The sequence below is a fragment of the Pseudopodoces humilis genome, chromosome 10 (genome assembly GCF_049639895.1).
Source record: "Pseudopodoces humilis isolate 2021_Gansu_Grassland_sample_001 chromosome 10, ASM4963989v1, whole genome shotgun sequence".
NCBI lineage: Eukaryota > Metazoa > Chordata > Aves > Passeriformes > Paridae > Pseudopodoces > Pseudopodoces humilis.
In genome coordinates this window covers 13,390,983-13,463,071 of record NC_142209.1, presented here as the reverse complement: position 1 = coordinate 13,463,071, position 72,089 = coordinate 13,390,983, and the positions used below count along the sequence as shown (strand labels likewise).

General features: G+C 38.4%; 1 protein-coding gene across 1 annotated transcript; it reads left to right on the top strand.

Annotated features, from left to right (window-relative positions):
* Positions 1–31,174: 31,174 nt before the first annotated feature.
* SNX7 (sorting nexin 7) lies at positions 31,175–60,059 on the top strand. Its single transcript, XM_005520956.3, has 9 exons — positions 31,175–31,400; positions 37,182–37,364; positions 39,202–39,312; positions 39,728–39,892; positions 40,828–41,029; positions 42,427–42,626; positions 45,618–45,704; positions 51,725–51,877; positions 59,658–60,059. Exons 1-9 carry the CDS (start codon positions 31,227–31,229, stop codon positions 59,736–59,738), a joined length of 1,356 nt encoding a protein of 451 aa, XP_005521013.2. The 5' UTR covers positions 31,175–31,226; the 3' UTR covers positions 59,739–60,059.
* The last annotated feature ends 12,030 nt before the right edge of the window (positions 60,060–72,089 follow it).

Here is a 72,089-nt window from a genome sequence, read left to right as displayed (position 1 = left end):
TATACATAGCACTGCAGTCAATCTACTGTATCACTGAGGATGTTCACAATGGACCCAAGTGAATTTTTAGGAAGGAGTTAAAATGTGCTGGCATGACTGTATCTATCCTTCTTTTATCAGGGACAGAGGATTTGGCAGCTCGTTTCAGTCCAATTCTATAATTGGTGTTTTGTGATGTCTAGTAAATTGTTGCATTGTGTTACAAAGGTCCCTAATTCCATGGGTGGGTGTTAACATGCTGTAAGGAATGAATTCATTATGGAGAACTCTTACCTGAAATTCCATTATCCTTTCCTCACCATGGTGACTCCTATCAAACTCATTCATACAACGTAATCTGGAAAGAAATAGGTACTGATGCTAAACAGCTGTATTTTCAGAGGAGCTTAAAGGTAAAAAAATCACAGCTCTTCTGCATGATTCAGACAAAAACAGCAGTTTAACACCACTAGTAAACAAAATAATTGAGCAATGTAATTTCAGTTTTGTATTTTGTATCTGTCTGGTGAAATTATTATTTTTGAAACTATCTTAAACAGATGCCGAACTGCAGCTGAAATTAAACAATAGTAATGATATTGGGAGTGCATCCAGAATGCAGCTTTTGTAAAACATACCTTTCAACAAGTAGTGCACAACATTAGCTCTGTGGGATGCACCTTACTTTGCAAGCTCCAAAGAGATTGGTTATTTTTGTCAGGAGGGTAATAGAAAGAAATTAAGTTCCTCGGAAATACACCACCATGCCTCAGATCCTTAATTGATTTTGACAGCTTAAGAAAAAGTAGAGACCCTGTCCCTGGCATATTTGCATTCTTGGTGTCAATCAGTAAACTTCAGGCAAAGAGTATGAAAGAGCCATTAGAGCAAAATCCATCTCACATTTATCTGGAGAGTTTTGTTTGTTATCTATTTTCTGTTGTAAGGATCTGAGAAGATTTTCTGAAAAATCTCAAAAATTTTGAATATTTTGTTTTAGAGAAATACCTAAGAGCTTAGATCAAAATCTATCCAGACAGCTTTAGCCCATGGCTCCCATCAGAGCAGATTTCTGCTGGATCTTTCCTGGGTCAAGAACATCATAAACCCAGTCTTTCATAGGCTGTTTCATGACTCCTAAAAAGGACTTCTGAAAAGCCTTGCCAGAAACCAACAAATGCCAAGCTGTTCAGCTTCTTTTTAAAAGTTAACAACAAGCCCACAAAACAGGTATGAGCTGAGGTCAGCTTTTGTTTTGCCTAAAGTTTTCCCTTAGTTTCACTGTTATTCCTACTCCCAATTAAAAGTTTATTGAAGCACTTTGCATACTCTAGTGTATTGAAGAATCAATTGTTGGAGTGAAAAGGAAAACTGTCAGTTCTGAAAATAGCTTAGACTACTCATGTGTCATTATCAGTGTATGCTGAAATATCCAGAAAAACGTGGCTTACACTGCGGATTGCATTATATACCGACACATGTATAAGCAACTCTCTCCCCACTTTCTCCTTCTGAGGCTCATTTTTACAAGAACACATGGTTAGAACTGTGCTTTCTGCCATTGGAGTAAACTACAATGGAGCAGAGCACAAAGGAAATTTATTCCCCGTGTGTGTAGGATCTGCCTGTAGAGCTCAGTGTGAGAATTAATGGCAGACACGTGTAACCAGCACACTGCAGGGGAGGTGGGAAACAGCCTGCTTAATTTGCTTGAATCCCATGACCAAATCTCACGTAAAACTGTATGTGCTGAGTGTCAGATCATTTGCAGATGACAAATGTGAGGTTCTTCTGCAGGTCCTGTGAGCTCATCCTCCTATCTCAGCCATGCCAGAACCTATCTGGCCTGAGCATCTCCAGTGCACCCCCAACACACCTGTGTGACCAATCCACCCACTCATTCTCTTCTTCCCATCTCAACACGCAGCACCCTGCACTGTTCATGCTTTGTCTTCATCCCAAAGTACTGCTCTGTGTTTGCTGGCTTAGGCATGTCCAAGAGGGGGATTGAAAAGGGTCTCAGCAGCTACACAGAACAGCCATGGAAATCATATTCACAGGAGACAGAACTGAACTCACGCAGGTGTTTCTCCATGTCTGCTGTGACTCCTCTAGGCAGAAAAACAGGTGAGTTTTCTGCATGCTAATCAGGAAAAAAACATCTGAAATATGCATCTGCACATGAGCATCTGTGCAGAGTTTCTCCAAACCAGTTCTCAAGTGCATTATTTCCCTGTATGGGCCTCTTTTGTACTTTGTTGTGCCAAGAGGCTTATTTTGTATAGGTGGAGAGACCCCTATCCACCAGTCATCAGGGAGTGCTATTAATATGCAACATCTTGAATGCATGAGCTGAATGACAAGCTGGCAGTGTTTGGGAATGTGTGGTCCAAGTTTATGTCTCTCCCTGAAGAGGCGAAAAGCCCCTTCCCAAACTCTCTGCCAAACTGTGCAAGAGATGAAAGAAATGAGAATGGGCAACCTATTTTTTGCTTCTCTCTTCCTAATGCCTTGACACTATTGTTTCCTTCCCCTGGCCACAGCTACTGAGAATGGCAGATTTCAAATAGTTTGCTACTGACTTTAAAATTTGAAACAGAACAGGACAGCAAGTTTATTTTTTTTAAATGTTTGTGGAAGACATACAAAATATTTATTAGACTTTTTATACAAAAATTGTCTTTTGGATTCATGTGTCATTCTCTGTCCTTCGTCTGAAATGTCCCAACAAAAGTGAATTAAATTGAGGTCCTGAATTTTAGGCATTTTTGCACTTTGCTTTTGGTCACACAGTGTCACCACACAAGGTTCCACCCAGTGAGTTTTTAAGCCTGGAAAAACTTGCTGAGTGTTTTATGTACCTGAGTAGCAAGAAAGGATACCAGCATGTCTCATTATGGATTGAGTTTGATCTAGGAAGAATAAATGGGTGTTTCTTATACTTCTCACCAAGACGGGAAAGGATGCAGAGGGAAGAGAAGGAATCAGACAGTCACTGTCCCTGGCCTCTAAATCAGCCTGTGGCAGTTCCTAGACATTATGTGGGGCTCAGGAACTGTACTCTGCTTTGCAATTTAGCTGCATCTACTGAGATGTTCACCTAGGTCCTCCTGCACAAAAAATGTTCTGGATGGTGTTATGACATAATGTAGCAGACAATGCTGTGGTTTGTTTTCAGCACTGGTGCCTTAAACACATATATTTGGCCTTCACCAGCTGTTCAGCTTTCTGGTGATCAGAAAGAATTAGAAAAACAAAGGCTCACAGATTAAAAAATTGCTTCTGAGTCTTGTGATAGAAGAACCAGAAGTACCCAGACGTACCCATGTAGTCAAGGAGCAATGTCTACTGTGCAAGCAGGACTGAAACAAGCCCACCCCAGAGATCTTTCCTTGGTACAATCACTCCCACTGCGTCCATGTGGTCAATCAAGAAGCTGGTTTTACAGTTCTCCATGGCAGTGTGGAGTTAGGACCTGGTTTTGTTGTACTTTCCCAGCTGGCTGGGGCCTCCCAAGCCATGAGTTTCAGACCAGCATCTCCCCAGCAGTATCCTTGCTAGATCCTGGGCCTGATCAGCAAACAGCTCCACCTCAGCCTCCACACAGAGCAATAACAGGAACAGCAAACTGGGCTTTTCAGACACCAGCTGTTTCCCTGGCATCGCTGCCTCCCTCTCTGCATGTGCCTTTGTCATTCCCTGAATCTCTGCCCACTGCACAACTCTTGGAATCAGTTAAAATGACTTTTGGGATGTTTTCCTCTTGCCTTAAAGGACTCATGTGCTTTGTTTTTCCCTCAGTCACAGCAAAACATAGAAAATGGTCTACACGGAAAATGTGAAAGAGGGTTTCTATGTAAATTGAAGGTAATGTCAGCCAAATTAATTTGTTCATTCAACGTCTATAAATAATTTTGTATTCCACATTTACAAATTTTATTATTTCTTATGGGGAATCTATTTTCACCATATTCAATTCATTTTTTAACTGCTCCAACCATTTTTCACCATTCCATAAAGCAGGTTCATTTAGAAATTATGCTTACCAATCACAAGGGAAATTACATCTTTTATTCCTTATTATGAGAGTGAAGTTCTATCCCTTTTTTTGGGAAGATTATGTAGTATCTTACCAAAAGATTCTTTTCGATTCAGGAACAGGGGAAAGTAGGGAAGGTCAGAAAAATGCTGCCAAAGGAGTGAAATTACTAGGTACAATTATCAGTTTGAGAAAAAAGCTATAGTTTTTAAAGTGATGTGGAACAAGTACAAATACATACTTCTATAATGTTATGACCTTCCTTAAAATTCATTCATGCAAATTTGTTAAAATTTAGGTGCCTTATTAGGAATCCCATGAAATAGACAATCTAGTAATGAAGAAGGAGCTAGCAACATTGATGCTTTAAATCTATGAAATACGGATTTTTATCAGCTTGCCCCCAGAAAGAGTGAAGAGATGTTCCAGGATAAGAGATACCTGAGTAATTTAAACTTTCAGGCTGACATATCTCTGTTGTTGAGTACATATAACTTCCCCAAGATCACAGACAGGTGCTAGGCACAGGTCTTCCATAGAAGAGAAAATCAAAGCTCTGAATCATACATTCAAGGATTTCTCACTGAGAAAGAAGTGAAATAATTTTAAACAAAATTCTAGGTATTGAATAAACACCACAGCAGCACGGATGGCAGCAGCAGAAGCTGGGGATACCTGGGCTGTTCCCCAGCTATGACCCTGGCTTTGCATAGTGCTGTGTCTGGGACTGGGACAATTCAAGTTGTGCCAGAGCAGGTGTGGGAGTGTCCCTACAAGCAGATGGATGAACCACCTCCTGTGTAGATAGCACCAACCTCTGCCCACTAGAGAGGCCATGCCGGCAACATCAAACATCCTTCCTCCAGGAACACTCTGGTGTTTTCCAGTTACAACACCTCTGGGTAAGGCCAATACGCTTACAAACTTCCCATTCCCTCTGTGAGCCACGGTGGCTTTACACCAGCAGGCAGCACTGGAGAGAAAACAACTTTTCACAGTTAAAATGCACCATCTCAGCCTCCTGTTCAACTGCCCCCCTGCAAATACCATACATATCTTGGCTAGGGGCTCTTTTAATGACACCAGTTAGACTCCCCTTACCCTGCTGAGGGTATCCTCTGATGCCACTACAGTGGTGAATAACTTCCCCCTACACTGTCAGGAAGACAGATGTGTATTTCTTCAAAATAATAGAGATCTGAAAATGCGAGGATATTGATTTAGGCCATCTTGTCAATCACAGGAAAGAACAGTCCAACAGGTACAGCATAAAGGGAGTTTGTAACAAAATCTGTTTTTATTTCTGAAGGCCAGCAGATACACGTGGTTTTAATGTTGGTTGGGCGGACTATAAACTTCCAAGCATTTCCTCTGAGACAAAGTATTTGGCTGGGGAAAAGCAAGACCAAGAGACTTTCCACTGGACCAAAAAAAATTATTCAATCAACAACTTCATTAGCACCTTAGAAGGGCAGCAGCAGGAAAATCTGAGCAATGTGCTATACAGCTGAACTGAGCTTGGCAAGCATCTGGTACCTCTCACCTTGTGCAGATCCCTCAGCCACTGCTGGCACTCATCTATTGCCCAGGTTCCTGATACCTGGTTGTCTTGAGATTCTACTGACACAAAAGCCTCCACTATTTGGATCTTGTTGTGTTGCCCCTCATTCACAGCAGGAGGAATGCTGCCAGCCTCGGGCATGCTGCTCCACTCTGCTGAGTAACCCCAGATCCCACAGCCAGCAGGCATTTGCTATTAAAATGCACAGGGAGGCTGCCCAGGGTCTCACAGCACAGGCCTGCACAGACTGCCCCATGGCATGGGACACTCCACAGCCTTTCTGTTAAACATAGCTTCAAAGCTGCAAAAATATTGACACCAAAAAATAGAAGCATAAAAGTCCTTTAATAGCCCTATGCTGCTCTTGCCATGAGCTCAAGCTCTTAGTGAGGAAGTGACCTTTACAAAATTATTGTTTATGATCTCTCTGTGTGTGCCAGTATAGGCACAAAGAGTATTCCAATTTATTTAAAAGGTTACATATCAAAACTGAATATGCAGTACAACTGTGTGATCACACTGTAGAGCTTTTACACAGGAAATCCAATCCTTGAGTATGACCTCTAGGCACTGGGGCCAGATTCTCTCACTATTCAAACTAGAGATGAAGAAGTAATACATAGCAAAATAATTTACTCATCCTACATTTCTTGTTTGTAAATTATCTCAAAATCACTCAGGAAATTCCCCAAATAATTCCTGGCTTTAAATTACTCACAAGTTTCTTCCAATAAACAGTATTTTAGCTTGTAAAATATTTGAACATGGAATCCAACGTACTCAATACCCTGGCAAGCCAAGGCTGGTTGTTCTGAAAAATTTGGTTGTCTCAGTTTCAGAACCTGATTCAATTTCTTTTGAGTTGTATTACCCTCTTATGCTACCCTATGCATCATAAACAATCTCCCCCTCCCCTGCTGCTTGTCAGAGGTACTGGCTGTGCCTGCTGAGGGAGATTGACCCAGCACTGCCTGTTATCTGCCCTCAAGCTGGCTCCAGCAACTAGGTGGGAAATCACTCCCCTGCTCTGAGAGAATACCTGTGTGTGTGTATTTCCTTGCTCCACCAGTAAGAAAGTGCCCTGAATCAGCCATAGGGAACATGCCGTTCAGTTACCAAGGTAAAAGATGAAACCAAGACACATTTAGTCCAGCAAAGTGTATTTAACAATTTAGTAATAATTCAGTAACAAAATAAGTGGTTACACTCCTGCGCACAACAGTGGATGAACTCACAAAATAAAAACTAAACTGAAATTTAAAAGTACATTCCTAGACTGCAATTATCAATGAGGACCTCTCCTCCCCTGCAAGATTAGTAGCACAGGGGGCTGCTAAGGCCAGGTGCAAACCTCACTCAGGCTGCTCCTCCTGAGCAGCCCCTTTCCCTTGTTCCAGGTGGGAGAGTTTACCTTCCTGGGCTGGCCCGTGGCCTGCTGTGGCCACCAGCAGCTTCTCCTCTGAACCTCCCCACGGATCACAGCTCTGGCCAGAACTGAGCCCACTGCATCCATGGAAGGGTCAAGCGTCCTTCCTGCTTCTCCTTGTTTCTAGGAAGACAAAAGTACCTGTGCCAAACAGGCCCACATTCTCTCAACTCACCTGCTGGTGTTGGTTTCTCCTCCTGAGATTCTATTGTTTTCCTTAGTAGGAATATTGTTTTCAGCTTCAGTTCTTCCTGCAAGTTAGCGGGCTCTAGATAATGTTTAAACTGGATTCACCATGAGAACAGTTTTATACAAACCTCTTATTAGATCTAGGACTTACTATGTGAAGTCAGCTTCTAACTGAAACCACACATACCATTTTGGAGCTGCAATGACAGTCATTGCATGTATGCCACTTTTTCTAAGCTACCCCAAACTATCAGCCTTTGCAATCTATCGCCATCCTCATCTTCAATGGTTAAAAATCCAAACAACCACTTCGTTAAAATTATACTGCTTGGACATTCAGTTCTGCACTGAACTTGGCTGTGATCATGGCCTGACAGCACAAATGAGGAGAAGCTGGCTTCTAAGATTGACTTCATGATGAAGTACAATATTCAATATATTTTTTTTTAAATCCTCAATTGAAAATTGGAAATCAGCACAGTTTCTTATTTTCTTGTATATTCTAATTTGTTTCTGCTTCTTGATGAATCCTGTAATTCACAAGGTAAGGGTTTTCCAAAGCGTTCCATCCAGCTTAAGCCTTCCTGAAGGCCTTCAAATATGCAGTCCCACAGAACAGATCACAAATATCAAGCAGCATGATGTAAAATCCAAATTTCACAATTAAATATATCACTGAAAAATTATTTTCAGCAAGTATATGAAATATCTAGTTGAAAATTTGCTTTTGCAAATATTCATGAAAGTTAATTTCAAGTGCATGTATGCTTGTAGAGAGCAAAGTCATAAGCATGATCAATTTGGACTTAATTTCTGAATTTAAATGAATATTCATACACATTTTCAACTATTCGTTTAACTTCAATACAGACTCATCAGCCTTCATTTGCACCTAGTTTTTATTAGTGCAAATCAGGATTAAAAACACTGAAATCAAAAGTTGAGCATATCTGAAAAATCCTTAAAAATCACAATTAAAACAGCCTTTCTTATCTTCAGAATGGAATAAATCTAGCTTTCTTTTTCTAGCTTCATTTTCTATCAAAATTTGAGAATGATTTGTTAACTTTTGAAGTTATTGTTCTGCTGTCAGCTAAAGCTATTTATATGCTTTGATACTAAACATTCCTTTACATAATGGTGTCTCTTCCTCCCAATTCCTTAAAAATTACTCATCCGCAATACTTCTTTCCACATTTCCTTGGATTCAGTTTAAATGAAGTTTATAAAACTCTCATAAAATTGTCTATTTCAATCTGATTTCAAATGCTACCAAATTGAATATTAAAAACTCTTCCACTCATGAAAAAAATTGACAATATCAAGTAAAAGGAGGATTATATTTTAGATGGCAAACTTAAGCAATAGGAGGTCAATGAATTATTGAACCATTTTTCTAAAGAGCAGCAATAGTCATACTTAGGTTACTTACATGCTTTGTGTTCTCATGTGACTGAAGGACTAGTGAGATATGATAATACAGTAAAATTGCATTTTTTAAAAGCTTTAGTCATGGAACTTTTTTTCACATCTTATGATTTACTCTTTCTCAGTTGGAACAGAACTCAGTAGTTCCTCATTTTATTTGTGTCCAAATTTATCTGGAAACGCTAGGATGACCCCTTAAGCCGTTCAGAAAGATGGGATTATATTAAAGGTCATATTTTTAAAGATATTCTAGGTGAGTTAGAAGTGTAAAGGTCTATTCTCCTATAGGATTCAAAATGTTCTAGCCACTTCTAGAAAGGGCATAAATCCGTGACTAATTGGCTCTTTTGACTGTCTCCCTAACATTACTTGATCAGAGCAATGCACAATGACATACACTGAGTTGCATCAAAAAAGCTAACAAATTACATTAGAGCTAATCAAGTTTCTGCTCTATGATACCAAACATAAGCCTTTTCAGAAAATCCAAGAATGAACCTGATGCCCATCATTCTTGAAGACAAACCAATGCTTTCTTCCTTCTTTCCCCTGCAAAGATGAAGAGATGTAGAACATCATCTCTTAAGAATTCCAAAGCACTTTCTGGATGTCACAAATGCAATACTTGCATTTACTGTTTGCATTTATATGGAGCTAATTACTTCACTACAAAAGAATTTTCTGGGAAGTATTTGCAACAAATGACAAATATATAAAATAAAAATGAAAATATAAAAAAAAAAGAAAAATAAAGAAAAAGGGGTTTCCACTCTTATTTTTGAACCATTTTTCTTAGATTATCCTAACATCTAAAATCAATATTTTTCTCTCTACTTATTTTCTTCAGAATCCAGCTCCTGGGCATGTTTTATACAAAGCAAAGTGAAAGGCTTAGCTTTGAAGTCACAGAAAACTCACTGACCAAGTGTATCAACAATTCATGGAAATACATGTGAAGGCATAGACCAGAGAACTGGTACAGATCAGAGAAACTACCTGAGCTACTGTATCAGTTCAGTTTCATTTATTAAAAGGAATTGACAAGATACTCTGTATTGCAGTTTCAGATACATTACTTACAGAACAACAGGTCAAACTTTATGAGAAATTTCTGCTGCTGCCTTTGGAGGATGCAAAGGTCTTACTGCAGGAGGATCATTTAACTCCCCCTGAGATAAGACATTCTCATTCCACCCTCTTCACCTTTATTTCCTAGATGATATTCACTCTTGTGCCATAATCAGTAATTATCTACAGTTCTGAAAATACAAACGAAACATGACATTTCCTTAAATCCTTTCCTATTATTAGAATACTGAGACAATCAATGCTAATTGATTAGCTAAGACATGTCTTAGTGAGGGAAACTGGTTTAACAAGGGTTTTAATTTCAGTTTCAGAATTCTTCAGTGTTCTTTCTTATTCAGCAGAATTTTCATCCTTGTCCTCTTTGCTTTCTCATTCACCCCACAGTCATTTATTCAACTCTGTGGTTGTGAAGATTGCTGTAGCTGTTAGTCCACATGAAGAAACTGTTATAGGCACACCAAATAGATGACATGAAAATATACCATTGTGATTCATATGTTTCTTTAGGCTAATTTATATTTTAATGAATTTGGTCATTGGGAATTGAAGTACTTTAGCTTCAGAAATAGAGCTTGTTGAAAACCTTTCACTGAAATACATAAATTTCAAGCAGGTTTTCAGCCAGCTCAAATCACTGTTGAGATCCTTTATTTAGTGAACCAACACTTCAATAAATAAGACAGAGATACAACTTTTGTATAACAATCCATAATTTGATATATGAGAGATAGGGATAGCAGAAAAAGCCATGCCCACTGGGACAAGCTATTTCTGAGGTGCAATGCAGTTATAAACCACAATCTGAAAATTACTCCAAAATCACTTTGCCATTGTTTTGTTGCAGGAGTAGCTTCTTTCAGGAGCTAATTTAGAGAAATCTGAAAGATGCCATCAAGATTCAATAGACAAGTTCTAGTCATAATTGGGAAACACCAGAGTAGCTCATGCGTCAGACAGAGGCAGGAACAGCCTGATGGGAACACTCCTAAGGTGGGAGTGGTCAGTGTTGAAGCCTGGTGTCACCAGAGCTGCTCTGAGGAAGATTGCCCATACCAAAACTCCCACAGATCTGAAAGAACAGTAAAACGAGCATAGTTCTTATGTTAGCATGCAACACAGAATTTTGGTGGCAAAATCCAGAACTCAGATTGGTGAACAGAATTCAGGCACTAATAAAACCACTTTGGGAAGGGGCGTAAGCCCCATAAGTCATGTGACAATGACTAGCCAGTGCCTTTTGAATCCATACTGAGACTTTAAGGCATTCCTTTTCCCTGAAAAAAAAACCACTGAATTTGAATTTCACCTAGGCTGGATATAGCCCAATATCTGCAAAATCGAGATTTCCATTGGCAACACTCAGCTACAGGAAATCTGAGCTTTTAAAGAAGCCCCTTGCACAACAGACATTTTGGAGTTCTGGCTCATTAGCTGTGGGTTACTGAGCTCACTGCTGCTGGAAAGCCTGTGCTGTCATGGTCAAGCCAGAGTCATCCGTGGTGGCCGCTGTTGGCTCTTTAAATAGATTACTTCAGTTTGGATGGAAAGAACATGCAGATTTAAGATCACAACCAGGAGAATAGGGAAAGACAGAATGAGATTAAGAGAGATATCACTAAAAAAACCTCACACGCTGAAAACAATGGCAGTAAAATCAAAATGACAGAACAATCATTTATGTCATACCAGTTTGAGAGAACATCGATTTAAAAGGTGTAATCAGATCCATTTATTGCAAGGACTAAAAAAATATGGAAACTGTGTAAGTGAATACAAATACATCCTTTGCTGTATTTTAAATCAGTAGCATAGCTTTACCCAATTAGAATGAAATCCATCTTATAAGAAATATCTAATTAGATATGGTAAACTTATTTTATTTTAAAAGAAAGACATTGATGACTCCTAATTACACACATACATGTTCTCTAAGTAAATTACTCATTGTCTAAATCATTACGCCCAACTTGTCCTTATACAACACTGGCATCTAGTGGCCAGCGGCGAGGCTCTGCTCCAGCTGGAAGAGGGGGACGGTCAAGCGCAGGAGTAATAATAAGCACCGGATTTTTTGTTTGTTTAATAGATCGCATTATTTCAGATAACGAAATACTTCATGGATTATTATGCTCATGTTAATTACAGGCCTTTTAGCATCCTAGCAGAAGACACGAACCGATTGATACTCGGACACTGGGAGAGGAAAGCAAAGCCTATCCACTGCCAGTCCAATGGAGACTAGGGCTATGCCAGGTGCTTTCTGCCATGGTAGCAGCATCGACACACGTAGTCTCTTTCTGTACCTCCAGATTCGTTCCCTGTAGTCCTTTGGGTCCAGGTTTATCACTGGGCGCTGGGCAGAGCTGCTCCGGCGGCCCCGAGCGCAGCGCGCCGGCAGCAGGAGCCCCCCGGCAGCAGCGAGGCAAGCAGAGCCATCGGACACTCTCCGAGCTGCTCTGCTCCATGCCCCACACCTCTGACTGCAGCCAGCAAAGTCAGCCCCTTTGCTTCCTCTCAGCCACCCAATGGCGCACTGGTGAGAACGCGGCAGCATGTGCTGCCTCTGATTGCAGCACTAGAGATAAAACACCCAGTGGAATAAATAATTACATTTTACGGACCTGCATCCTGGAAGTATTTGTAATCAATGAGAAACAAAATAAAAAGTGATGTGATGACAACATGCCCTAAGAGCAATGCATCACCATGGCCCTGAGTAACCTGTTATCAGCTGAGCACTGCATTTACCAGTAAATCTTATTTTATGAAAACTAAGAACTTTATATTCTAGAACTAGCTAGAAGTTCTGGATAACAACATTGTGAGTATACACTCTTGATATGGATATCCACCAAAGGCTTCGGTGAAAGTCATGTTTTAAAAAGTATATATGCCTCTGAGATCCAATACTGATCTTATTGGTCCAACATGCAAATCCAAGTAGTACTTCTCAGGTCCTCATTGTAACAGGCTATTCCTATTCCCAAAAAAGCCTTGAGGCTTGTTACCTGAAGTCTTGACAAATCAGACATCATCAAATTGTCAGACTGGCAAGCTATGATCTTGGTTACCTGTGATAACCAAATAAAATTCAGATTCCACCTCAATTCACAGGAATGCAGTACTATTTCTGAGAGTCTACAAATTCTAACATATTCCTGGAAGATCTGAGCCCTTATTTCTTGACAAATAAATATCATAATTGAGATAATTAATTAAATTTGGAAGGTCTTTTCTTGTGTTTTAAAAAAAAAATCACAATACATTAAACACAAATTTTCAGCATCATCCACTTATTAAAACTAGTATTGTCTTAAATTTAAATTCTCCTGATCAATGACATTATGAAAAGATGGACAGAAAATCTTGTAGAAATCAGCTGCTTTGTCCAGTTTTTTTGGAGGTAAAAGACAAGTCAAGAATTTCATGCACCAAACCTGATCTCTAACCAGTCTGGGATTTTCCCAATTCCCTGCTGCTGGGTCCCACTTACCCGGCTTTTTCTCTCAATCCAGCCATCCTGCATAGGGCTGCACTAAGTCAGCATTCTTCGACTGGCTTGTTCCAGTGATCAATAGAGAAAGGACAATGATTTATTTATAAAGCAGCAATGCAGCACTGCAAGAATTAGTTTTCTTCTGGAAATGTTTCCCATTTTACACATTGCCTACATAAAAGAATGCACAATAAACTTCAGCATGAATTGCAGTGCAAACTACATTTTAACTGTGCTCCTTCATTTGCTTCTTTTTTGGGAAGTATTATGTGGTTTTGTTGCTCAGCTGTTGGGGTTTTGTGGGGGGGTGTAGGGGTGTGTTATTATTTATTTATTTATTTAAAGCTTGTTGTGTATTGATTTAGCAAGGAACAGGTAATAGCCATATCAATTTTGTCACAGTGAGATGTACTGGTAGAAAAACAATTTTATAACTAAACAGAAATGACTGATCTATTAGCTAGTATGAGCTATTCTATTATACATAGATTATAGAGCTGATATATATAAATAAATTAAGCGAGATCTGTATTGTAGATATGCTTCTGCTAACATAGGCAGTATTGTTAAAAGCAAAAGGGCCACATCAGCAGTATAACATACACTAGAAACCAATATTTTGCATAGGAAATGGGATATATTTCTCAGAGTTCCTTATTATGTTGATTATTACATTTGGGAGAAATAACATTGAGTATTATTATGGCAGCTTGAGAAATAACAATGTATCTGAATCTGCAAAAAATACAGCTCGTAACAATCTGGGCACACACTCAGTGTTTCAGAAAAAGTAAATGTGATAGAAAGTGTGTTTTACATCTTCAAGAAGAGATCCCTACCCCCCCCTTTTTGGGTTGTATGTTTCTTCATAATCATCATTTTGCAATATAATGTCAGAATGAAGCACAAAAGAGAATTTTTTTCCAACAATTGGAATTGCCATGGCAACACCCCAGATCTCAGATAAAGTTTGGTCCTGTACTGATAGTCACATTAGCATTTGTTTTTGTGCTAAGCGTAATACTGCATGTGAAAAGCACCTCAGTCTCTCTAGTTATTTATAAGAAGATGTAATTTGATTATTTCAGAAATGTGAAATATAAAATTTTGACAGCTCCACAGAAAGCTTCACCCTTTAAAATCATGTCTTTGAAATGACACAAATCACCAGAAGAAAATTAGGTACGGTTGTCAATATTAAAAGCAGTTGCATCTCTAGTCTCACTTATGCTGAATCTGAATAACTGTCCACTGTCCCCTTCCCAGCAGCTCTCAACTTCCCTAAACCTACTGCTCTTTAGTCTTTCAATTCACATACATACATAAAGAAACTGATTAATTTAAGCAACATCTACTAAAGAATCAAAGGAGACTATTTTTACCAGACTTATTTATAATTGCCTTACACTAAAGCAAAAAATCAGTTGAAGATAATGACAGACATTTCTTTTCTGACACACAAAAGTCCTATCCAAACTATAAGGAAACTAAAAACCTTGAAATTACAAATATTCTATGCTGGCAAATCTATATATCTATAAAACATATACATAACATTTAGGATTTATTCAGGAGGTTTTTATTCTGTATCATTACTCTGCAGGTTTGTAGAACAACCTACCAGAAACAAAATACAAAGAAACAACCATGACCAATTTGAACTGAAACTTGATTCCTCCCCAAGCAGAAAACAAAACCAGAATATACTTTTTATCATGGTACCATACAGTTCATATTTCAATCTCTGATATTTTCAAATACTTTAAAGCCAAATGCTGTGTTTCAAAAAATCGTGATGGAAATATCTAGGAGATAACCATTATTGTTCCCAAATAAACTGTCTACAAATAGACAGACTGCCAAATCACTTATTATGAATTTTAACAGTTCCAATGACAAAATAAAGGGTAGAGAATGCAAGATGAGACTGAAATTCTGTTGCAAAAATAAGATTTGAGTGCAAATCACTGGGCAAATGTCATGAACAATAAAAAAAAAAAAGCAAGTATGTGGGCTTGCTATACTCAAGTAGGTACCACATACTCTGTAATAAATACAATAAAGAATGTACTACACAACATTTCCAGCTGGAGAGAGAGTAACTCAAATGCAAGATCTGTGTCTCTTTTCTCTTTATGGGACAGATAGGTAAACAACATTGGCTAGGAAAGGATCTTTTAGAGTCCTGGCATTAAACAAAGCAGTCACGGCTGTCATTGGAGAGATCCTGAATCCTAACACTTTTTGAGTATTCAGAGTCTGCCTGAAATACATGCTGGTGTTTGAACTGTTACTATTCTCCTGTTCATATACAGATACGACTTCATAGATCCAGGATGTAAAGCTTAACTCCTCAAATTAAAACCCTGACAAGCTGCAATCTATATTTAAGGGCAGAATAAGCTAATGACAAAAGCATGAACCTATGAAAATCAAAAAGCCTAGGAACAGATACTGCCGGCTGTTGTGGGGCTCAATTTCTAAGCACCCAGAAGAACTTTTAAGTCCCTGTTTACTTGCCCCAAGAAATGTACATTATTCTTTACTAGGTATCTCAATACCTTCACACAACAGCATCCTACCCTGACACACAAGTCCTCAGAGCTAGGTGAGGAGTCCTGCACCACTTGTGAGACCAACAACCTCCACAGTTGCAAAATCCTTGGCAGATAAATTCTGCACATCCTGGATGAGGTCCTGAGAAGCCAGGAACACATGCTGCACCAAAGTCAGCTTACATGTGGTTCCTTTCTAATATTTACTGTGGGATACTAGGGAAGAGAAAGGAACATTTGCTACAATTCCTCAACATTGTTTAACTTTTTCCTTTACCCTAATAATTTCTATCTTGCAGAATGGGCTGTGAGCTTTACAATCATCATTTGGGTTTACCCCTGCTTTAATGCACAAATTCTAAATTAAGAGACCTTTGTCAAGGAAAAGGCAAAGCACTCTGTTAACACACATCATATTGCACTCTCCCAAGCAAAATGTTTACTTCGTGCAGGTAAAAACTGGGACCCTTTTGAAGACATCGGCGTACTTTGAATCAGTTTCTGTGTATTTGATATTGTTAGGCATTCCCTGTGATGTGAGGAAAAAAATAAATTGAGCTATGAAAACTCAGTATTTTGGAGATCATAAAATGAAACAGAAAATTGGGAGTGAGATGGGAAGACAGACAGCAGTAAGACTACATCACTAAGCATCTGTTTTTTCTCACACATTTCCTTGCTGCCCTACAATTTTTCTAGTAGCTCCTCTTTGAAGGGAATAACACATAGGTATCTGTGTCACTGGCAGCTCTATCTGCAAGCAAGCAGTTGTGATTTGCTTATGCAGTGTTGTGTTTTAATAGCCAATTGAAAGCATTACTGAAATCCCATTGCACATTACGATGACTCTTGTTCCAGTAACTAAAGATGTAGTCGCCAGGAAGAGCCATTTGTGTCAGTGGAACACAGCTGCTCTGGAGGAAAAAACCAGGGGCACCTGGAACAGCCATAGGGAAGCAAAGGGCATCAGCAGCTTTGGTCTGATTTGAAATAGGATTCACCTCCTTTAAAGTATTTATTTGCAAACACCTTGCACAACATTTTTAGAGGAGTCTCCATTTTTTCTATTCTTAATTATTTATTTCTTCAGGTGTTTAGATTATTTTTCTAATCTTTCTTCATGCAAATATATCTATTCCTTTTTAAAAAGTCTACCAGCTCTTTTTTTAGCATCCAGTATGTTCATACATGGAAGTTACACACTGAAAAACATATGCCCCTTTTCAACTTGTTCTTGAGCTCTAATGGAGGAAAACCAGAAACCTTTGAAATGTCTTTCTTCCTGTGAAAAAAAGTTAGTTTTCTTTTTTTTTTTCATTTTAGGAAAACATTCTGGAATGACCATTGGAAGCAATAGTTTCTGAAACCATTTCAAAGACGTTTACAAAAGCCATCATATACAGTTACAATTATTTCTGTAGAGAAGCACAAAGACGACAAAAATAAAATTCAAGACAATTCAAAACTCCTCACCTCTTCCTAAAAATCAGGACTATGTTTCTGATGACTCCTTAATTAGTAGGTTGGGCTAGGAATCTGCTTCTCATGCTAAGTTGTGTATTGTGATATGGAACAGGTCACTCAATCTGTATCTGCTGCTCTCCTCCCTTCCTTAGCTGTCTAATTTATACAGTGAAATATCAGGACAGACTACAACACTGCTGCCAACACAGCACATAGGAAAATGAGACATGATCTTTTAAATATAGTATTCATTATAACACTGGCACTGGAAACATTTCACTCTTTTACAATGCAAATAAGCACATCTTAGTTATGGAGGTTACATATACAGATGTCACAAAAGCACATTTAAAGACAGGCAAATATATGAAAAATCCCAGAAGAATCTGAATGAAGATTAAATTTCATGGGGTAGAACTCTGATCACAAAGGACATTTTCTGCACAGTGCATAATGGAGGGTACAGTGTATTCATTTCTATTCCTCAAATGTGTACATTTTCAGTGTTTACAGTTTCAGTAATTAGAAAATAAATTTGGATGTTAGAGTTTACATAAATAACAAAAAACATTAAGATGCCTTTTTCTTGTGATTTTTTTTCTTTCTATCTGCTTCATAATGTTTTAATTTCCTTTATACGATCTCAAGATATTAAAGTCCAAATCACCTAGCTATATTGCTGGCAAAGTAAGTCATATGTCATGCTCAATTTTAAAGTCATTAGCTATCTGTAGACAGTCATATGCAGTGGACTTAAAAAACCTAAAGAGAGAAAGACAGAATATATCTGAGGGTAAAAAGCCTTTGTGCGTGTTGATGGGAGCATATGGAAGAAACCAGCAAGAACAGTGGATAATGGAAGATTGCTAGTGCAGGTAGTGGGCTTATCTATATGACAAATTGATGAAGAATGAGGAGGAAAACTATGTTGATTTAATGCTGGCAATTTGAAGCATAGGCTGCACAGCTGTTTCAGACAGAAATACTAAGATAAATTCAGAAGCAACCCCTGCTCTGACAGATTAATAAAAGACCAGGAATTATTTGAGCTTCTTAGAGGAAGGGATCACTAAAGAGCCCTTCAAATACCCAAGATATTGCACATAAGAATAGAAGAACAGTTCATCCAGCCCTTGCCGGTCTGTTATCAAGAACATGCTTTAAATTGAGAGTAAAGCTTTTCTAGCAGACATGAAAAAATACATATTAGAAGTTAAAAAGCAAAGAACGAAGTGAACACCTGCTACTGATACAGTTTTAGGAAAAAAAGCCATTAGTAGAGCCTTCAAACAGGATACCTAGTACAAGGTTTACCTAACATGAATTTTTAAAAAAGCTATATTGGGTCCTCTGTTTCAACACATTTCTTAAAATTATTACATGCAATAGGAACATTTATCCAGGTAAAGTGAAGATACAGACTTTTTACACTTCAAAAGTCAGACAAATCAACTCCATGTAAACATTTTCACCAGTGCTTTAAACACGCCTGTGAACACTGAGCCCTCCATTCTCTGGTCAAATATGAAAGGGCTCCTTCCCCTGGTTCTGCCAAGGGTGTACTACGTGTCCTGCATGCTCACTGCTGGCAATGTAAGTCTACACAGTCATTTCAAACTTATTTTAGCACATTTTACTGAACAGCCAGCCATGCTTCCTAGCTAGATTTCTGAAAGTTTGATTTACTGGCATTACTGTCCAGCACTATCAGAAAGGTTACACTGCATCAGCAGCTTTCCACTACTCTGATCCAGAACCCTTTGGAAAAATTATATGGATTAATTCACAAACCAAAGGATCAGAACTGAGAGTTAGTTCAATGTTAGAAGTATTCGTCCTATGGAAGAATACTTAGGAAGTGTTAAGACTGCAAGGTAGCATTAAAAAAGTAAAAAAACACCCCAAAACTTAAAGTAAGTAGCTTTGGTATCCCTCCCCTCCTCCCTCAAAAGGAGGGAATACTTCAGTGGGATGGCTCACTAATGAATTATTCGCAGAAAGGTAGGGCTTTCTTTCCCAGAGGTTACAGCAATGTCAAGTGAAAACATGTCAGTTTGCCAAAAACCACCAATGGTGTAGAACATTTCAATGGATGATGACACAATCACCCTCCTAACAATGTGAGCTCTTTTGGTGAGTGTATCTGAATTACATTTCTACAAAGGATGCCAGGCATTACCTATAATTTGATATTTAATTTTGGGAAAATTTAAACATTAACAAGCTCCTCTGAGCAAATTCTAAAGCCAGGTTTTATTTTTATCAGTATTGCCTAAGCTTATTATTCATCATACAGTCCTGTTCCAACACTCCTTATAGAGTACAAGCACTTTAAGCAATAATTTTAATACCAAAATGACCTAAGTTGTAAAAATGCCTACCACCACCTCATCTCAGTTCTGGAAATAACTCCTCAAACCTTAGTTCAACAGACAGTCCTAAACTGTGGGGAAGACCACAGGTCACAAAATGTGACTTGCTCTCTGATATTTGGGTTGGGCCTATTTTTCTTATAGTCCCTGTAGATATGCTAGAGAAAATGTGGTATTTAGGATGCTTTTTGTTAAGCTGTTGGTTCTGATGGTCAAAAAGAAAATTCCTTTGTCAAGAAACCTATTGGGAAAAGATCTGTTTTGAGTTTTTTCACCTCATTCACAACACCACCACTTAAATACAATTTAGAAATAAATTTAATTTTTCTAAATAGATCGCAATCCACAACTTAATTTATGCCTAGTGCTAGTAAGAGGTCTAAAGCACTTACCTTATAGGATAAAATTTTAAATTCATCCAGTGGACTTGATTCTTATGTGAAAATCTTTGTAGACTCATGTGTGCTCTTCACAGTCTTTCTCATTCTCAAGGAGAAAGTTAAGATCACTTCAGAGTTCACTGCACTCATAAGTCAGTGGGAGGGGAATCTCACAGAAACTCCATGTCAATTCTGCACCTATATTAAGTTCTTTGTATGAGAAAATCTTAGCCTACAACTGAAATTCATATTTGTGCAAATCTTGATCTGCCCAGTATGCATGAAAATTAAATTACAGGCAAGGAAATAAGAATAATTTCTAGACTGAGCCATGCTCAGACACTTAAAAAAAAAAAAAATGTCTAATGCTACCTAAAGATCCAAATTGTACAGAAGCATTCCAGCCCAAAGTTGGGATAAACTGGCCCTCAAGAACACATGGTCTCTGGGGAGGAGTGTGTGTGCACTGCCTGCAGCACTGCCAACACCAGCAGTCCTGTGACAGCCGATGTCCATAACCAAAGCTGCAATCAGTCAAGCATTTATTTGCAGGTACCGAAAGCTTGCCTTCAAAAGTTGTTCTCAAGCCTCAAAGTAGGACTAGTGCACCTATAACCACTTGGATCATTAGTCCTTCTCCCTAATCACTGTGTATTTGCTGTCACATAGTCAGATATGAGACTTCATGAGCCAGTATCTTTCTGGCCAAGGAATTACTGATTGCCATCCTTCACTCCATCAAACTGCTTGGATCTTGGTTGTGATGATTTTTATTAAGCCTGTGGACTTATTCCTACTACACAACCTCCAATTCTCACCATAATCAGCACCAATGCCTGTAACAAAGACAGAATAACACATTTCATTATCTTTAAGGCAATACATTTAATCTCTGAACAGCGACTACATGTTATTTTTAGTGGTTTGTTTCTTGAAACTGCTTGCTTAAGGCTGACTAATTTTATCATGTTTAATATCCAGTGCAAGGTCTGGCTCTGCTTGACTTTAATTCACCTTACTCCTATCCTTCTCTAACTCTTTTGCGTATGCCTGTCAGTCCTTTCTGCAATCTTTTTCATTCTGCTAATTTACTTTTAATTATTTGGCTATTGATGCAGTTAAATTATTTCTACGCTTCTTTCTTTGTTACAGGTATTAAGGCCAGAGAGTGTTAAAGCTTCTGAATAAGGAAGTTCCAGACCTTTTCTGCATTTAAGTTTCAGGGCTTCTTTGGTAGATTGATTCACACCTGTAGAGTATTGAGCTTTGAAATCCTCAGTTACACACAGATTTCTTTTCCTCTTGTCATTTAATTTTATCTGAACCACATATCATACATTCCTCAATCAGCTCATCTAGAATATCTTCATTACTTAAATGAAACCTTATTGATGAAGTTAAAAAACTGTCAGCTATTATCAGCAGAAATAACCAGTACTATCAACATTTGTTCTCCAATTTATTTTGAAGAAGTTAAATACTTCCATATGCAGGGCTGCCCACCCATATGGTCACAACTCCTAGTAGTACTTAAAAGCTTTAACCACGCACAGAATGTTAAAACATAAAATTCTTTAAAAAGATCCCTTTTAATATTCAAATTCAACCCTACAATATCCTACAGACTCACAAAACTAATAGAATTTTTCTATCATTCTCTGACTTTGAGGTGGTTTTGATTCAAACAATATAGCTACACTAAAGCTATTAATTTCTTTAATCTGCCCCATAATTTAATATTCAATTCTACTTTTTGTGATTACCATATCAGTTTTCTCACCTGTTTTTCCACTACATGCTTGTAATCCATCTAACCATTAAGAATTAAGAATCATTAAGGCTGGAAAAAACTTCCAAGATCAAGTCCAACCTTTAACCTAATGCACCATGCCCACTAAAACCTATCTCAGTGCTATACCACTTGAACTGTTTCTGCTGTCAGCTCCATCATCATTGGAAAACACTTGAACTCTCTGACTTGACTTTTTCTGTTAACGGGAGATAGGTTGGGCAGCCCAAATCTGTCTTAGCCTGTTTCTTGGCTTCAGACTCATTTTGTCTGTCATGCCAACTTCAGCTGCCCAGAGGAAGATTACTAAAGCTATTTCCTATTTTCAGTTTCTTCAGAATGCAGCAGTACATACCATTACCTACCTTTTGATCAACTACGAGATAATTTGTATCTCATCCCACTCTGCATTGTGGTTACCTAAAATTAGACATTCATTTTTTAAACAGACAATTTTGCTTTAAAATCATTTGCATTTCAGGCCATACTTTTACTGGAGACTCATTCCTCCAGCTTCTGTGCTGATCTGCATGCTACTACATTACTTAGCTTTTTTTTGTACTAAAAAACAATGAGCAAAAAATTACTCCTTAATTAGATTATATTTTTAAATATATTGCATAACCAGGGGACTGTTTAAACCTTTTTTCATCTGGGTTTAAGTTCATAACTACCATATTTGCTTTTATTGTTTCCTTTCACTTCCTTTCCTTACTCCTATCAGGCATGTTTCTTTGTTCCAGTGTGCATGTAAAATTAAAGTTGAAGCATCCTCAAACCAGTAGCATATTTTCATGGAAACCTTCAGCTAATTTGCTGTCTCATGAATAACCTGAATCGGTTTTGGTGAAGCACAGGAATTAGGAATCTTCTTGGGATGTGCTCCTAAAGCCCTCAAAAGGCACACAGATCAAAGCAGATTTGCTTCGATCTACTCAATGACTTTTTAGCAGAGGGAATAGCTGAAGGTAAGAATGACTGCAGCACTGTATCCAAAACTCTTCTGTATTGCCTTATCAGCATAGGGCTTCAAACAGAATCCGTACAGCTTACAGGAAATTATATGTGATATTTTTGGCAGAGTGGGAGCCAAATATAAGTCTTCCAAGTCTTGTATCATTCCTCCTGGTGGGTTGAAGGGCTTTCTGAAACACAGAGATACAAATTCACATGAAGGCACTCCTAAAGTATTCAAGCCTGCTGAAGAGCTGGAGTAATTCCCAGCTGGTTCAAAACCGGATGAATTTACCACTGAGACCCTTCTACCAAGACTCAGCTATTGAGTCTGGTCTCAACAGAGTTTGCCCATCTTAGATACAGTCTCGAAGGTGCTAGAATGGTTAAACTGGAATTTCCCTTAAACAAAACCAAAGGTGCGTTCAGAGATGTTGCACATGGAAAATGTACCCTTTGCAACAGTTGTGCTCTGTTGTTTTTTTCCTCGTGTGTATCACATGAGAACAAGAAAAATCTAAAATTCTAGTCTGTTTCAATAGTTTCATATACAGTTTAGAAATGTGAACAACTTGGTAGCATAAATCATTAAGCCAGTTTGAAGAGGAATTTTTACAGAACACCAAAATAACTATTATAGTAAATATGGCCACAGGCCACACACATAGAAATGCAATCTAGCAGATGGTCATTTGCTGTCTTAAGTGATATGGCATACAGAAAAGAAAATATTATTCTGTTAATGCTTCAGAAGCTCAACAAAGCCAAAAACAGCATGCAACTTTGCTTCACAGAAAAGAAAAGCACGATTATGTACTTAAGGCAGAAGGAACTGACCTCTCTCATGTCTGAACTTTTTCAGAGTATGGAGTAGGTTAAGTGTAAATATTGTACTACATGCCTCTTAAGTTCTTGTACATTCCTTCCTATAGTCTTCCTTTTTGAGGCCTACAACATCCTTCTAGCAATTGCTTATCAGAAAGATGGATAAAGAAGAGAAATTTAATGTATTTAAGCTTTCATGTAATATGATAGGGATTTATTTCTTAGGAGCTGGGGAGGTACACCTACTCTCCCCTGCAGTTTCATCTTGCAGCTTTTCAGTGGTAAACAAGTACCAATGCTAACTACAGAGCTCACTGTACTTCACTAGAACACAGTGTTTCAATGACACAATCTAGCCACAAACCTCATTTTAAACAGAAGTTCTCTTGCAGATCCACAGGGTCAACATCATCAGTGCATTGCTATCACATCATCCCTAAGTGAAAATTCTGTTGGATATAATAATGATCTAATTAATCCCTTTGTTTTCCCTCTAAGACACAGACCAATCTGGTCTTTTTCATTTTCTCACAAAAGAGAAAACTGCAGGAAGCAAATGACTGCTTGTGTTGCCACTGTAAATCACATCTGCTGGAATACTTCCTTCCCATCTGATCTAGAGCTCTCACAGCTGCAGTCTGACCATACTGTCCAAAGTCACTCTATTCTTGTACTACATCATGGTATGGTCTTGAAATTTAAATTGTTTCCCTTGCTATTCTTTTCTAGAATTTGGCAATAGTTCTCAGCATCTGGAGACAAATACGTCTCAGTTTTCAAGACAGAGCCCACAAAATTGTACACAGTGCAAACACACTAAGACGGGCTAAGGGGAAATGAAAAAAAACCGCCAATCTACAAAATTACTGAAGTCTGCTCCTCTGTGCACTTGTTCTCATGCACACACTTGCCATATAGCATTCCTACCAAATGCATCACATGCCTTAGCTAATCCCAAGCATGTCATGCAGTGGTAAGGGAACAGACAGTAGCTGGCTTGTTGCTTTTTGTGTGTTCTGAGCAATGGCAAATAAATACTCTGTCACTTTACTGTCCACCAGAAGCAATAGATATTTTTAAATAATGAAGATATTTGGGGGGATTAAATATAAAATAGTTGCCCTAATAGTTGTTGACTATACTACCAGTTTTATATGTATGTACTCTGGCAGGGAAATTTTGAGGTTTCCTGAGAAGTTTTGCCTAAGGGGTAAGAGATCAAGGCACAATGTAAAAAACATTCATTCTTCTATAAATCTATCTCAGCTCTTTTTGAGATTTAGGCATATCTCTTAATGGTGTTGAAATTATTTTGAACTATTTAGCGACTTTTTAACAATTAAAGTTAGGAAAGGAAGATGATGTCACGGGGAGGAAGAATCTTAGACCAACACAAGGGCTCTTCCACATATTAATCTTTGATAAGAAAACTATCCTAAAATACTGGAAACACAGCTGTTCCCATTTTAAGCTTAACACCTATGTTGGGTAAGCTCAGTGGTCATAAAGGACCCTAATATCTACTCCTTTGTATTTCTAAATTATTCACAAGCCTGCTTCCCAACCAATCAGACTGTCTGATAAAATAGATTGTTCTTTGGTCACTTCTGAGTCTCACCAGTTTCCAGATTTTTAAACAACCTTCAATATTAACTAAAATGCATCATTTGTTTGCAAGGACTTAACAACAGCTCTTCATACACTGAGAATAGTTTTTTGCCTTATAGATTACAAAAAAAAAAAAAAAAAAAAAAAAAAAAAAAATCAGTCATAGTCTGTGCAAATGACAAGAAAGTTATCCATGAAGTAAATTCAGAATTTATACCCAAAGACACTTCAGGTACCCTGTCAGGCTATCTGGATTTTCCTTCAGCTCTGGCAGATTGTAATTGTTTACTTAACCTGGATATTGACTGTAGTTAGACTGCTGGCTCACTTCCTTCAGCTGCAATTCTCATTTTGGCAGTTTCACATACATCACTTAAAATTCTGCTCTGCAGCCATGCTGTTCACATTCTTTCCTCTGGGTCATAATCTACTAAACATGACCACATTTTTATTTCTGCATTATGATGATGGTTTTTTTTTAAATTTTCTGATCTTTGTAGAACAAAAAGCGGAAGCTTTTAGCAAGAATGACCTTGAATCACCGTCCTTTACAGTTAGTATTATACAGAGTTTTATGGAAGAGCTCAGTTAAAAGTGAGAGATTCTCCAGCAGTGTAGCTGCAGTATGAATTTTCTACATGCTTTATGACTACCTATATACATGTATACCTTTATAGACTTTTTATCAATTAGTATTAAACTGTTAATTAGGTTGCATGTTCTTTCAAATTTTATGTCAATAGTTCATATGTGAATTTGAAAACTAAAAAAAAATCTCCTTTATAAAACTTTCTTAGTAATCATCCTGGTAGTAATAAACTAAGGCAAAAAGCACACAAATTTGCTATCTAAAAAAATAAGCCTATTAAAACATCATGAATATGGAGCGTTAATTCAACCAAAATGTGTCTTCTGTATTGGTCTAAGAACTCTCACCTACCACAAATGTACTTAGGCTCACCTACTAAAAAGTTTTGAGGATTACTGAAAGCATGTGAACATTAAAGGTTGCCAAATCCATATAAAGCAATTCTATAAAGGCTAATTACTTCGAAATGGTGGCAAAACCTGTGCCTAAAAGGTCAAAAAATGATCATCAGTTTGCATGATGTTTTCAGAGACATTACACTGTACCAGATGAAATACAGAATTCTTCAATGTAAATGGATTATAAACAGACACTTGTAAAGAAATAACATTCATATCAACCACTGTCACTTTTCTTAAAATTTATTTAACAAGCAGGACTACACCTGGTCATTGATAAACAGGATAACTGAGGTCCAGTATTAATCCAGTAAACCCTTTACCTAGAGTTCCAAACTAGGCATGAGAAAAATTAACAACAGAGAGAACTCTAATTCCTGTATCAAATTAATTCAATAAGCCTTTATATATGTGTAATATATGAATATTTTTGCATACTTTCTGACTACTTTCTGGTATTTCACTCAGTACATTTCATATAGTATGGATTGCTAAATATGCAGTTCCTCAACAAACAAGGACAGAAACATTTATTTGAAAACAGGAAACCATTTTTTCAGCAGAAAAGACAATGCTGTATTAGAACAGATAGACTCTATTTGACAATATAAAAGTATTATACCCCCTCACCCTCTCCAAAAAATCAATGCTTTCATATCTAATGAAGCTTGAGAACTGCTTTTAAATATTGTAAAATACATGAAACCCAATAGTGCTTCACCTGGAATATTTTTATGTCTAAAATTTGGCAGTAACATAACTTAAAAGGATAGCACATCTCCAGATATTGATCAGGGCTTTGTACAGCTGCAATGCCATAAAAATGATCTGCAGCTATAAAAGAGATAACATGATTATGAGTACACTGCATTGTAATTTCCTTTGGGCAGTCAGAAAGGAAAAACAGTCTGATAGTCCCTGAGAAAAATAAGCTTGCAGGATATCCACCATCTGATAGATGAATCATTTTACAATATTCCAATTAAAGAATCTTCCAAACTTCAATTAACAACAACAACAAAAGTAACCCAAGAACTTAACAGTTACCTTTCAACCACAAAACAAGAGGCAGCTGAAAAGCTAAGCAGCTCACAATGTAGAGAGCTTTAATGTCCCAACTTCCTCGCGAGTTCAAGCACGGAACATAAATAGTTAACCTTATTCTGAGCCATTAAATGGAGCTTACTAAAAAGCTTGCTCTAATAAATGGTATGATATGAAGGTCAGCCCTTAATTCACCATCAAAATATCTTCTGGGTGTAAACATAATGACTTCTGCTTATGCACTACACAACCCTGACAAGAATACTACTTGACAATCCATTTCAGACCTAGAAAAACGTTCTCATTTGCGTCAAGGTGCTGAATGTCAGCAGATTCACTAACACGCTTATTTGCACTGCAGTGGTGGAACAGAGTAAAATACCATGAGTCCTCCATACCCCGCTGCTGCCTGGCTAGGGAGATGGTGAAATAAAACAAGATTTAATCCTGTCCATATCACTGTGCAGTTGGTGAAACTTGACAAGTCAACATTAAGTATTCAAAGTGGTATTGTGGCCTAAAGGGATCACATGCAGCTTGCACATAAGAGCAAAGGAATAGCTTGGTTCTGCTTCGGCGTTTGTAAATTTAATTTGTTCAAGGAAAAGCAACTCTGGAAGGGATTACTAGCTAGGATCAACACTCTTACCAAAGAAAAAGAGAAAATGCAAGAAGGAATAATATTGACGTTTTTGTAATACAAAATAGCTTTTTGGGCTTAAATGGATAAATAAAATTTGGAGGCAATTGTAGCTCAACACCAGCATATGAGAATATTCCACTTAGTGTTCCTGAGTAGGAGGGCCTGGGAAGCTTGAGTATTTCATGAAAAATATATAGGAATTTAGAAAACGCCATATTTTACAAAATGTTAAAAATTTATTTAGCAAAATATTGTCAAGCATTATTTTGGTGCAGTAAGTGGGGCAACGACATTCATGGTATAAAATCATCTAATATATTGACTCTTAATTATTGCCAGGATCTCATTCCACAGGTTCAGGAAAGGTTAGCTGCAGTAAAATGCGTAAACCCCTGGTGCCCAGGAAACATGGAGCCTGTGAATATACACAAATGGAAATGAAGAAAAACCAAGATCTATAGCAATGCACTTCTGAAATAAAAGTACAAGAGAAACCTGCAAAACCCCTTTGCTAAGTGTAGCTCTGTATTTACACTATCTATAATATCTTTGAATAGAACAATTATTCAACTATTTAAAGTCATCTCTGATCCTATAGCAGGAAATGAGCACAAAATTCCTAAGTCTGTAAAACGTCCTTTTTGGCAAACAATGCAGGGGAGAGGTGCTGGCAACGCCCCTGGGACTCAGCATGGGTGGGAAGGTGCACTGAAGATGTATTTGTTTACTCAGCCCTTTCAATAGAAATTAGGGACAGCTGGGGTAGATGGTGGGGAGAGCAGTTGAAAATGATCAGAGAACTGTCTCATATTTTGTTTTAGCAGGGGTCCTTTTGATGATTAAGCCTCCAAATGACTGTTAAATGCAATGCATATTTTTCTAGAGTGAAGGACAATGAATACCTTTTCCTTACAGATTGATACTTCAAATATAAAGCATAGAAAGATAAGCGCTGCCAGCAAGGAATCTAAAAATATGTCTTCTTAAGCTTGATTAATGAGCTAATAAAAAGCTATAATACGAAAAAATCCAATTAAAGCATCTTGTGATATTTCTTTCAAACACAAATAAAGACTCCAAGAACACGGTAAAACTTTGAAAAATTAGTATGATTCAGACAACAGCCTCAGTATTCATGCCTACAGTACATCAATTTTATACTTTCTTTGACTGGCTATCCTTTATCATCTCTGATGTGTATTGTCTGAAATTGTGATCTTTGATGAGTTTTATTTTGTTATTGCCTCACAAGCATCTGAATTTAAATACAGACATATTAAAATCTCGGGCTTTATACAGGTTATAGGTACTTTATTCAGAAAACCTGCAGGGCTCTAGCAGAACATGTGGAAATAAGGGCAAAGCCAGTGGAAACTATATACTATCAGCTACATATAAAGTCAGAAAACAAACCAGCTACACTTCTCTCTGATGGACAAAAGACAGAGTAGAAAATTTATATTGTAATAGTCACTTTTCATCAGTCTTTGGTACCTGAAGGTAATCAGAGGACACGGGAGCAGCGACGACACTGGAAAGGAACCGTAAAAAACACAGAGGTAGGAAGAGCTGGAGATTTGACGCCCGAAGAGAAGCTCCTGCAGCACAAGGGGCCCCAGCACGCCCCTTGCAGCAGCTGGAGGCGGGCAGCCCCCAGCGAGGGCCCGTGGCAGTCTGCGGGGAAGATAGCGCACCAAAGAAACCCCGAGCTCCTCAGGGGAGCAGAGCTGAGGCACAGCAAAGAGCAGTAAGGCAGGGGCAGACTACACAGGGTCGGGAAGAAAAGCCTGGGCATCTCGTACCAGTTGTTATTTTAGTACTACAGAAACTGTTTATTTTCACTTACTGAAAGGTCTCAGCCACCAGCGAGTGTCCGAGGTTCCAGGACAGGCGGATCCCATCTCCCTCTGCCGGCGGCTCCGTGCGAGAGACGCCCTGCAGCAAACGCTGCTGGCATCTCAGGCGTGGGGCGGGCCGCTGCCCCCGGCTCCTCAGGAATTTTAGGGGATTTTCTAAACAACAATTAAAATGTCTTAGTAAACTCTCTCTAATTAGGCAGACGTAGTCTTTATCTCTTTGCACAGTTCAGTGAACATTTGGTGTTTTTTATTTTAATCCCTTTATTTCAAGTTGTGGTTCAGGACTTCGCTGAAAAGCGTGAAATACCAAATGCATTTCCCCATCAGCTGCCAGCAGTGGTTCACCAAGGAATACTTTCCAAAATACTTTCGTTTGATTACGGGGTTTTGCCTTTTCTAGTTTTACAGCAAGGGAACCAAGATACACAAAGGCAATGTTGTATGTGCCTGTTTAAGAACCCGCCCACGATTCCTGAAATTTACATTAACAACAAAGTTGACTTCAGCTATTTCAGGCGGCGCCTGGAAAGACGTGCCCCGTTCCCCACTGAGCAAAGGCGGGCCTCGGTGAGGAGCCGGGAGCTCCCGCGTCCGGCACAGGCGGTGTGAGGGAAGCGCTGAAGGGCACGGCAGCTCAGAGCTGCCTTCCCCTGCCCGGCCCTGGCCCCTGCAGCCAACAGCGCCCGCCATCCCTTCAGTTCAATACTGGCAACTTCGAAATCACACAGTTCCGATGGTTTTACTTTTGGAAAAAAAAAAAGGACAGCTTTGCTGCTTTTAAATGTTTGGTGTCTCTCTCCCCGCTGTTCTTCTTATGTAGAGTGGTGTCACTTTGTTCTCACAAGCACATTTCTGACACCAAAGTAGTCCCTGGCCTCAGCACCAGGACACACGCCTGACCCCACGGCGAAGGGGTGCAGCTGGGAGCGACACAGCGGCTGCCCAAGAAAAGATGTACGAGAGGCAAGAGGCAAAGCAGCGACGCGTGGGTTTTGGCTGCCGCCCCGGTGGCGCCTGCCAGGAGGGCAAAAAGACCAACTCGCAGAGCGCAGGAAAGAAAGCCTGGGTACGTCCCTGCCGGGCCCGGGGGCTGCTAAGGGCAGAGCCGGCGGCTGCCTGGGAGGGGCACGGGGCTCTCCAGACCGAGGCACTGCATACACTTTCCAGCGGCTCCGGCGAGCGGCAGTCCCGGGGGCGGCTCGCCCAGTCCCCCGGCAGCCCCGGGGGCGGCCCGGGCGGGGTCCCCCGCGCCGCCACGAACACGCCTGTGGGCGTTGAGCCGCCCCGTCCCGCCTCCGCAGAGGCCGCAGTCGCAGTCCCCCCGCCCGCTGCCCGGGCCTGCCGGCAGGCTCTGCGACTCCCGGCCCCGCTCGCTCGCAGCCCGGCCCGGCGGCGCGGCCCTCCCGCCGCCGCTTCCACTCCTGCGCACTGGGCGCGCCCCCCGGGCCGGCCGCGGCCAGGGGCGGGCGGGGGAGCCGCCAGTTGCGGTCCCGCGGGGAGCGGCTGTGGCGGGGCCGCCGCCCGCACTCGCGGGGCAGGATGGAGGCGGAGGGCCGGCTACCGGGGCCGCCGCTCCCAGCCGGCAGGGAAGGGCCCGAGGTCGACTCGCATCTCACTGAGGGTGCCCTCGGCACGGCCCGGGGGCCGCTGCTCGCCGCCGCCGACGTGCTGGCGCTGGACGATGAGGAAGACGATCTGGAGGTGTTCAGCAAGGTACGGCAGCGCCCTCCGCGCCGGGGTTGTCCGGGCGAGCTCGCCGGTACTTTGCCCCAGCGGGCGCCGGGCGAGCCGGGGCGGTGCGGTGGGACGGGCCGAGCCGGGACGGGCCGAGCCGAGCCGGGACGGGCCGGGCGGCGATCGCGGGCTCTGCCCGCCCGCCCCTCGCACGCACGGTGCTCCCCGGTGCCACCGGGGCTCCGTGACGGGCCGGGCTGCCCGAGGGCGCGGGGCTGGCCGGGGCAGCGCTCGGCGGTACCCGTAGTCCCGGGTGACTTCTCGGGCACGAAACGCGAGTCGTTGCTTCGGACCAGCAATGCGAGTCATGACTGCGCTTACCTTAAATATGCCATCTAATCTGGACTCCCTGTACCCTTATCAGCACTTACGTTCGTCAGGTGCCATATATGTATCTGTAAATTAAATAAACAGTCGTGTTTAGTAATTGCAGCTGTGTTTGAATGTAAATAAATGTTTCCAAGTTTCACTTTGAGTTTTCTTTTAAAAGATGAAGTCTCACACCTTCATATAGGAGATTTGAAAAGATAACATCTGAATTTTGATGAAGAGAATAAAATAAACGTAACTGATAATGTATCAGAGTCCACGTTCAGAGAGCACACAGGTACATGTGTGCCAGTCTGGCTGATAGTGCTGGTTTTAATTAAACCAATGAAGGGGGGGTATGGCTTCCACATATATTGTTTCTCATTTAGTACTGATTTAGGACAGGTTAAGACAAGACTTACCTCTTGTCTCCTCAGCAGTTAAAGAAGAGGGCATGTCATGGATCTATTTGCCTTATCAAGGCAGCATCTAAAATATAAGTGCACACAGAGAGCTAGGGTGGAAAAAATATATACGGGGCTAGGGTGTCATTCACCATCTGAGACTTGTGAAGTGCTGTGACAGAATGTGTGCCATGGGAGAGAAATAGCAGTTACATTTCCGATCTGAAAAAGTGACAACGTATTTCTATTCAGTAGGACAGATTGTCATAGGGAGCAAATGTTTGGTTTTTATATTTCTGTAGGTGAGAAACACTGTTGTGGTATGTATGAATACAACTGTTGGAATAAGGACTTCCTTCTTAGGAGTTATGTATTTAAACTCTGACTATAATAGAATTCTTGAAACTCATGGCTTTTAAGGCCAGAAGGGACTCTTAGGTGGTTTAATAAATAGTCTGTAACATGCAAGAGATTAGGCTAAATTTCACGAAGTTACCTGTATTTTTCTGAAGCACAACTAGGGTTGAGCTGATTTATATTTTCTTAGAAAGCACCAGTCTTGATTTGACATAAAAAGATGAATGATTCACTGAACTTGCATGCAAAAGCAGTGCTAAAATATAATTTTAGTTGCTTATGCTCACTTTGCATCCATTTCCTTTTATGAGTGAAGTTCAGGCAGTTCTCCATGAAGGTATCTGCTTATCAACACAGTGGATTGATGCTTATGCTGCTTGCTTGTCAAGAGCAATTCTCCTTGGGAATAAAAGATAAAAACAAGTGGAGTAGATACAAGTTACTGCTGCTTTATTGCAAATATTGAGATCTTTACATTTCTACCTGGATTCATGCCAAATCTTTTTACCCATATGAAATCTTAACTGCTATTAATGCATGCTACATGATAAGTTATTCCTGCAAACAAAAAAAATTGTCATATTATATGAAAATACAGCTTTCCTTCCAAAGCTTGAATACCTGCATGTAGTGGTTGTATATATCGACCAGAAATTCATTGTTTGTTTTCAAGTGCAATTTGAGATTGATCTTTTGAGCTGTTGAAAATCTGTGACGTTGTTTGGGCTTTACACCCTTTTTATTCATGTTCCCTATATTCAAAGGAATCTGACAGGCTAAATGTAGTTTACAACTAAGTCTTGTAAGACTAATTTTTCCATAACATACTGTTCAGGACTACCTTGTTTTAAATTGCATCTTAATGGGGCTCCTCATGCAGTGTCAGTAAGGCAGTGGTGTTACCTTTGCAGGCCAAGCAGGACAGCAGCAGCCACGCAGAGCTTGCTGCCTGCCACTCTCGTCAGCTTCATCTTTCTCTGTCAAGGCAGTGCAATGTGCCAGCTAACAAAATGGTGAAAAATGAGATTCTTAAAAGTTGTCAACCTCAATACCCTGAGTTATTACTCAGAACGTAAACGCTGGGCTTTTATTTTACAAAAATCCATAGATGTTTAACCTGATAGTGTTATAAACCATTGACCTGGTATCCTCTAACATATCTCAAACATTACAGACCAGCATCTTCAGCAGCTCTGATAAAGCATTTAATGATGTGAAGTGCATTTCACTTTATCCTAGTTTCCACTGCCACTGAAAAAGTTCTGAATTCTTTTCAGCAGAGACAAATTCTGGGAGCGGAGTTGTGAGTCACACAGATGGAATGTTTTCACCCTGCTTTCTTCCTTTAGCTTTAGAGTACTGCCTGTATCACAAATATCCATTCAGTTATCTTTTGCATTTGTTGATAACTGATATGTAGCATTGACAAAGCTGTCAGCAGTTTGGTTAATACTTAAAACCTTTAGCACCTCTGCTTTCAAACTCTGTTTCACAGTGTTTGTCTGCATTTTATAATTGCAGAAAACTTAATGATATTTCTGAAAAATATGTATATGCCACTTCAGAATTGCATAGAGACTAATTTTTCTTCAAGATTCTTCTTCAAGTTCATCAAGGATTTGAGACAGAATAGTTTACTGGCAAAAAAATTCACTTATAAATCAGACATCCTGAATACCTTTGCTCTTTGAAGAATGCTCCAACATCCAAGCTATTCACTTACAAGACAAACTTGGCCCCATGTTCTTTATCTCAAGACCTGTTTTTGGATCCTGGCTTCAGATTATTGCAAGCTCTGGATCCTTGCTGGGAGGTAGGGATGGATGGATGGATGGATGGATGGATGGATGGATGGATGGATGGATGGATGGATGGATGGATGGATGGATGGATGGATGGATGGAGCACAGAGGTAACCTTGGGTCAAGGACCTATGCTCTGGGAGGGAGCATTGTTTATACAAACCCCCAGGCTTAGTGTCTTCTCCAAAGAGTTGCAGTCTCAGCTGTGTCTGTCTCATCCTGTTTTGAGGCTGCTTCAGCTGTGGGAGTGTTTTCTTCCCTTATGTATTAGTGTTACTGACCAGTTGCAGTCAAATGTGAAGCTGAGATAGGGTAACTGCAAGTGTTAGAAAAAGGACACCCAGAAAAAGGCCCTCAAGCTGCTCATTGATTTTCTATCTCTTTGGTCTCTTGGCCAGTAAATTAAAAGGCATGAACCTGTTTGTGGACTGGCACACACAGCTATGCCAACTGCTCTGTCAGGAGGGAAGAGGCTTGGAAAGGGGTACAGCAGGTAGGTGGGGAGGGGCGAGGTGTGGGAAAGGACATCATTTTCTGGGACAGGACCTTGATGCTCTTTGCATGGATGAGGAGGAAGAAGGTTACACAACCCAAGGGCTAGAAGAATTGTCTATTTTTCCTGTGCAACAAAACTCCTGCCCTCATCTGTATGAACACAAAAACATAGTTCCAACCACAAAATTACAGCTGTATAGAAAATTGTCATGGTTTTTTTAACTGTGTTTCTGTGATGACATCAGACTTAGGTCACATGAACTTCAAGAATTACTGGAAGTAAACCTGAACTATCATGAGGATAAAGAGACAGATGCTTGTTTAAAACTCGTTGTATTCATTCATGTGCATGTGAATACTAGAGCTGTATTAAACAAAACCAAAGACTTGCTTATTCTGTGGAATTTTATTGCCCATATTTTGTTTCCCAAACCACATATTCATAAGCCCTTCCACATAAACATATACTTTCAGACACCTGCATGAATAGAGCAAATTTTAGTATCAGCCTATAAGAAGGAATGTAACATTAATATATTAATGCCCCATGGAAAATGAGAAAATACGAAATACATTTACCTTGATCCAATTTAGGCCTTGCAGAGTCATTACTCCTCAAGTTACATGGCCATTCAAGTCCTTTCTTGCATGCATATTTCTTTCCCTGGAAATTTCCCATTGCCTCAGCACTTTGAATTGCATGGGCTGCTCTGAGCTAGCAGTCCTCATTCTTCATCTAGACCATAGGCAGCCAGTGTGAGCGGGCTCTGGGAACAGCTCTGTTTATTCTGCATGACTCAGGATAGTGCTGGCTGTATAGAAACCATGTAGAAACACACTGGGTAAAAGTAAAATGACTGACAGGTGTACAAGGAAGCCACTGTGTAATATTTAAAGTGTTGTCTTTAGTCTTCTGTGTTGCTTTTGTCTCCCTGTTCAAAGAACTGCACGTAAGCAATAGGAGGAGATGACATGAGCACTTTCTGGGCATAATTCCTCATGTAAATGTTGCTCCCATATTTGTGGGAGTACATTGATAAATCCAAAGAAAAAGAACAAGATAAAGTGTTCCTTTCCAAAGAAAGTTCTGATCCAATTGAATTCAAGAGGCAAAAAGCAACTCTCACCCAGTTCAGCAGCTCTACAGTGGGGTTCTCTTCATTCCTGTGAGGTCAGCCTTGGGATGGTGCTGTGACTCCAGTCACAGTGAGTGACTGGTCTCACACCTTTCCAGTCCTGGAATTTGAGCAGTTTTCTCTTAAACTACATCTCTGTTCTCCTTCCTCCATAGTTAACAAGGCACTGGAGAGGGCAGCTCTTTGCCACTCACAGTCAGTGTAGTCTAACTACCTTTTTAGAAAACTTCTAGAAAATACATGAATTTTAAAGTTTGTTATGAAAATAATTATTTGCATTGCATATATTAAAAAAGCCATATACAGTATTTGATATTTAAAATAAAATTATTTCTTTCAATTTCTCTATTATTTCTAAAGATTTATTAATTTGTTACACTCTTTTATTAGTAATTGGAGTTAGTAAACGCAATTCATTTTCATGATAACTGTATCCTTCAAGATTCTAGATTAGTGGATCTTACCCAGACTTGTATTTAAGGAAGAAAATGAGACGTCTTGCCTGTTTCCAGTTTCCACCTCGTTTCTCAGCAGACTGAGCACCACTGAATACACTAGGAGAAGCAGTTGCTATGGGGACATATTCTTACAGAGTTGTGTAGAAGTGGTCAGTGCTATCAAAAAGTGGTTTTCGCGCCAGCAAAACAGTGGTTTGACTTTTTTTTTTAGAAATTAAGCAGCAAATTTGTACTGCATCTTTACTTACTGTTTTCCTTAAAAAATAAAAAAGGGGTTAATTTATGTACCTGTAATTGGTTTCCATTTCAAATTTTATTTTAAAATAAATGCAAACTGAAACATCCAATTCCAGTAAAAATTATGATTTGGATTTTGCCTTTTTTTTTTTTGAATCATCATTTTTTCATCCATCCTCTTCAGGTAATTAGAGATAATTCAAACATCATAAGTCCTCAGTAACTGGCTTCTAACAATTTTAATAAAACTGGTAAGTGCCCTACACAATTAATGGGTGCTTGGTTCATAACTAATTTTACTGTTCATAGGCAAGTTCTCCTTCTAGCTATGCATACCATTTTTCTCAAATGGTAGTATTTTGTTCTTTCATCCATTTTAGAATAAATCTCATTTCTTCCATCTTCACCAAAGCAAATACTGATTTGCTACATACTACATAATTTTATCTGCTCCCAGTTTCATCTGTTCTATGAGATAATTTTAAAGCTTGCCATTTTAGCATCGGAGATGTGTTTGTTTACAAAGATTATTGATATGGATGTCCTCGTGTCTTATCTGTAGGATACGTCTCTGGCTGAGGTAAACTCATTCAGTCCTTCAGTGCCAATATCCCCCTCATCAATGATAAACCAGTATAAATTTGAAGATGGGCCAGAATTAAGAGATCTCTTCATTACAGTCGATGATCCTGAAAGCCACATTACAGCCATCGAAACATTTATTACATACAGAGTAGTCACAAAGGTAAGTATCTGTTCATGGTTTAATGGCTTACTTTGATAACAATTAGCATTTTCACTCTTCTTGCACACCATTCTCTGGGATGTTACTAAATTTAAACTTTAATTTTGCCATGAGTTATAGACAACTAAAACTGCATGAAAATGTGCTATATAATGGGAAAAATTCAGTGTGAGTCTGCATACACAGATGCTTAGATTATACATGCTTAGATTCTTTATGCTAAGAAAATAGTTAATAATAAATAATAAATAGTTAATAATTCTTCAATGGCAAAATGAGTGCTGTGAGGCAATAATGTTTTCTGTTGTGATTTTAGCAGGAACAGGAAACAGCCAAAGGACTGATCCCCTTCGAAGACACTATATTAGCACAAGTATTGATGACTTTTGGATCACTTACAGGCTACCAGTCTTACATCTTGCATAAACATTGCCTCCTACAGTCTTTCAATTCCATTCTTTTCTAATGGCAGCATCCATTAGCACATGGATGATTGCTTCCCATGTGCAGTTGCATGCGATTTCTGGGGAAATTGCTGCAATTCTCTAATGAAATAGTATTAGGAAACAATTAAGTGTATTTTTAGTTGTCCTGAACGTAAGTTATTTACAGGAAATAAGGAAGAAGAGTCAGCCTTGTGAGACCAGTCAGGTCTTCTGAGATTACTAGTAAATATTCTACAGGCTCCATTTCAAGAATTGCACTGTTAATTTATTTTATTTTGAGTTATTTTTAAAAGATACATTTAAAAACACATTTTCAAATGGGAATTCTTCATCTTTAAATAAGAGGAGATATCAATTCCTCATAAAATATTTAATGAGTAGGAAGAGAGCTATCTTTGTTAGGTTGCTAGCAATAATTTTCACTTTATGCTTGTTTCTGTAGACGAGAGAACATTTTTTCTTCAGGCAAGTATGAAAGGGCTGTAAGGTGGATTGCTTTTGCTTTTTCTATCTCTTCTATCCTTTCTTATCATATTTAATTTGGAGTGCTGGTTGTTGATGATAAAGTAATAGCATTCCTCCCACGTACCTTGAAAAATTTTTATTCAGCCCTCAAAAATGTTTAGATTACAAAAGCATGTTTTGAGGTTTGTAGAATTTACTTGCATTGTGTTATAAATCTCTGTGCAACAATGAATGCTAAATAGCACACGTTAATGAAAACATTGGCTCTTTGTGGCTTGCCTCCAGAAGACAGAGCAGTGCTAAAATAAATCTCACGGTCTGACAATTTTGTAATCTGTAATAAGCATTTTTTGTAGGCATTAAGGGTTTGTTGGCAAGTTCTGACAGGGGCTGCAAAACTGGAATTGATGATGGACCACAGAATCCATTAAGCAGTGCAGGAAGTGTTATTGCTGTGATATGCTGAAGTTTTCATGTTTTGAATGTGAGAATTATTGAGCAATGTCACCAGGTCCCAAGGACATGTGTCAGCTCTTTGGGCTTTGTTCAGAGTAGATTACTAATTACTTTAAAAGAAGTGCCCTTAAAGTAACGAACATACCTCTGATTGCTGAAAGAAAAATGCCACACTAAAATAATTACTGCAGTTATTTGGAAACATTGTGGTAAAATAATCATTATACTGCACAAAGTGCAGCTTATTGCTTGCATTTTTTTTTCCCCAAGAAAACTTTGATGTGTTGCTGAAGTAGGATGTGTTAACTTTTAAAATAATTGATCACTGTTATTTAAAATAACAGCAAACCAGTAACGGGGATGAAATAGAACATATGCATTCCCTCAAGTAATCAGTTTTCTCCAAAATCTAAAAGTTTTTTTTTCTGGTATTCTAATCTAAACCTGTTTTTTCTGCTTTTGGTTTTCAGACAACCCGTGGTGAATTTGACTCCAGTGAATATGAAGTTCGAAGACGGTATCAGGATTTCCTTTGGTTGAAGAGCAGACTTGAAGAAGCACATCCAACACTGATTATTCCTGTTTGTTTGCTAAAACTTAAGTTATTTTTATTTGTTTATAAGATGGCTTCAGTTTTATACAGAGATGTTTGAAGTCTTTCTTCAGCTTCTGAAGTTTCACAAACATTAAGCCAACCTATTTTCCCTAGTTTTGTATGTATGTGACAAAAAATCACATAAGTGTATTTCTTAGGTTTTTTATTGTGGCATTTGAAGTAATTTGCAGTAATTTATGTCCTTTCTTAGTTATGCTTGTCTGCACTGCATATTACAAGAAAAATGGTATACCTTAGTTGCATATGGTAACTTTATATAGCTTTTGGGTTATTGATGGATTTTACAAGGTATATCTATGTTTTTTAGTAAGCAGAAGAACTGTTGTAATACTCTGAATATTATGCAAATTATACAATATATTTCTTCTTTTTTTCCTCAGCCATTGCCAGAAAAATTCATAATGAAGGGAATGGTGGAACGATTTAGTGATGAATTCATTGAGACTCGAAGAAAAGCTTTACATAAATTTTTGAACCGGATTGCTGATCATCCAACTTTAACTTTTAATGAGGACTTCAAAATTTTTCTTACTGCACAAGCCTGGGTAAAATTTTATTTACAGTTACATGAAACCACATGTTGTGCTAGTAGAGTATATCAGGAGCCTCCCTGGTTCAGTATTCAGTAGTGTCATCCCATGGCTTGTTACAGAAGTGGCAGAAGCAGGCAGGGATTCATGGAATATTCATAACTTGAGATAACCATTTCTTCAGTGGTTTTGGTAATCATGCACATGACCATAAATATAGCTGTACCTTCCAAAGTTGTTTTTGTTTCCTCATTTTGGATTTTTGTGGCAAATTCATAGTATTTCAACTCTGCATGTTTTTTGGTACACATGTAAGTTTCCAAGATTATGAGGAAAATAGTGGTTTTAATTAATTATTGTTTTTGCATGGCACTGTGTTTTGTTTTTTCAATTAAGTTTTATTAATCTCTTAAAAGAAAAATACAGGCTTTTCCTGCTGCATTGTTGTAAAATGTGTCCAGTTGCAAACTGGAGTTCTGTACTCAGAAAAGCCTGCCTCTAAATTTCAGCAAAGGTTATTCTAGTAACATATAAAAAGAGTTAAAAAATAGATTGATTACTTCCTCTAGCAGGAGCACTGTCTGCTTTTCACAAAGACTTATTTCTGCAATCATTACCTCTGCTTTCCTGTTCAAAAACCTAAATGGCAAACTAGCTAACTCATCCTGAGGAGTGAAGGGGTGAAGGTTCTTCAACCATTCTTTTGTTATACATGGCATGCTTGTGTTAGCTCAGAAAGGCTTGGCTTATAAATGCACAGGACAGGGATGGTTCTGGCATTGATCTAATAATGATAAGATTCATATATTAAAAAGGCAGGTTTATGTATGTAGTTTTATTAAAAAAAAAAAACAAAAAACAAAAAAGAAGAAAAAAAAGGCACTTTATTTATTTTTTTCAGAGAATTAACAAAAGTACCTGGAAATAAAGAGAGCTTGTTCTGTCTTTAGGAACTCTCCTCACACAAGAAGCAGGGTCCTGGTTTGCTGAGCAGGATGGGACAGACCGTCAGAGCTGTAGCATCCTCAGTAAGAGGAGCAGTTAAAAATCGCCCTGAAATGTTTACAGAAATGAACAATTACATGGAAACATTTAGTCAGAAAATAAACTTACTAGATAAAATAGCTCATAGGATTTACAGGGAAGAAAGGGGTAAGTAGAAAACATGTCCTTTTTCTTGATTTAAGTAATTAAAAAGTAAATTAGTTTTCATTGTGGCAAGCAAAATATGCTTTCCAGCAAGCAAGGAAAAAGGGAGATTTCTATGTTTATATTGTGGTTTTTTTCTGGTCATGTTTTTGACAGACCCTCAAGTTTGATTAATTTTTTTTGATAGGAAGAGTTTTAACATGTCATTCAGCTACTTATAAGGAACTTAGAAGAATACTTTAATGTGCTTTTTGGAAAGCTGTATGACCTCTGGTTTTTAACTTTCAAGGGAATGTACAGTTTTCTGTGCAATCTCATAGTGACAAGAGGCTATGTTGATTCCAGGTCTCTAAACATCTCTGTTCAATTTTGTTCTGTACCTTTTTTCCATTGACAAAGTAGATTTTAATTATTTAATAGTTTTACTGTTGGCCATAATTTTTGTGATGGCAAACTGTGCCTACTAAAGTTTTCTCAAGAAGGATGGCTTAATCTGATTTTTTTCCTTAAGTAGGGCAACACTACTGGACTATTTGGTAACTGTGATACAGGGAACATTCCTGCTTGCAGTACCTTAACACGGGGTGCTTGATTACGTCTTCCATAGAGGGCTTTTTTTTTGCCCAAATAATCTCAAAGTAAACATAACGCTCTTTATGTCACACGACTGCTTTCATCTTTCTTAGGACATTTCTTCATTATAAATTTAGTAGTGACAAAATTGCATTTTCAGTGCATGACCAATGTGTTTGTCCTGTGAACTGCAACTTGCCTGTGTTTAGCTGTACCAAATGGCACAGTGATTTGTGGGCCTTCTGTCTGTTTATGGATTATCACTTGGTCTAGAAACAAAAGAAAATTAATTAATAAGATACCCCTGTGTTTAAATCAATAAAAACTACTGAAGGAGATACCTGCTGAGCAGGAGTGAACTTCAGTGTTTCTTCTGAAGCTTTTGGGACATAACAAAGCTTCTAGTTTTAATAACTGAGACTGTATTTGGAACATTACTATTATCAAGAACCAGAGGAATTCAGGGCAGTAGAAGTCAGCAAGTCAGACCAACTGCTGTGGCTCCTGTTGCTCTGTATGAAGACTTTGAAGTAATGCAGGTCATTGGTGTCTGAAAACAGCTCTTAAAGTCTACTTGAGTATGTGTGTCATTGTGAAATGTCTGGGGCGTTTTTGCTGATAGATTTCTCAAAGCTACTTAATTACATTAATTGATTAGTTTGTTCATAAACAGTGAACTGGAGTTTACTTATCTTGGTCATTTGAGCAAATTTAAACATTAGCATCAGTATTTTGTTTGGTTCACAGTAAATACAAAGTTGCAATTAGTGTCACTTAGACTTCTGTTAATGAAGAAAAGAGTAATAGGTGTATATGTTCCTTTTAAGACTATTTTAATGAAATGAAGGAGTACGGCCCCATCCACACACTGTGGTCAGCATCAGAAGAAGACATAGCAGACTCCCTGAAGGGCATTGCCAGCTGCATCGACCGCTGCTGCAGGGCTACAGAGAAGCGAATGGCAGGGCTCTCAGAGCACCTGCTGCCCATTTTACATGAATATGTTCTCTACAGTGAAATTCTCATGGTAAGGTTTCCTGAAGGACTCTTTGTGGCTCAGTATAAAATTTGACTTAGTCCAATGAAAATGTCCAGGAGAGAATCTGTAGCTGATGAAAATGACTTTACAGTCCCTGTATTTACTCAGTACAAAGCGTGCACAGCATACGATACCTGTCCGTTATCGGGAAATCCAATTGGTCCTGTTTCTCTTGCTAATCAGGTAAGAGGTGCCCCTTCCAAATAAGAAGAGCTTGATAGTTTTGCCTGGCAGGCAGCCCTGAGTAGCTGTGCTATGGTGTCTAGTTTGCAGTCTTCAATGAGCTCTGCATTGTAGCAGTGAGGGTTTGGGGGCAGCAGCTGAGAAAGACATGAACTCATTGAGTAACAGATTGTGTGTGGGAAAAGAAGTGGAGAGGTTTTTCCCTTTCTAGGAGCTCTTCCTAAGTATGTTTTCTTTTTCCAGAACAGCTGGGAACTTCCAGTCCCTGCGCCATTACATAAGCGTGTGTTAGTCTTTGCCACAAGCTACTGCTCTCAGTTCCCTTTATGTATGTATTTTCCTTACACTTAGAGAGGAAGTAAAAAATCAGACTCCAGAGTTAATGTAGTCAGTGCTGGTGGATAATCAACATAATTAAGTAACTGAATTCAGTATGTCATAATTCCCACTTAGCTGCCTACAGAAAGCAGAACATGTGTACAAACCCCTCTTTGTCTAGGTTTTGAGCAATGCCAGCTGCAGAATCTGTTCTTGTATTCCTGCTGGGAACCCAGCTCCTGCTGCAGTGGTTTCAGTAGGGGCTGCAAGAGTCTTACAGTCCATGAGTAGAGCAAGATCCAAGTTAACTGAGCCTTTGGTGGCACTCTGCAGGGCATTGCTACTTTTTCAGTAAGGCTTAGCTACTGAGAGTTAGGAATTCCTGCTGCAATGACTGCTGTCTTTAAAACAAGCTTCACAGGAAAAGGGGCCATACAAAATGTCCTGTATCTCACAGGCCTCATTATTTGCTACTGGATGGAGGTAGGTACTGCTTTGCTTAATGATCTGAAGAGGTTATTGTTTTAGCAATTGCAGGTCATCTCCCTCACTTCCAACCTTATTTTTCAGAATTTCTGTGGTTTTTACCCATAAGCAATTGTAGTCTTCATGCATCTGAGGAGATGCTGCCTGCCCATTGCCTACCCTGTGGATGTCACCCAGTAGTAACACACTTCAGAGGTGTGTTTAACCCCTCATTGCAGGGACCTTGGTGCAGTGCTGCCAAGATCACATGCAAATGTGCAGAGGTGTGATCTAAACAATACAATCCTTATATTTTCCAGTGTTGAGAGTTCAACCTGTAACTGGGAAAAGAGTTGAATTCATAGCTAAAATATTTACATCTGGACCAACCCCTTCCTAACTGACCCACAGAGCAAATTTGCTGTCCCTCAGGGTAAAAATTACAGCATTAATTAGTTATGGGTCCATATAAAATATTTGTGGGTGGCAAGCTACCATTAAGTATTATACAAAAAACTTGTAAAAGTATAATAATATGTTTTAAAAATAAAGTGCCTTTGTTGGCCACTAGAATTCAGCACTTGCCTATAGATGTAGCACGTTAATATTAAAGTAATTGGTTTTGTCTTGTAATTTAAAGTGTATGTGTGATAAATGTTACCAAGCAGTCATTAGGAGTTTTAAAAGAGGCAAAAGAAAGGAAGAAAGAGAAAACATTTGTATTATGAAGAAAAGCTGTTCCAGACATTTGTTTTGCTTCTGTGCTTCCAGCTAAATATTTTCTGTATTTATCTAACCAAATTATTCCAAGCTATTAATGAGCATTCATCTGTATTCCTGATTTGTTGTTCAGAAATGCCCGAAGTCAGGTCTACCAATTTTTTATAGTGATTACCTGTTCAAAAAGAAACATTGAAAAATTATTTGAAAATTAAGCTCTTAAATTATTCTATCATGTTTGATAAAGTGTCAAGATTTCAGAGAGAACTCAGTCAAATAAGAGAGCTAGAGAAGGTAGAGCTGCTTGTGGCCTGTGCTGTTTCAACATGCCCTATGCTAGAGGTGAATACTGAACATCTCTGCAGAAGAAGCAGTAAAACCAGTTGTGGCAAGGTAATGTAAAAGAAGGTTTTGAGATTTGTAATTATGTATGTCCTGCTTCTGATTTTTTTTCAAACAGACAAAAGCGTTGCAACATTTCTGCAAGATAAGCATACCTGAGTGTGCTTTTACAGATCAGGAAGCTAAGACAAAGAGACATTTGTAAGGCTTCATCAAGGTCTCAGAGCAAATGAGCATTAGAAATTGAAATTTAATCTGTAATACTGTTCCTGTTTTGTAGCTTAACAAGTAATATTCCTTCCCCTTTCTAATTATTTTTTGACAGTATGCTAAAAACCCAATACCTGATAAGACAGTTTCAAAGGAGGCAAAAATTACATATGCTGAAAATAAGCACATTTAATGGCAGAAAAGCTATCGTCCTATAACTTTCGTCTGATTTTTCTGATTTTTTTTTTCTGATTTGCCAGAACTATATTTGGCACTTACAAATTAATATTAAAGATTGAAGTCACTATTTCAGTAATGCTTTGTATACCATTTCTAGTCATTCTACTTTATATTGTGAATTTTACTCAACATACTTATGTTCGTGATATTTGGCAAACTCATGTTGCTGTTTTTAAATGAATATATAGTAAGTTAAGCTGATACCAAGTAAACTGCTGTAGCAGTTCTGCTCATCCAACTGGCAGTGATATTGTGTATGGCAGATTCTTGTGGTACTGATTTTGGATTTAGTAAGATTATTGAAAAACCTGTAAGATAAAATACAGTCTTGGAAAAATAAGTCTTCATGATTTTAATTTTTTTATAAAACATATATCATGTCAAAATTATTAAATGGTGTTAATTCTATGATCTTGTTTATCAAATAGTCAAGTTGTTTGATGGCTTTCTGAAAGAGCTAAAATTCGGTGCCATTTACTTTTTTTTTTTTTTCATACTAAGGGTGTTTTGAAAAGGAGAGACCAAATTCAAGGTGAGCTGGATTCCAAAGTTGATGCTTTAGCCAATAAAAAGACAGAAAAGGATCAGGTGAGTATTTTCAGAAAGCTGGGCCTTATTGTAACGGGGGAGACGCACAGAAGAAGGACACGTGTCCCCTGAGACCATGTGGTGGGACTGAGTGCTGTCTCTGGTAGTTCTCTGTGCCAGGCAAAGGCCATCACAAGAAAGAAGCAGCACCTCTGGAGCTGGGCTGCTGGAGGGAAGGGCTGGTTGTGGTGGGTGACCACTGGCCTTTTGTCAACACAGACTGTACCACAGCTTACATTTAGCTTTTCTATTTGCTTCCACACTTGGAATTAAAGGAAAGTAACAGTTGCTGCAATGCTCTTGTACCTGCTGCTTCATTGATTTAGGAGAAGTAGAGGAGGTGATTAGAATCAACAAAGCTGTTCATTAATCTTATTTAAATTAAAATGTTCTGCGTTCTGTTCTTTCAGATTTCTGTTTTTTCTAGTTGGGCCCAGTGATATTTTATTTTTTTTCTCCCAGTATGAAACTTTCATTCATTCTAGTGAAATCAGACTGTAACTGATACCCCATGGGGACAGGCATCCCCAAAACCACCAGCAAGGCTCAGTAGCCAATTAAAAACAACTTCTGGGGAGAGAATCAGCATTTTTAAAATTTTTGATTGTTAAACTCTCCAGCCTAAATAATGTCCTTTTAGCACAGTATTAATACCAAGTGTTATACAGTGTAAATAATACATAAAAATGACTATTAACTTTTTAGTACATCAAAGGAGAAAATCCTTAACATTTCAGATACTTTTTATTAGGCTTATTGTAATTAGTTTCCATGTAAAGATGAGCTGTTTAGATAGTTTTTGGCACTTGAAATGCATATTTTCATTTAACTTTTTTGGCAATAAGGTGAATAACTAAAAATATATTGCTGATTTCTGATATCTACAGTGGCTATGATATATTATGTAACAATTTGCCTCTGTGTACTGCAGTGGGACATTAAGTAAATATCTCTATTTTGGGGGGTTTTTTTCCTGAAGTGGAAATTTTGTTTATTTACTGCCTTTGTGTTCTGTAATTTGCTTTCGTTTCTCTACTTTCTTTGCTGGTTTTCCTGTCATTTTTCTGTAGTTTAAAGCCTGAAGCTCTTACAAAATGAACAGAGGATGGTGAGTTGGAGAAGCCTCCTAGGCTGGGAGTTGGGTAGCCATGGCAGGTGCACTCAGTGACGAATTCAGCTCCATACAGCTTGTTTAGCAGCCAGACTCGTTGTTTACTGTAGAAAAGACACCAATGAAACCTTTTAGGATGCATTTCTGTTATAATCTGATGGAGTTCTGAGACAATGTGCATGCACTCCCTTTTCCTGAACTGTTACAAAGATAAAAAAAGAATATTTGTATTTTAGCACAGAATGATCATACCATGTTGATTTGATATCGACAGTGGTTTACTCCATCATGAGATGTTTGTACTTGCTTCCAGTAGAATTTTAAAATCGGTTTGCCCAAACTTATTTTTTTCACTGTATATATGTTTCCATATCTGCATTTACAGTTTGGTAAAGGCTTTGGACACTCTGATTACTCAGGTGTTCAGATTTTGCTTTATCTTTCCAGACCCTCTGTTTCTTATTAATTTCAGAGAATCCTGTTCTTGAGAGCCTGGTACTCCTTACAGTCTCAGAAGAGCAGTAAAACAGATGTCTGTTAGTCTAATCTGATAATAAAATCCTGTGTTCTCTAATTGAGTGGCAGCTGTATCCTGAAGCCTTTTTCTAGTAAGGATAGTTTGGCAACAGAAAACGGTGTACTGTTATTTTTAACCATTCGAGTGACTTTACTATTTTCTTGGTAATTTTTTTACTATGTTTTAACTTTTATTATGAGTTGAAATATTTTTCTGACAATTCTAACCAGACTTACTTCATAATGAAAGGTGGTCATAACACAGGTATGTTGTTGGAACGGGTGTGAGACACCAAGTTTGGGTGAATTTGCACATGTCTATTCATCTAAGCTGAACTCCTGTAGCTTCTAATGATCTCATAGATGTCAGATTGAACTTGTCAGTGCAATCTAGTAGCCAGAACTTTTGCTGACAATGGCATGAACCTTAATCTCATTTGAGGTACATTTCCACCACAGAGAAGGAGTCTCAGACTATCATTAGAGCTGATAAAAGGTTGTGAGATATTTAGCACTGGTCATGGCAAACAGTAAATGATTTAATGAACACGAGGTTGTACAGCAGAACAATGCAAAACATCCCTAAAGGTCAGTGCAGATGAAATAGGCTGGAATTGTAAATTAAACCTTATGGGACATTAGGCTCATTGGCTGAGAAAAAAAAAGTTTCCTTGAGCTGTGTTAGAAAGCTGCTTGTGGTGCTGCTACAAAAGCCAAAACCTTGGTTTTTACTCCAGAATTTGGTCCACAAAGGAGGTGGTTGTTCAGGGTATGTATGGATGATTTGAAGACTGATTTTGGATGCAGGCTCTGACAGAGAGATTGGGCAGGACTTTGGTACCCTCCTGCTTATCTAGACATTTCTTGCCTCCAGAGCTGTGGCTGTAAAGATAGTGGGATATGCTGCTCCATGACTCCCACACTCCATCCTGGAGGTTACACAGAAATGCTAGTGTATCTCTCTATAGTTTGGGCATTTTTAATAGTTTTAGTCTTGCCACTAGGGCTGATAATAATTCTGAAAAAAGGTTGGTATAAATGTGCTCTGACAGAGCGAGATAAGCATTAAATGCCAATTTAAGGATTCTAGTGTTTAGGCTTGAAACTGAGTAGTAAAGAGATGAAATGCTGAATTTATTACATTCTGAATATATTTTGTGTTTTAACTCCAGGCTAAAAAGGAGTTAGTATCACCAAGCTGTAGGATTAATTCACGTAGCAGATAGAAATTCGTGCTATTTTGCATAGTGAGATAGTGTAAAATGCTGTGTCACTTATCATGTAATTTGGCTATTGGACCAGGTCTCTCTGGCTACAGTCACACGGTCCATGTCTGGTAACACTCTGCCCTAGCAATGCCTGGCTCCCACCTTCCTGTGCTCTGGTCCCATGTCTGATTAGTCCTGTGCTGGCCTCTGGCCATCACTTATGGGATATTTCATTTCTCACACCAGCTGCCTTAATGAGATCAGTGTAAGAAAATGGATTCAGAATCCTGTTTAATTTGCAGGATCAGTTGTAACAATTTACACCTTGTAAATGAGAAACACACTAGGTAGATATTTTTGTTAAGTCCAAGCCATTCTTTCATTTCTGCTGTCATGGCAGCTAAAGAGAGTAGCTCATCTTTTCTGATGAGTTATTTCAGTTTTGAAAAAGCAGACCTTGAACATCTCTACTTGACATGTTGACATGCGGCATAATGCTGCCTTTAGACCTTGAGTCCAACCCTTGCCTTAATACAACATGTGGTTTCTTTGGGGTTTTAGAGTGGGATGTTTAAACTGCATATCCAGGCAGAGTTGTCCTGGCTTAGGGAAAATTGTGAGAAAACCTCTGAATGGGGTCTTTCTAGAAAGCAAATTTAAGTGGACCATCCCCCAACTGGTTCAGGAAAAGATTTCCTTGGAGAAAAGTGGAAAAAACCGTTTATTTAACAAGCAAAGTATCTACAATCATAAAAAATGAATAATAGTAAACAATAAAACCTCTCTCTATTCTGAAGAGATGACCCCTTGTTGTGGGGTGTAGCTCGGCTCGCTCAGTCTCTTAGCAGTCCCTCCAGAGTTGGAAAGTGCCAAGGCCCAGGCCCTGGTGGGCCACAGGAGTGAGCTCCCAGGGCTTGGCTGGGGTTTCAGTCCACAGCAGGTTTGGACAGATCCAAGGTAAAGGAAAAAACACAGTCTGGGGAGCTTCTCTGCCTCAGCTAGCTACAAACTAAGTAAAAGCAAAGGAGAGCTCTGTCCCACTGTGTGTCCATGCTGCAGACAGCACAGTCCAGAGCAGGATGCTGGGGAGCGAGTGCCATTTCTGAACACAAACTGCATAAGCAGAACAGTTGATTTGGGCTAAAGCATCATAAAGTCACCCCAGGACAGTTGTATAACAGAATCTACCTGTCCGTATCATGTTCTGACAATAATTTGTAGTTGCTAGAAAAGGCTGGAGAAAAACAAACTGTAAAATAACTTACTTAAAGTTATAAAGAATGAGGTCAGGGGAATTTGCTGCAGACAGGACTTCTAAGTCAGAGAAGTTCTTTATGTGTGTAGACTAGTGCATTCCCATATAGGAACTTTCTTCAAAAGCAGAGAATAGATTGAACTGTCTTTCCTACTCTAAATCATCTTTAAAATGTCATCACTTTTGGTATTCTGTGTGCATTCATTTTTTGGTATTTGAAGGACAGGCAATTAGCATTGAACATGGTCAAAATACCAAATCCAGTTGTCTGTAATTCCTTTAAAGGTAATTCCCCCACGTTTAAACTTTGGATTAACCTTTTCATTTTGAATGCGGTTGGTAGTTGAAATTACCCTTGTCTGTAGCTTGATTAGTGGTCTAGCCAGATAACTGAACTTGGGCTTTTCAGTAAAGTAGAAATATTTTTTTTTTCATTCTTTTCCCCGTTAATAACCTGTATTTCATTAATCTAGAAGCGTGGCAAAGAAAATCAGTGTCGAAATCAAATCTAACTAAAAATGTATGTTATTGGCTGTGGATAACATTGATTCAGATGAAATTTTCAGTTTAACTGGCTAAGCAGTTCTTGGCTTCTTCAAGAGCTGAATGGGATCCAGGTTCTGCGACCATTTCAGGCAATGTTTGATGATTCAGTTTGTGGCTGATGGCAGCATCACTGCTGTTGCACTTGATCACTGTATTCCCTTGCATGGTCCAAGCTGGTGGCTGTGCACCCAGACTTTTCATGTCTTGCTGTGAGTTCTGATGTTTCTGTGTTCTACCAGGAGTGTAAACATTTCTTAAAAATCCTGGAAGTTAGTCCTGGAATCCTGAACTTCTTATCAATGAAAACACCAGCTCTGCAGAAAGCATAAGCACCTATCCCACTTTACACTTTACACTTGAGGTAATGAGGAAGAAACTATTTGCTTTATGGCAGAATATAAGGACGAAGAAGAAATGTATGGAGCCTGAGTTGCAATGGAAGCAATTTGAGGAATTAAGTTTTTCCCTGCCTGATCCTCCTTATTTTGGTGGTGTTTGTGCCTGCCCTCCCTCCTGCTGCAGACAGTGGCTCTGCAGTCCCATCTCTGCAGCAGATGATTTTGCACTGTAGCCACAGGCGATGTACCTCGTTCTGTAACCTGGTGCCAGCCAGAACAGACACAGCTGATCAGTAAATGACAATAGGTAACCGAATTACTGAGAAGACCAGAAAAACTCATTAAAGACAAGGCTGCTGTCCACTTACTCCCATTAGCTGGCAAGTCAGTTTGTGCATCTACAGTAAGGAGAAGCAAGTAATGTCTGTAGAGTAGCCCTCAAGGTTTTGGGTCCTGGATTGCTGTAAAAGAGTTTCTTCTCTGTAGAAGTCCTTCCATTTAATTTCTTTCTCTGCTTCTGTATTTCTTCTTCCCTCATATGGTCACACACAGTTCAACAAGAAAAGATGGCAATGTGACAGGGAAGAAACCAGAAAGTTTGGGATTTTGATTTCTGCTGTCTTCTCCTCATTCTGTTTTCTCCTGTTATCAAAGATTATGTCAGGATTTTCTCACTTTTCTAGCCAAATCTAATTTGTACAATTGATTCTGCTTTAGTAAACCCCTCTATATATTTCTTTTTGATGCATTAATGTCAAGTGCTAATGAAGAGGTGCCAGAGTCTGTAACTTCTCAGTGAACAAAAATATCTCCAGGAACACTTTAATTCTGGTCTGTATTTTATGTTATTAATATTTCAGAAATTTTAGTGACTTATTAATTAAGAATTAATTTTAAATTTATCTCTGGGGAAATACTTTTTTTGCTAAGTTAAATACAATCTTGGTTCTGCAGTTCTCTTCATCTCTACTACAGTCAATTTATTTCAATAATTTTGAAAATGGTGATTTTACTAATATTTTTTAATGTTTACAATTAATATTTAGTTCTCAGAAGAGATTGGGAAACTTGAAGACAAAGTTGAACGTGCCAATAATGCTCTGAAAGCAGATTGGGACAGGTGGAAGCAGAACATGCAGTGGGATATGAGATCAACATTCACTAATGTGGCTGAGAATAATCTCCATTATTATGAAGAGGTAAAACTCTGACAAAAATGTTATTTTTTCATTATTTCTGTGAAGAAGTCCATGGGTTCCCTGTAAAGAGGAAATTTTACATTTTAGCTGAAACATTTGGTAACTTTGGAATCAGTTTCTGTGGGAATAGTGAGGTAGTTATCCTGAATTTGACAGATTTCAAGCGGAATATATTTTACTGTGCCCAAGTTGTTGATCCTGAGTTCATCATCGACAGAGGGCACTCTTGTTTTACTAACCACAACAACTTGGAACATGCTTTTCAGTTCAATGTCAGCTGCTATATTTGAGTTTGGAAACACTTTGCTGTGAGAGCATGAAGAAGCATTCTGGAAGGCTCAGACCTGTATGAGGAAAACCTTTAAATATGTTTCCATCAGATTTTTATTTTCAGCTCAAATGCCAGAGGTAATATTCTTGGTGAGAATTTCCAAGAATATATTCTAGGAAGTAGAATTTGAAAACATATAACAAAATACATTAAGCAGTCTCTGAAGTTTCCTCATGGGTAACACAATGTTGATTGAAATGCGCATTTTGAAAATATCCCAAATGTCTGAAGTTTTAAAATAATTTTTCCTTATTTTGGGGGGAAAAAATGGAATGCACTGAGCAATCTATTAATCATAAATTAGTCATTTTCACAGATATATTTTGGTATCTGTAATTTCGGTCCTGTAGTCTGAGCCTTTTATGGACTGTGCATTAGCCAGTGGCAGTGCTCTGATTTTGCAAATCATTTTGTTAAAACATGATTGAAAAGACAGAGCTCTTGATCATCAAGTCTAATTAATTAACATGCAGTCTGTGAGATGCATGGACATTGACAATCTGCTGTTACATATTAAGATCAAAATATTTTCAGAAATCAGCCAGCAAGCTTTTGGCATCCTCTAACATTGTCTTCATTTATTGATGGTCTCTGACTTCTGTAGCAGCAATATGTATGTTAAAACAATGCTGAATATATTAGAAAATTTTATTTGTGAATGATTAGCTAAAAGGTAAAAATTATTTGGTTCTTTTTCCTGTCTAGAAATGCCTTTTTGCTGAATTAGAAGCTTAATTTAGAACACCAAAGCTCATACCATATATGAAATTACTATTCTGAAGCCACAAACCACAGAAAGTTATTCAGCTGTCTCTGTATCTGCCAGAGGTTCTTCTTAAATATCCTCTGAAATGCCAGACAAATTGGTTTATACTGAGACACGATATTTTGTTGGTGCTTTTCTTGAGTATTGAAATCTTCAGTAAATGGTTTTCCTGTTAGATCTTTGTAGATCCACATTTTGGAAAGGGCACCTTATCTTACTACAGCAGTTGCAATAATAAGCAACATTGTGCCAACTATCACTTCTTGTTTGCAAAGTGAGCACTTACCAACTTTTTCTGTTTTATCAGAAAATCACTATCTAATCCTGATATTCAAAAGAACTTGATAAAGTTAATATTTTGATTGGGAGTTTTGACCTAAAATACGTTTATTCAAGACCCATGGTTAATGGTGATGGTTAATTAATAGAGAAGTGATTACTGATCACTGTCAGAGGCCCTTGTATCTCAAACTACAATTGTATACTCCTGAAAGCAGCAGGAAAAGAAGCTCTGGCATCTGCTCCTACTGTTTGGGAGTGAAACTCCAGGAAGGGAATCTCAGAAACCTGAGAAGCAGAATATTATTTTTATGCTTTCAGTAGAAAAAAGAATCCAATCTTAAATGTAATAGTTTGAGTCTGACTCATTAAGCTCATGCACAAACACAGAGTCTGTTACAGTGTTTTTTGCTTGTTTAATTATTACTTGCTTCATTAGCATTCTTTCACATGTCTGAAGTTACTCATTCAGACTTTTGATGCACCATTTGATGCTTACTAAGCCTCTTCTTGCTCTAATATCCCTCATGTTATTTCCTGCCTTTTCTGTTCCCCAAAGCATGTTCTGTGCATTTTCCAAGGCACCATGGTTGCTATGAATGTGATTCAGTTGCCCAGTTCTTCTATCCAACTCCTATGAGGAATCATCTCCTGCTTTCTCACTTAGTGTCTACCTGCTTCTCATCCTTTCCACAACTTCCCGCACCCCTCAGTTAAACTATTCTTGCCTCTCCACAAGCAGTGTCCCATTCTCTTCTCTTCAGCAGCATTTCACTGTGCTTCTCATTATTCCTCTTGCTGACTGCATTTCCCAGGCATACAACTAAAGAAGAAGTCATTTATGTTCATGGTCATTCTCTGCTTCCCTTAAATTTTGGGAACCACAGAGAGACAGACATTTTGTGTGTTCTGATGGCTGCTAAAGTAGAGAATGCAGTCCTTCAAAACTGTATAAAACCCAAGCCAGTGTGGTCAAAAACAACATAGCAGCATGTCAAAGTACAGTAAAATTTCTAAAATGTCATTTAATCTTTGTCACAATTTGGGCAAAGAGTATGACATTTGTTTGGGTTTTTTCTTAATTGTAGTTGCCTAAGGATTCTGCTGTCAAACTTGTCAAGCATCACTTAACTAGAGTAAAAGAGTATGTCTTCCTTAAGCTGAATTACTGCTCACATAAGTGTTACTCTAAAAGTGTTACCTGTAATTATGTTTCTGCAGATCTATAAATTTAAGAGTTATTCCTGTAGTCTTCCAGTTCATTGGGTATCTGCATTTATTATACTCAAATAAGAATTGTTCCTTTATTTCTATAGCTGGTTTGTGTCTCTCAATTCTGTGGTAACAAAGACATGTATAAAAGCCCAGTGTTGCAGATTTACAGAGTGCTCCTGTGCAGGCCTATGAAAATGAAAGCTTTCAAGTGACAATGTGCAAGCTTTGTTATAATGTATTTTAAATCATTAGGAACCAAGAATTACCATGACTGACCAGTCATTTGGTATTCCTGTAGGTGGTCTCAGTGGTTCATACAGTTCTGTACTTCTTTTCCTCTGAAAAATAGTTGAATACATCCTTAAGTCTCTCCATATTCCACAAAGTCCTAAGTCCAAAAAAATACAGTACTAACAGTGACAGTAAATACAATGCTAAAATAAAGAGGACTTTCTGAAACAATATGAAAAGGTTTTAATTTTTAGAAGTTCATAAATTTACTCCTAATTCTGAAGTAAACAGCATTTATTCAGCACATGTTAACACTATACCATTTATTTTATTCCTTTTCATCAGGCCTTAGTCATGACACCATTGTCTGATAGGTTAGTCCAGAAGAAGTATCTGCGAAACAGCTGGAATCACAAACTCTCCCCAGGGTGGAGCTTTCATCTGAGAAACTGATTGTCACCATGAATATTTTCATTAATTTAGAAATAGATATTCTAAAGATGCAGCATTACTAAACCCAAAGCAGGATACAGTTAGTGGTGGTGCTGGCAGTGCTATTTAGCTGGCGGGTTTGAAGTGTTGCTGCTGCAGACTAGCAGAACTAAACCAGGCACTATTGAACTCTGGCTTCAAAGAGCAAAAGCAATTAAACATATGCTACATTTGTCCTCTTTCTCATGTGTTTAGTATAGCTAGTACATATGCAGCCAAAGAATTTCTGATATCCTGTTCTTTTCAGGAAAATCACCAGAATAAGTGGCTAGATTTTACAGCCCATTGCAAAGACTAGTTAGACATTGTAAATCCAGCAAATATACCAGAGTTTGGGTTTCCACTGCTTGTTGGGTACTCCAGGAAATGCAGGCAGATTGGTGTTTTTTCCTAATCTGGGTTGCTAATGAGTTTTGGCATTGAAAGAATGTGGTTTTTTTCTTGAGCATGGATGAACATTTCTTTTAAAGTACAGCATTTGATTTTATTTATTGCATGTGAAATTAATCCTGTTAATCCCTTGCATCTTAATCAGATAATCTGTTACCTTTGATATACTCACATTCTTGTTGGTATTGGCACACGTTACTATTTTTCACATATATAAATAATTTCCTGATTTTCTTAAGTATTTCAAGTACAATTTAGTATATTTCTGTGACCTACATTGTTGTACAGGAATAAATTGATCCAAAAGATTCATTAGAGCAAAACAATACTTGTTCCCTATTACAGTAACTTGCCTCTAACTCCAAAGCCCTTGTGTACTTCTCGGTTTTGTAAAAGCTGCAGAAAATAGATGAGATTTGTTATTTGCCCTAGAGGCCTCTGTAGTGATGCATTGAAGCAGTTATTTGGACATGTAGCAGAAAGTTGGCTGCTCCTGTATGTTGATCACATCCCATGCTTGGGAGTTCTGCTACCAAACTTCAGGAGATTTTCAAAAGCTCCCCTGTCTGAGCCTCTTTGTCCCTGTGCATCTCACTTCAAAGGCTGATCCATCTTTGAACCCTCATTCACTTCAGCCTTTAAATTTTTTTTAAAATAATTTTGGGAAGACATTTTTTAGAGTGCGAATGACTATTTCTGTGCAGTCTAGCTTTTGTTTCCATGCACACAGAAATAATGAAAATATTTTTTGTTTCTCTCAGACACAAACAAGACTCCATTTTCAGATTCTACTCCAAAAAATGCCATCATAAGTGCTATTTTTAAGGTATCAGCCACGTATAACTGGGAACATGACATGTGACACAACTGCTTCTGCTAGCATCCTTACTACATGTTCTATTTTTATATCTCCTTTTTCATTATATATGCAATTGTACTATATGAAAAACTTTTTGCTGCTTTTTCTAAGAATGATGTTGCAGAACAGGTATATGTCCTCCAGTAGTAATCAGAATATTTTAGGTAAAGTAGCCTTATTTAAGTTCCTGCTATTGCATTTTGTGTATTTAGGCTTTTTTATGTTTTCCATTGGGCTTTTACGAGTAATTGGATTATGAATTTCAATCCTGGGCAAACACATTTAATTTCCTCAGTTTGGATTTTCTGGGGTTTTTTTTGCTTTCTGTCTCCTTTGTGAAAATTGGCTGATCCTCTATTTAGATCTCCGTTTTCAACCTCCCAGGAGACTGGAGTAAAATCATTCTGTAATAATGTTGAAGTATACATCACTAACAAAACGTCATTTATGCAGTTCATGCTTCACAATATGAAAAGCTTGAGCCTAAGGCACAGAGACCTAGTTTAGTTTTGGTGTGGTTAATTATAAAATTTGTCAGCTTTATAGCACTGTGATGTCTGACAGTGAAATGAGCCAACATTGCTCTTACATTTTGAAAAATGTGTTTTGGTTATATAAACAGGGATAAATGAAAAGCCAAATAATTTGTTTGAGAAAAAAATGCTTTGCATCTTTGTCTGGACAGACTTCAGTAGATCATATCTATCTGGTTAAGCAGTGTTTTGTGATTGCATTTTACCATGTACAGCTTGCCTCTGTGTTGAAAAGATAACACAAAGCCATTTTTACATTGCAGCCACTGCTGATACATGTATTTTAATTCACATTACTGAAATTACAGAATAACAAAGCATGGACTTACGTGGTAATTAAATCAAACTGTCTCAGAAAAAAATCTGTCATTGCCAGTGAAAGACCCTTCAAGAAAAACTGATGTTTTCTTGTACCACACCTAGAAAAAGCTTAGAACAACAGCTGCACCTTGCAGCTTTCTAGGATGGTAATCCAGGCTGAGCTCTAACAGAAATTGATGAGTTTGAGTGCCACAGTGAAGACACATTGCTAGCAGCTGCCTCACTGACATATCAAAACCAAGAGGCCATGTTCCAGCTCAAGCCTCTCAGACAGACTCAGCTGCCACAGTGTCACATGAAGTAAGGGAAAATCTAATGATGAAACTTAAAGGCTTTATACAAAAGATCAAAAAGACCTTTCAAATCAGAAACCAGTTTTCAACACTTCAGTTCACTCTTCAGGCTGGCAGTATCTTCAGTTTCTCCCTGGTGTACCATTTCAAAATAACATTTCTCCAAAAAGTCAATGAAGAAAGCAAATTTTACCCTGTTCTCTCTTTTTACAGTAATTCAAATCTTAGATATACTCAGAACAGCAGCATAATGTTCTTGTGTGCAATAGCAGCAGAAGTTACTTGGGTCTTTTGTCAGCAAGATCAGAAGAGATCATGGCATCCATAGTCTATGGGGCAAAATGTGGATAACAGGAGTGATCTCTACCGTGCCTGATAATAGCCAAAAACCTGTGCAAAAATAAGCTCATACTTTTTCTTGGTGATCTTTTAGTTCAGTTGGCTGTTGTAACTGCTTTCATTGTCTTGCAGACCCACATGTTCTACTTTCTTATGTCTTCAGAGACAAAGCTACTGCTGACTTATTTTTTTTTCTTTTTCTTTTTACTTTTGTCACCCTTAATTTTATGGGTATCCCTCTTTCTGTATCCTCGTGTTATCATGGATTCCCCCAATCTCCAGTCATTCTGTGTGTATTCTTTGTTTTTCTCTTTGAGCTTATATTTAACACTATCAGATCCTCCCACTCATCTGCTTACATACAGACATGCACCAGGACCTGGCTCTTCAGTGTAGTATGATTAAATCTCCATATTTAATGGCAGAGTTTGGAAGTCATTCACAAGAAATGTCTAATGGAGTTAGGTGGCTGCAAGTTCAAGCAGGGTCATTTCCACATCTCCTAAGCAATGACAGATGGAGACGAGGTGTTTCAATGAGCTGGGCTTAGCAAGTTGCTGTGGCTTAAATAGTTTATGGCAAAAGATTTCAGTTAGGAAATAATGCTGTTTTCAGGGCACTGATTTAATTCAAAGTTCAGGTAAATAGAATGTGCTGTCCAGGTTTTAATATATATTTCCTGGGAAATTTCAGAAGACTGATTTATGGTGCATAATAAAGTTTCTTCATGAAAAAAAGCTGTGTAGAGTAAGTAGTAAATTGGATGCATTGTCAAGAACAATAGGTATGAATTTATAAGTCAAAATTTTGTAAGAACATTTCCATTCCAAGGGCTTTTTTTCAATAGCATCAGAACAAGGAAATTATTTCAGCAATTATCTGAATAATTGTCTGTCCTGTTCAACTGGCAGACTTGAAATAGTAGAAACCTGGTGCTTTTGGTAACAAGGATCAACGCACTACAGGATACCTTGTGATAGCCTTGCCATGGCTCTCAACACTAATTTATGATTTAGAATGGCTTGCCAAGCTGCCAACACTCATTTAAGCCAAATTGAACCAAAGTCATTTAGGGGTTTTATTTGTTTTGTTTCTGGTTTTTTTTTGGTTTTTTTTCATTTTACTGCCTGCAGAATTGATGCTTCAAATAAAAAAAATAGTTTTTATAATTATAAATGCATTTTTCCATAAGCTGAGAAATACCACTTGCAAGGATAACAATTTCCCTACTACCAGCCCCTCCCTTTCTGGTTCTATTTCTTTCCCACTACTCTGGGGGAAAATGAATTCTCTCCTTATTTAGAAAAAAGAGAGGTTTAATTTAACTTGGAAGGAAAATTTGGTATACATTAGGAATCCACAGAGATTACAAGGAAACAGTGCCCTACAATGTGGTTTCTATTTAGAAGAGATCTTTGCCTGTAACTAAAAGAAGAGATTAAAGAAGAGCATAATTAATGTTAGCATCTTCCATGCTACAACATACAATTACAGTGCTCACAGTGTGTGCTTGTCATTATGTAAAATTGACCTTTACAGCTCACTCAGCATGTTAGCTAACATTTTGCATATTACTGAGCTGCCTAGGAAACCTTATTTTGCTCTCACGTACAAAAGCAGCTTGTGACAATGTGTATGTATTCTGCTGGTTTTTTTTACTCATTTTCTCCTTGGCTAACAGTTTATAGAAATCTCTGCTGTGCTCATATGTATGTCTTTGGGTTTTTTAAGTGCCTTGCTACATGGGAGTCCTTCCTGACATCTCAAACAGTGGATCTTCATGTGGATGAGGATTCTGAAGACAGGCCTTGAGTAATATCTCTGCTTGATCACTGCCTTTTCCATGCAGTTTCTCCCAACCAAAGTGCTTTATATGAGATCAGATACATTATTAAACTTAATTGTTAAAATCAGTGAAATGCAAGAAACCAGCTTATTGAACACTCAGGTATTCTAGCCCTGAAATACATTTTGAAACGTGCTATATATTGCATTATATTGCTTAGCTCTGATTTTACATATTTTTATGCATTTTCATACAATTGTTTTCATAAATATTGTGTAATTTTGATAATGAAGTATTTTAAATATGTAAAAATAGCTCCATTTTAATAAAAAGTTGAATAAGGAAAATTTGTCATCAGTCTGTATCCTAGTCTTTTTTAGAAGTATTTTGGTATTTTAGCATGCTTTTTAGATTCACTTTCTTGAGTAATTTCTTTTAGAATTATGTCACATAGTCCTCAAGGACTAGGACTTTAGGATTATTTTAATAGATCTTGCTAGTTGCCCAATGGCAACATAGGACATAAAGATGCCAAACATGTTCTATGAGATTAATGCTGCTTTAAAGGGTTGCTATTTAGTTTTCAGTTTGCAGTATTTATATGTTTATTAGAAATCTTCAATTTGACATTTTTTAAAGGATAAAGAAAAAAGTGACAGTTCATGAAACACTGTTTGTACAGTGATACCATTAGTCACAGTACTGATCTGCCAACACAAGAACTTCCATTTGGAGTTTGTAGGGGGAAACCTTCTGCTCCCATGGCTGACCCTCCTGTAATCCTTAACTTCTTTCCTCTCTAGACAGTCAATGTGGAAGAGAAGGGGTTAAGAAAATAAGAGGTTTGCATTAAAGTGATCAGCTGATTCACTCATGCAATACGCATTAAAGTCTTCCACTCACTGAATTATTCCACCCAAAAGGTCCTCCAGTCTGCAGCTGTAGTTTCTGCAGTTCTCCCTGGTGGTTAAGGTCTGAGAAAGCCACAGGCTTTACATGGAAAGAATGAGCTGCAGGAATCAGAGACAGCCTAACCAGGGCTCTGGCCTTGTAGAAGAGCAGGGCTTCAGCCATCACCTGCACCTTCTGTGGTGGCATTTTGTGGGCTTGCTCTGGTCAGTCACCTAAAGGCTGCAGGGGACAATTCCAGAGCACATAGCTGCTGCTCCTGGGTGGCTGTGGACCTGTCTAAGGTGGGCAAGGATTTCATGGCTTTGATCTTAAAAAATGCATATTGCAAGATCTGGAATATCAGCATGACCTTTTCAGCAATGGTAGGAAAAGTGCTCTCATGCTGCCCCCATGAAGTAGTAGTGAAAGCTCAGCTCTTTTTTTTTTTTTCATCTATGAAGTGTCAGTTAAGATGCTCCTGAAATCCTGCAGGGAGCATGCATCTCTCCCAGTGTGGACAACTCCCCATGCAAGGTGAGTCTGTGCTAGGAGGGCAGTGCAGTGCTGAAGAAGCCTCACAGGGTGTTCTCCAGTCATGCTGGCAGTGGATCCTTGCCAGAGGCAGGGAAGAACTGTGGCTGAACTGTGCTCTCTTCCCGCTGTACCTTCCTGATGATGTTTTTTAACATGACAGCTTCTATCAATGTGCTTAATAGCCTTAATGGTTTTCCCTTTTTTTTTTTTTCCATCTAAACTCATACAATTTTCCATGCTGAATATCAATGAATTCCACAATTTAATATGTAGGAAAAATCAATTAATTTTGTGATTTCCTAAACCAGCTGCCCAATAACTTCAGGTAATGCCTTCTGCATTGATCTTCTGCCTCAAGATCTCTGAGAAGAGATGAACAACTGTTTCCTATTTGTCTTCCCTGTGCCACTCAAGAATTTACAGACTCCTAGTATGTTTTCCAAGTACTGCCTGTTTTCCCAGAGGAAAAGCCAGAGCTTAATACCATATTGTACAAAAGGTACTTCATATCTGTGCTCATTGTTACTGCTTTTCTCTGTATCTTCTAGTTCTGCTGCAACCAGTGTTCAAAATGCAGACACACCAGAAATGTACATGTTGTCATAATTATGCTTTGATTTTTGTCATCATATTCTTAATTTATTTTTTGAAGTACCGCTGAATGCTGAGCTGCCATTCCACAGAACTGTCCACAGAGCTATTCTGAAGGTTACTGAATAATTTAATATCCATCAGTGTGTATATATAGGAGAATTGGCTTTTCCCCAGTGAACATTTATTTGCATTTATTAATACTCAATTTAGCTTGCTGTTTTTAGCTCCTAATCTCTCTGTAGTGTACAGTTCTATAAACAGGATTGCAACAAGACAGACAGCAGTAACACTCTGAATACCAGACAAGTGAAGGTTCATGGATTTGAGTTTGAACAGGCTTACTGGAAGGATAGAAGTACTTGAGTGTAACCAAAAATTACTACCATGCTGCTAATTCAGGCACCTCTAAGGACATATAATGTCTGGTTAGCTGAGATGGGGCATGCCAATGTGTGTTGCATTGATTTTACCTGCATATTCTGCTGGACTAGAATGTTGTTACCTGAGACAACTGGAAATCAGAAGCACCATTGAACAGTTTGCATTCTTGGTAGAAATGTTCATTATATTCATTATATTATATTTTATTAATTAATTTATTATATTTATTTATTTATTATATTTATTTTTGATTTATTTTTCTCTTAGCCCATTACTTATGGGGGAAAAACTTTAGCAGTCAGTATTATAGAGGTCACTTCTTGTGACCATGTATTTATTTTCCTGATTTTTTTTTAGTAGCTCTGTCATCATGTAAAATAAGGTCTATTGTTAAGTATAATAAAACTGTCCTTTTTTTTTCATGCAAATATTTCTGAAACTTACAGCTTTAGAAAGTCTGTTGCATATTTAGACTTATTTCCAAAGATTTTTCTTCTATTGAGTCTTACCTTCCTTAGGGTTATGATTAGAAAGTGCTTAAACTATTTGATTACTGAAAATCAGTCTGCCTCTTACTGGATTTTCATGCTGCCTCTGTGTATGTCAGTGGTTCATATCTAGGGCCTATAAACAGTGCATCTCTGTCTCTCTCATTAGACTGAAAACACATAAAAAGGAAAGAATAAAAACCTTCTCTGGTAACTAACAGGGGAGATGTCACCAGAGCAAATTCCTGGCAGTAAAGGTGAAACAGGGATGTGGGTAAGAAATCAGTGGCCCTAAGCACTGAATGATTTTAAAGGGTTGCCTGATAACAGACTCTATCACTTTACAGCTGATCTATAGCAACATGCATGTCCAGAGAAAAAAGAAATAAATACAGGTTCTTCTGCCTCTGCTGCTGCCTATGCCTAAAATAGTGACCATTCAAAAAGATTTCTGTGCTATGTACTGAATTATTTTCATTTATCTGATAGCTGTGGGCAGGATATCACTTCTAGTATCCCTAAAATAGGGATAATGCTGTCATAAATTAATCATGAAATCAACCTTCGATCAGGAGCTTTGCAGGCCATGAGGAGTATCAAGTAGTTTTCTTTCATATGTCTAAATCATATTTTAATATCACTTATCAGCACTGCCCACTATTTTGGACAAATAGTCCCTTGCAACTTCATAAAGAACGGATGAGGACAGAGGTGTGTGTAATAGGCTACTCTGGTTTAGATTTACTCAAGGGAAATGGCTAAATAACCCCTTTTCTAACAAATGGAGGGGCTCCTACCTGCCAGCTGGTGCGACTGACTTGAATGAGTAGAGGATGAGATTGTAAAACCTTTGCAGAAAGCACCTGGACAGCAAAACATTCATAAAGCACTTCATAGCTTTGCAGCTTTTACTTATGTGGACCTGCTGTTAACTGGCTGTATGTCACATAGCCATCATCTTTACTCCAGGCCTGCCATCAGTGTGGAGAGAGAGAAGCCTTATCTATGCAATCCCACAGAGGCTTCTTATTGATTACAGAGTGATTGAAAGAAGTCCTGGCCAACGTGATGAACCATGAACTCCTTCACAAAATCCACTGTGCTGCATTTTCAAGCTGCACCACTGTTTGGATGCAGCCCTCAGTGTTGATGCCACTGCCTCACTGGGAGGAACAGAGAGGCAGCAACTCACCTGAACCTGAAAGGGACAGACACAAACTTTCAGCAGATTTGGGAGGTTCTGGAGACCTGAAAAGTGAGGATACATCCTGGTTTAGGTAAGATACACAACTGAAGAAATTAAGAACAGTAAGAGAATGTCCTTATCTAAAATATAATTGGAAAAAAAATATCAAAAACCATTGTATTCATTTTCCTACAGGCAGAAAGTCTTACTTGAGGTTAAAATTTTTGTACCTAGACTGTGACATGACTGATTTTTCAGCAGGAATAATTCATTTGATAGTTGTATTGCTTAGAAGTTTACTTAAGGAATAAGCATTATTATGTCTGCATTAATATTTAACCAAAAGTTACCAGAAAGTCATTAACTCTTAAAACCAAACTAAGAAACTTCCTTGGAATCAAAGCAATAGTGAATATGTGATGTGGGGAAGATTGACTGTTCTTTAAATAATTTTTATAACACCATGGCAGCACAAAGAGCATCTGAACTGCTTTTTTGAATTAACTTCTTTAATCAAAAAATAAGTAGCTGCAATGTTACAATATGATTTTCTCCCTTTTTTTTTTTTTTTTCAAAAGTGAAACATCTCACCAGGCTCCTTTTGCAAACAAAAACAAATGTTTTTTTAATTTGTATCCTGGCTTGTGTTCATTTAAATAATAAACTAAGCCTTCACAAGGAGGTATAGAAATAGGATGTAAAATGAGAGCTGAGCAAGGTGCTCTGTACATATACAACTGTCACAAAGCTCCTCACTTCTGTTTTTCTCCACTCTCAGACTCTCACATTCAGACTCTGGCACTGCATTATTTGTCAGGTTAGAAGACAAAGCCAGAGCTGCTCTGAACATCAGGACCTCCCACCCACGAGCCTGTAAGAATTGCTGGGGCCCAACAAAGCTGGTACTGAGCCCTTAAGGCTGGCAGGGTCTGTAAAGGAGCAGCAGCTCACCGGAGTTTCAGAATCACTACTGCTTTTTCATCTCTTTTCACTGCTTGATTCTTCAGTAACACAGCACAGGAGTCCAAATTTTCTATCTAATAAAAGGTTAAAGAGGGAAGTTTCTGAGGGTCCTTTTAAACCTAGAAAATATTTTAGGAGTCTATGAAATAGAGTGGAAAATGACAGTAATTATATTATTAAGAGAAACATTAAAATTCAGTACATCCTCTCCTGCTTTTGTCCATCAGCAATACCTTTTGCAATAAACAAAATAACCTGGCAGATACTCAGCTGATACAAAAGTAAATCTAATGCAAGGTTAGAAAAAGATTTGTAATTTGGTTTGAGAGAAGATACCTATATAAGAATAGCTCTTCAGAGACTATATGTTCATTCACTGACAGGACAGGACAAATTTTATAAGTGAATTAATTGTGACAGCTTAACATTTTGAAGTAAGTTATTCAGTATTTTTTGGTGCATTCCAGATGTTCCTTTATTCCTATGATTGCACCTGTTTCATTACCATCTTGTTGTAGGAAAGAAAATTAATAGAGAAGTATAAAAGAGGAGGCCCTAAAGCAGAAAATTCAACTAATTTCTAATCTGATGATGATTGTGCACTGTGACACACCATTGTTAAAAATAATTTTAATTCTACAAATACAGTTGTGCCTTATTTTCTCACATATGGGTACATCAAATGAAAAAATATACTTCTGCAAAAGCTGAACCTAGAACATTTTATTTCTGTTAGCCTTTCCTTCATGTGTGAGTTTTTGCAGAAGCAGAGACACTCTCAGTACAAATGATCACCAACCCTATCCAGAATATCTAATATAGAATAGCAGTACTGGGTCAACCTGGCAAGTCTCAGCCAGGTTCTTGCAACCAAACAAAAAACCTATCTGGTTACAACGCAGAGACACCAATAGAAGACATCCCCTGGCATTTTTTACCCATTTTTCCCCTTTCCCATAAGGGCTGTAAAGCTACTTCTGCCCCTTGTTCCTGCTCAAGCACTGAGCACCTGGCCCAGGTTTAATAAGGACTTCTAGAGCCATGCTGGGACAGAGTGCACAGTGCCTGGACTGAGGAGGTGGCACCGAGCAGGCACGCAGGGCTGGGAGCCAGGCACACGCTGGGCAAGGGTAACTGCTTTTCTCCTGGCCACACCACTGCTGAGAGATGCCAAGCAGCAACAGGAGGAACTGCACTTTGTCTCTTACTCAGGTTCTGGGAGTGGCACAAAGATAACTGGCATCTGTCACTTGGATTGCAATCTAGACATAGATTTCAGAATATAGAAGATCAGAAAATAGGATGAAAAGAAAAAAATACCTTGGATACAATTAGAAGGATATTTGCTTTCATGGTTTAAATTATATTTAGCTTAGTTTTTAACCCTTAACTTGAAACGTTCCTACATTATATGGCTCGCTACCTACACTGAATGTGTATGTGAAGTTTGTGAGGGTTGCCATGGGAATTCTGGCTTCCATGCCTAGAAAATCATCTGCAATTTGACAAAGCTCATCAATGCTATTGCTATATATGTTCACTTGCCCTTAGAAGCATTTGTCTTGTGGAAGACCTTTATGGAAAAACTTAATATTTCATCTCTGCTTTGTTATATGTAATCTCATTTATCAAAAGTATTTCTTCAGAACAAATACACTGCAGGGTTTTGAAGATTTTCCTTTGGAGTTCCTCTCCAATAACATGGCTCCAGATAGTAGATTGTTATAATTCATTATTTGTGGTACAGCTATTTTATTAATTTATTAGTATTCATTTTCGTTTTAAAAAGAAGTAAGATCAGAGCAGAAATTAGTCTCTGAGTAATTCTAAGCATTCAAATGTACTTATATGGTGCCTCTTGGGTTTTGTGGTTTGTTCATTCATTCTGAGATACATGAACATTCTCAATATGATTGCTGACCACACCATCACCATGCTGTGATCCAGGATCCATGGAAATGAATGAAGAGTCAAAGACTGTCTCCCAACTGATCAACATTCAAATTACTTGTATTTGGGGAGAATTTGCTCATTGAAAAGAAATAGGAGCAGAAAACTATAATTAGTATCTTGACTTACTCCTATATTTGGCAGTGACCACAGTCTTTCTGCTACCTTTTTCTAAAAGGTTGGAAAGTGATTTTCTAGGGGAGGGGGTAGCATTTTCCATTGTTTCATTTAAATTATCTCAGCTGTTCTTCAGCAGCAGCAAAGTGTTTAGAAGGGAAGGAATAAAGTCTTAATTATAGGGCAGTGTAACAGCTACAAATGCATATTCTACTGCTACATGTTCTACAGAAGAATGTAATCAATTCACACTGTTTTTGAATGATGTTTCATATTGTCATCTTGTAAACAGATCTTAAAATAGCCAGTTTATAAAGAAAGCTAAGTCTCTATAATTATGAGAGCTTTTCTTTTTTCCCAGTTAATCGTAAAAGAATAGGTGGAGGCTGGAGGTGCAGCAGCTTTGATTTTGAACCCCCTACTGAAGTAAAAGAATGCTAATAATTTGAAAGTGGGTTTATTTTTTTTTTTTTAAGAAAAATATACAGCCATTAAACAACACACACAACTAAATGTAGTATGTCAGAGATGAACTTAAAATGGAGTTTCTGTAAAGCTACATCACCATGACTTTGTTCATGTAGTGAACAGTGACACATTGTTTTGGATTTCAGTAAGAAACATGAAAACAGAGTTGACAGAATTCAGTCTTTTCAGAGTTCATTGTGTTCTGTATTATTTAACTAGTGACCAGTGGCTTCTGACCCACACTGTGAGGTCCTGTTGAAAGCTCAGATCTCTTGAGAATTAAAATATAATCTTGGGTTTTAAACATGCCAGCAATTGAGGTTGATAATGTACTATCAGTACAAAACCTAACTAATGTTTCATTACAACAGATTTTGAGAAAAGCTTCAAATCCCTTGCCATGGAGATGGAACTATCCAGAATATATGTCAGTCTTTGGGGTGAACTTTGAACAAGCTGGATCAATGGATAAATCACAGTTGTAACAGCTCTGTTTCAGTATCTGCAGCAAGATAATTACTATTGTCTAGTAAAAAAAAGGATCCTGAATGAAGTCCAAGGGAGTTACATCAGCCCTCTGCTCATCCCTTTTGCAGAGACATGTCCAGTAGATGTAGGGGCTGAATACTGGTGCACATGGAATAGATCTACCCACAAGCCAGTGGCACAAATATGCCATTGAGCCAACTTTCAGTTGCTGAGGCAGAGCTCCATTTTGGATTGTAAGTCCTCTCTCCTTTGCCACTTGCCAGCAAACTTGAGCAGAGCTGACAAAAAGCTGATCAACAAACTGAGAGTGTCCATATCTGCTCTGAGTGTCATTTGGTGTAGCGAGAGCTTCTCATCTTGGACTCCCACATCAAAACTTCTGATGAGACTCCCTGTCCATCTTATCTTAATACTTCCTTGCAAGGATATGTTCATAGTATCAGGGGAAGAAGGTGTGTCTATTTGGGGAATACTGTGTATTTTTAAACCATAAATTATTGTTTCAAAGTGATCACTATTAGAACAAACTATACATTGCTTTGCCTTATCTCTGGAAGCTGCTTAGGACATGGTGATATCCCCACCCTGTGGCAGAGGGCAAGAAAAGCTTCTCAGTTTCCTAAGTCTTCAATGAAATATGCATAGTAGGAAGGAGAAAGGCTGTCAAGTCCCTTGGCCTTTTCTGTTTCTTAAGTTTTATCATGTACTTCTGCAGCATATGGGTATAACTAATTACATTTTCTGAGCAGATGTGCAAGAGATGGATTGATATGCCAAGGTTGGTAAATGTCCAATGAGGAGGCAACTGGTGTGCCCATGACAGATTTTGTAAATGAGACATTTACGGAAATGACGAATGTAAAACATTTCATTTTAATATGTTACTCCTGAGGTTAAAAGAAGCCCAAGTCCATTGTCAATAGAACAATGCGTAATATGTCCCCATTTCTATTTTAGAAAAAAAATTGTTTCAGAATCTGTTTTGAATATGACAGGGTTTTTCAGCTTCTTTCTTCTCTCCTGTTTCTTCTCTCCTGTTTTCTACTTACTGTTGTAAAAGAGAGGTCAGTAGGAATGCATTTGGAAGAAAAAGAAAGTTAAATCCCTCTCTCACACAAAAATAGAATTTAAAAAAATGTGGTTTTTTGAATATTAAAATGAAGAGGCAACTGATGAGACTAATGAGAATCTGTACACACTACATCTGAGCAGAAGAGCAAACCTGGAATTAACACTGTTGCTCTTGATGCAGTATGTCGAAGCAGGTCTGACTGACCATTCAGATGTCATCAGTGGCATAGCAGCTAAAGCTGCTGAATGTGTACCCAAAGCACAAAAAGAGCCTTATGGATTCTGTCCTTAATACACAATCCTGTTGTCCTTCTTCAGTATTAAGTTGTTGATAAAAGTCACTTTGCAAAATAAATAAGACATTATTTGATATTAAAAATGGCATTTTTCTCCAAATATTACAGCCCTTTTGTAAATCAGTACCTCTGATCATGTAACTCCCTTAGCCAGATCTAGATATGTTCCCACCTGGCTGACTCTAGGGGGTCTTCTTTTGTTTCCCTCATTTTGTTTTTAGACAGAGCTGAAGGAGGTTTGGGAAGTTTGTATATTCTCTGTAGAGAAAGAACTAAAGATGAGTATTTTGCCTCTTGATGTGACTCAGAGTTGTCACCCTTTTTATTTCCCCCGTTAAGTCTCTTCATTATTATTCACATATTTCAAATCTTTCTATTCACCTTCTCCAATTTTCAGGTGCTTTTCCTTCATAGTTAATTTTTTTCTTCATTTCAAAATTCTTCATTTCCCTCTGACACCATGTAATATTTATTACATCAGTACTAAAGCTGCATGAATAATTCATCAACTATTTTTCTTTTCCTATTCAAGTATAGCCCATAATAATTCACTTGAAATATTCATTATTTGAAATGTATTGCTGAATAATTTTTGCAAATAATTCTTAGTCTGTGTATTGTCCAGAGGTGCAACCAAAACCCAAGTGACAAAACCAACTTTCATCCAACCATCCCCTGATGGAAGCTCTTCTTCCTATGCAGTGTTTAGTGCACTGGCTCAAGATGTCCCCACCTGCAACTGGCTTCTTGAAAATGCTCCTCAACGTTCACTTCACAAGTTCTGATGTAGAAGAAAATACCCACCAAATAAGTGAATATTTTTTAGGCTGCTTGGAAAGGAAGGACTTGAGAGTCAATGGGCTGTCACACTCTCTTCATTCACTTACTGCCTTTGCTCCTCAGCACCATCAAACAGCATAGGTTACACCAAGTGACAAGTTTCTTAAAAGTTCACATGATTTACATTCTTCTCTGTGAGGGCAGTGAGGCCCTGGAATAGGTTGCCCAAAGAAGTTATGGATGTCCCATTCCTGGAATTGTTCCAGGCAAGATTGGTTGGGAACCATGGTCTAGTGGAAAGTGTCCCTGCTATTGCAGAGGAGCTGGAACTTGATGATCTTTAAGATTTCTTCCAACCCAAATCATTCTAGGGTTCTATGATTCTACATAGCCAGAGATAGCGCTGATACAAAGTGCAACAGCAGTGCTGGGGTTTCCCTTGCAGCACTGATCCTGGACTGAAGACATACAAACCAGAGGTTTCACTTATATTCAGCCATGTATTTTTCAGCCACCTGTAGCAGCCAGGGTGTTGGGACCTCTCTCTGTTTACACAGATAAGGGATACCATGCTCTGGGGAGTGAGAGGCTGAGCTTTCAGGAGTTTGAAACCTGGTGAGATCAGGAGGTCACATTTCTACAACTCATAAGCAGGTGGCAGTGCTTTCTTGGCTACTTTGGCTTCCTGATTGAAAAACTGGTGCCAGAAATAAAAAAGTGACAAGTTTTAGTAGTTTATAGTTGTTTCCAGGCATTTGTGTAAGCACCTGTGTAAACACTGCAATCCTTAGATTGTCAGCTTTCAAGGCTCAGGTATGTTTCAGTTTTGTTGAGAAAAGCATGAACACAGCAGCTTCTGCCCTGAAGCTGGAACTCCTACTTGCTACCACAGTGGAATTAATATTTACCTCTGCACAGATATTTTTGCTATGTCCTAAGGTGCAGGCTATTTGCATTTGTAGCAGAAGCAAATACTCATTGCAAACTCAGGGCTAGGCCCTATAAAAGTGTTACCTATAAACTGCAGTAAAGCTGTTTGCAAAATACTGTCAGAAGTTAGTTCTCAATGACGTTTCTCTTGCAGTGAGAAGGTTGCTTTTAATTTAATTGCAAATTAAAAGTTCAGTCATTTACTGCTTAATATTCCCAAGGTAGCACTAAATGAAAATTAAGCGATATGATGGCTGCTGAGGTCCCTGACCAAATCGTAAAAGGAGGGATGGGGGCAATCTTTCAAAGCATCAGGGCTCGGTCTGTGCTTATGCCAGTTTTCCATCTCCTCCTTTGATTAGTAATGCTAAGTTGAGAGTGCTGACCCTCAGGGTTTGCTTCTCTTGAGCAACAAAATTGGAAGTGAAATGCGTGTGGCAGTCTGCTGCAGTCTGAGAGCAGCCAGCCATACCTCTGCTCTGCAGAGGCTCCAGGACTGTGTCCAGGGCAGCAGGGAGAGAAGCACTGAGAGACTGAGACAACATGTGTCTAAGGGAGCTGTGCTTTGAAGAGGACCAAGGGGAGGTACTGTGTTACACACCAAAGCAGACAAAGCAACTACGTTAGAAGACAGAGGAAAACAAATTTCTTTCTTCTGAATTCCTCGTAAATCCCTTGATTCCTGAATTCCTTGATACTTAGAAATATATACAAGGAAGACCAAAAAGTAGACAAATGGCACTGAGAAGTAGTCTGCAAATCATTGCCTATAAAGCTGTGGCTTTTTGCAATCATGTCCTTTTTTCAGTTAGGCTGAGCTGTCACACACCACTACCAGATTCTGTGGATGAATGTCTATCCTGTAATTAATTATTACTTATTGTTTTTCTGACTGACCCCTGGAGTTGGTTTTTGCAAACTGCAAATTGTCAGAATCTGACTCACACTCTGTGCTACTGGAAGTGGGAAAGATCAGAAGAATTCACTTAACGAATATAGATGATAAAATAAAATGTCACATTTTATTGCATACTTTCATTCCATCTGTCTGAGCAATTTTAAATGCCAGATTTAAAGAAGTGCCAGCAGGCCATGTCTTTCAGGGATGCTTGCACATGGCTGCACTCACTTTTAGCATTTCCTTTCTATTAAGAGGATAATTTGGTGGCATGGTAAACTCCTAGAAGGGTGCAAGAGCACGTGTGTTTGCAGTGGGATGCTCGCTCACACTCCTGCCTC

Coding starts and splice junctions, on each gene's coding strand:
- SNX7 (XM_005520956.3), top strand. CDS start 31,227: ATGGAGGCGGAGGGCCGGCTACCGGGGCCGCCGCTCCCAGCCGGCAGG. Junction 39,313..39,727: donor ATCCAACACTGATTATTCCT/GTTTGTTTGCTA, acceptor TTTTTTCCTCAG/CCATTGCCAGAAAAATTCAT. Junction 41,030..42,426: donor GATTTACAGGGAAGAAAGGG/GTAAGTAGAAAA, acceptor GTTCCTTTTAAG/ACTATTTTAATGAAATGAAG.